This window comes from Leuresthes tenuis, unplaced genomic scaffold (assembly GCF_036924035.1).
Source record: "Leuresthes tenuis unplaced genomic scaffold, fLeuTen1.0.hap1 SCAF_14, whole genome shotgun sequence".
In the NCBI taxonomy this organism is placed as follows: domain Eukaryota; kingdom Metazoa; phylum Chordata; class Actinopteri; order Atheriniformes; family Atherinopsidae; genus Leuresthes; species Leuresthes tenuis.
In genome coordinates this window covers 28,319,794-28,380,741 of record NW_027325368.1, presented here as the reverse complement: position 1 = coordinate 28,380,741, position 60,948 = coordinate 28,319,794, and the positions used below count along the sequence as shown (strand labels likewise).

The following is a 60,948-nucleotide window of genomic DNA, read 5'->3' as shown; positions in this document are numbered from 1 at the left end:
CTATGATGCCATTAACAACCCCCACAGGATCTCCACAGAAGTCAACTAGCAACCCAGAGGCGCAAGTTTTCTGGATGAAGCTGACAACACCGGACTCTTTCCTTCGTCATGAATGGGAAGCATGGAGATCACTGGTAATGAATCACTATGACATGGCTGAAGAGTCAACACTCCCACTCCACTGCACCATGTTTTATGATAAAGACCAAGTTCACGAAGACTATGAGAAAAGCTGGGATGAAAACATTAACAACAGAGCACTGATTGTCCAGTACGAAGACATCATAGTAGGACCTCAAGGAGCAGCTGCAGCCGTGAAATTTGCAGGAGAAAATGTCAGGGACTGGTTTCAAGTCCCCAACTCCACGCCTCACGTCACTCTGTTGATTGCCGACAAATATGAATCACATGACTTGGGCCCCATGGTTCGAGCTGCAAGACAGATCAAAGATTGGATTCCCACAGACTGCAACCAGATTAGTGTCTCCGCAGATGGACTGTTTTTCAAAATCGCTTTCACACATGCAGATGAGGTAATAGCTGAAAGGGTTAAGGTATCCAGAGAAAGAGTTGGGCTTATGGTAACAACTGAAGAACACTTGACATTATTAGAACAAGTCCCATCCCAAGTATGGTCCCAACACAAGACAGATGTAGGGATAGTGAAATCGGCCGAACCACAACGATTCCATTTGAAACCGGGCATCAGATTGCCGGATCAAAAGCAATATCCCCTCAGACAGGAAGCCATAGACGGTATAAATCCCATCATAACAGGATTAGTGGAGGCAGGGGTCCTCATAAAAACAAACAGTGCATGCAACACCCCCATTTTTCCCATAAAGAAACCAAATGGTGATGAGTACAGACTAGTGCATGACTTAAGGCTAATCAATGCCATTGTCGCAGAAGAAGTGCCCATCGTGCCTGATCCACACACTTTGTTGTCCAACATACCACCAGGCACAAAATGGTTTACGGTGATAGATCTGTGCTCTGCATTCTTCAGTGTACCAGTGCATCCAGATTCCCAACACTTGTTTGCATTCACATTCAAGGGTCAACAATACACATACACTTGCTTGCCACAAGGATTTGTACACTCTCCCTCCATCTTCAATCGCGTTCTGGCACATGATCTCAGTCACTTGGACATACAGTCCACTACCTTGATGTATGTGGATAATATTTTGATCTGCTCTGACTCAAAAGAACAGTGCAAGAAAGATTCCATCGCTGTATTGACAGCTCTGGCAGAAGGAGGACACAAAGTGAGTAAGAAAAAGCTGCAGTTCTGCCAAACAACGTTAGAGTACTTGGGCAGACAGCTAAGTGGGGACAAAAGACAAATTGCACCGTCCCAGCTTGAAGCCATCAGTAAAACGCCTAAACCTCAAACTGTTGGTCACATGTTGTCTTTTCTTGGTATGGCAGGCTACAGCAGGCCCTGGATTTGTGATTACTTTGATCCGTGTAGCAGGACAAGGACAACAGTCATCCCAGCTGCAATGGACTGACGAGGCAGAAGCGGCTTTCCAACTGCTGAAAAATGACCTCCAGACTGCCCCGGCTCTAGCCAATCCAGACTATGGCAAACCATTCCATCTCTATGTGGCAGAAAAGCAAGGGTATGCATGCACAGTATTGATGCAAGAAACCCCAACAGGTAAACAACCAATTTCGTACTACAGCACAAAGTTAGATGGTGTGGAAGAAGGTCTGCCACCCTGTTTCCAGGGGCTAGCTGCAGCCGCTTTTGCATACAAAAAGGCCTCTGTGATCACTATGGGCCATCCAATATTCTTGTACACGTCACATCAACTGCATGCCATGCTCACAAGCCCACGCTTTGTGATAACCCAAGCACGACGAACAGGTTATGAGATCCTGCTTTCTGGACCTGACCTAACGGTGATGAGGTGCACTACCATAAACCCGGCCACGAGAATGGTATTGCCAATAGAAGGTGAGCCCCATGATTGTCTCAAGGAGACGGACACCTTCATGAAAGTCAGGGATGATTTGTTCAATCACCCTATTCCGTCCGACCTGACCTTGTTCGTTGATGGCTCATGTGTCAGGGGCGAGACAGGGAACAAGGCTGGGTATGGAATTGTCCAACTTAATCCTGATGGCTCCTTCACCAAACTACTATCAGTAAGTCTGGACCAGCCTTGTTCTGCCCAATTGGCTGAGATTAAAGCACTGACAGCAGCTTGTAGATTAGCAGCTAACAAAAGGGCAACAATCTACACAGTGGGTATGGCTATGGAGTGTGCCATATCAATGCCAGTATCTGGAAACAAAGAGGGTTTGTGCGTACTGATGGCACCCCTGTGGCACATGGACAAGCAGTGATCGAACTGATTCAGGCTATACAACTTCCAACATCGTTAGCCATAGTCAAATGTGCAGCGCATCAAAACAACACCTCACCTGTTGCGGTAGGCAACAATTTGGCAGACGAGGCAGCCAAAGAAGCGACGGGCCAAGCAGTGCAGGGACCAATTCTTTTTGAAGAAGATTGTGCACCCATAACAAGTCTAGCTTCGCTAATAGAAGCACAGAACAAGGTCTCGGACGCAGAAAAACGCCTGTGGGTTCAAAGGGGAGCTGTTCGAACATCACACCCCCATCTAGGGCTGTGGAGGGGTTTCCGCGGGCATTTTGTTTTGCCACTTTCTCTGTTGCCGATTGCTATTAAAAAGATGCATGAACCTGATCATTGTTCTAGGGCCCAAGTTATCAGAAAACTGCAAGCTGTGTGGTGGTCGCCATACATAACACCGATGGTTGATAGAGAACTCGCCATGTGTCCCCACTGTCCGAAGTACAATGTCCGCAAAATGTTCACCCAGCCTTTGGCTCACATTCCCATGCCAGATGGCCCTTTCCGACATCTGGTTATGGATTATGTGGACATGATTGACCGTGTACAAGGAAAAAGATACATGCTGGTTGTTGTTTGCAGGTTCAGCAGGTGGATTGAGGCCTGCCCCACCTCCAAGGCTGATCACAAGGCTGCAGCAAAATTTCTGTGTAGAGAGGTGTTTCCCAGGTTTGGCATGCCAGACACCATCTCATCTGATAATGGTCCACATTTTGTTTCACAGGTGATACAGGAAATGTTCAAAATCCTAGGTATCAAGCAGAAGTATGGATGTGTTTATCACCCACAGTCTCAGGGGTCTGTGGAGCGAGCCAATGGTGTCTTGAAAACCAAGATAGCTAAGATCATGGCTGATTGCAATGGCAAACTAACATGGGTAGATGCTCTACCCCTGGCATTGATGGCAATGCGCTCCCAAACTAATCCACTAACCCATCTAACTCCTCATGAGATGCTTACAGGGCATCCCATGCCTCTCCCACAAACTAGGGGACCACTGGAGGGGCCTGCTATGGCTCAGTTGGAACGTGAGTTGGGTGACTATTTACGTGCATTAACTCAAATCCACAGACTTGTGTTCCAACAGGTGAAAGAAGCCCACGGCAAAGACGAGACGCACATTCCCCTGGACGTTCGCGACGTCCAAATTGGTGACCTGGTGTTCATACGGGTGTTTAGGCGTCAGTGGAACGAACCGCGTAGGGAGGGACCCTTTAAGGTTGTGTTCACTACTCCCACTGCGTTGAAGGTTGAAGGTAAGCCCTTCTGGTTCCACAAGAACCACTGCACCCGCTATAGGCCACCAGACCCACCTGGACACTTTCCAGAACCGTCTGGGTCTGAGCATGCTGAAAGGGCAGCGCACAGCCTCCCTCAGGGCACCGGTTCCAGTCCAACACCGACATCCTCAAGTTCTAATTCACTGTCACCACATGGTCAGAGGAGGTCAGCCCGCTTGTCAGCCCGTCGGCACAGACTGCAATCCAGCGACTCGGAGCATTCACATGCTGCTGAGACGCCTGACAGGCCCAGTGACCCTCCTACTGACGCAGGTGTTCCTGCAAGTCAGGTGGTGCCTCAAGACGGCCCACCAGCACCTGAAGAACACCATTCGCAACACACACAGGGTTCTGATGGCGGTGTGGCACGTTCATCAGATAACCCTTCACATGCATGCCCATCACCGCTTTCGCCACAGGAGGAACTACCAGGCCCGTCTGACCCGTACACTTTCACATATCCGCCCACGCCGGGGCGGGACTGGTTTACCTCTGATTCTGACTAGCTGCATGTTGGTGTTAACCCTTTGTGGATTAACAACGGGGGAAATTATAGTGACCGCCACGGCTAATCCTCACACAGTCACCCCGCAACACACATTAGACACATGCGCTTTGGCAATGACCACATTAGCCACTAACAAAGGGATAATAGATAGTGGCAATGGGGAACTTAAAAATATAATGCATGTCAAAGCAGATATATATGATTATGTGCTAACAGAAGAAATAGGGACCGAGTCAATGGGTAAACATTGGCTGGGATATCCCCAAAACGCGGACTGCCGTGGGGAGGGGACGGTGACCATTCAGGTAAGATGCACCAGAACAATGTGTCAAAACGCACGAACAGGACAGAGCATGTCAGTAGAAGAAGCCAGAATTAACGTAAGATTAATGAATAAAAGACAAAAACGGGACTTGAACAAACTAAGAACAGCACATTGGGACACAAATTTGTTCCAACAATGGATACAGTATTCCATAAGCGACATGTTTGCAGCAAGAAAACAGGAAAAACGAGACTGCATTGCCTGCTATAATGCTAAAAAATTGCCACAAGTCCAGATATTACCAGGAAGTAAGATAGGGGATTGTCCAGACATTTCTAAATGTTTTCCCCACTGTACAATGCACATGGCAGGGGGACTGTCGGGGTGGAGTGCAAACAAGAAGGTCTGCCCCAAAAAGCTCACTTTTGATGATTATGACACACTAACAGTACTTCCCCCAGTGGTACGCAAGCCTGACGATCTTATCTTTCCTTTCTGCATAGCACGGGGAGACGAATTGGAGGAGGTTACGCAGAGAGCATCTGCAGTGATGACGGATGCGGAGGGATTGGTGAGATGCAGCAGATTAACATGGTACCCGAAACTAACCACAGGAAATGCCACAGGAACCATTAAAATATGTGAGACCAGTCCAAAAGCCCCGAATACAATGTAAACAAATAGTACCAAATGGGGGACATGTGATTTATGAACAAAATTCGTCCTATATAGCCCAGTACAGACTGTTGGATTTGGGAAAGGGAACAGAACCATTGGGAGATATCTTTTGGACTTGCGAGAGTAACGCCACTATGTTACCACACCTACCGGCCAACTGGACGGGCATATGTGCTCCAATAATGTTAACAGGACGTTTATCCTTAATTACACAAGAATCAAATGAAACTGAAATACACCTTAGGAGCAAACAAAGTGCTCCTGACTCCAACCCAGATAAGGAGTGGAATGTTTGGAAAGCATGGGATTGGAGAGCATCCAATGAAGTTTATATTACCTGGGATCAGATCCCCTTGGGTGTTCCGGATGATAACAATGCTATAGGAGAAGCCTGGATAGAGTCTGGGAGGGTATTAGGCTCAGTTCCATTTACAGGAACTATAGCAAACGCCCAATACATAGCTAGGAACAGTCGGTGGGTTAATCTCCTTTGGTTTAATCAGCAGAGATTTATGAATTTCACTGTCAAAGGGGTGGCACTAGTGCGGGAACAGTTACATGCAACATCATTAATGACCTTACAAAATAGATTTGTGATAGAAACACGGATGGCAGAGGATCAGGGAATTTGTGACATAATTGGGGAAGAATGCTGCACCTTGATCCCAATGCATACAAGCGCCAACGGTAGTTTGACGGGAGTTCTGAAAGAAATGAAGCGGCTGCGAGATGAACATGTAAAAAATTCCAATTGGAATACGCAAATTACAAGCTTTAGGGACTGGCTAAGTAAACTGGGATGGCTAAAATACCTAAAAATGGCTGGAATAGTGCTGGCTGGAATTGTGCTGGTGGTATTGCTGGTGATCTGCTGTGTCATACCTCTGCTCCGTTTCCTAATATCACGTCTTTTTACTAGCATAACTGGACAATTCCCAGTCATATTGATGCAAGATTCCCTAGACTTGGAAGAGCGCATAGGGCTGTATGAAATGTAGGAAAATAGGTAGGGAGGTAATGTTCGCTGCCTGCTCCCCACAAGGTACGTATTGTAAATACTCACTTACGCGTTGTAAATACTCACATGCGTATTGTAAATACTCACATACACGTTGTAAATACTCACGTTCATGTTCGAACTAACACGGACAGCAAATTTCTCATAGGCATGAGGTAATCAGATAAATCACTAAAATTACCATGTCTCCATCACACTGTTGGAAATGGCGGAGGCTTTCTTTACCCGCCCACATGTGGCCGTGGATGACTGGTTTGGTCACAGTTCTAGCAGAGGGGACTACACACACACACCCGTAGGAACACATCCACCCCTAGCTGCCAACCCATTTGTTCCAAATAGGCACCTTGGTGACTCCCAGCAGGACGAGAGACATTTCGACCCGCCGTCAGGGGGGCCTGAGTGGAGCCAGTCCCAGACACCACCAAGGGGGAATCCAGCGAGACCACCAGCAGATCCGCCCGAGATCCAGTGGCCAGCAACTTACCGCAGACCTCCATCCAACCCGCAAAGTCCAGACGACCCAGAGGATCGAGGACATCCTTCGGAGATCCACATCGGCCAACCCGCAGCTGCGATCCAACCGATGGCCAGACCTCTGTCTGTCAGACCGACCTATCTTCAAGTCGGCCCGGGTGACAGAGCTCATATCTCAACATTCCTGGCCCGGCCCTTCGACCAGTACATACAACTCAGTGATCTTAGGGGTGAGATTGGGACCATGACAAAGACAGTCTACTCTGCTCTGCGAGCTGGACTCACCCCTATGGCCCGCAAACAGATCCAGAAAGTCAGAAGCTCTGCTCATAGAGGCAAGTACAAGCAGAACCTGACTCGGGCAAGAGCAGAGCAAGAGCGACTGACTCAGCAATTAGTCCTTGCTCAACAGACAGCCAACTCTCTGCAGAGACAGGTGGATCGGACACAGGCTGACTATGATCGGGCTCAGCAAACGCTAACACAACTGCGACAAGCCGACACCTCACTTCTCACCTTTTGTCAAAACAGACTGCGGCAACAAATCACTGCAGTCCGTGGCATGGAAGCCATACTGAGAAGGGGGGTGGGGGAACCCACTGCACAGCAGGAAGGACCTGCTGGAGGATTAAGACAATAGAATGGGACTAGCTGAAGCGGGAAAGTATAACATAGTGCGATGAATTAACAGGATTAAAATTATTAATGCAAAGGTAGTAAGTACGGATAAATAATTAGTGCTTGTTTATGGATGATATGGATGATGTTTAAATTAGTAACCTTGCTATAGGAGCATGGTTCCATGATGTACTCCCGAGTGCATAAGCACCGTGAGTAAGTATATTGCTGCATAGCATTCTGTTGTGTTGCTATATAGCAAAATACATGTTGAAGTGGCGAGGGTATGGACTCTCTGTTGTAAGCTTAGCCTGTGTCATCGGCACAGGCCTGATGTGTGACTTTAAATTGGTACAATTTAAGCATTGTCCTAGTGGCAATGAGTTTAGAGAAAACAATAATCAAAAATCCTTCTATAAAAAAAGGTTTCAGAGGAATAACCCTCATATGTGTGCCAAGGGTTCGCCCTTAGAACAAACCAACGGTAACTAGCTGCATGAGCAGAAATGGACATGGTTTGGTGTGTGCTGTTAAAAATTATTATTTCACAGAAGTATATTAACCTTGCATGTTCACGTGTGATTGTTATGGTACGATTAGTTTAGTGTTGACATGTAGTACTGCTGCCTTTGCCACCTGGCTAGGGTTTTACCTCCTACAACCTACCTGTGGGGGGATGTTTCCCTGGCCATGTCTGCAAGGGTCAGCTAGGAGCCCGTCAGGGACGATCACGAGAGCCATCTGGATGGGCCAGTCCCAGGATGGATTTTAAGGTGAAGCCGTACAGCTGTCTTTACTGCTGATACTTCATCTTCTTGTGATCCTCACTGTGGGATGCATTTATGCTGACTACTTACTAGTGGTGTGGTGTTTTTACCTCTATAATCAGTGTGCTGTATTAATCTGTGTGTGCACGATATCTACTGTAATGTGGTTTTCTTTGATGGGTGATCCTTATCAGGACCACAGGGGGGAAATGTGGTGTAAGTTCACCTCACCGGGCCCTTAAAGTAATAGAATATGAAGAAAATGCTTACGCAAATTAAAGCTGGAAAAAACAGATAATGAGGCCATGGAAAGTACCAAAGTTTAGCTCTGTGTAATGTCGAGTCAGGCATTAACGTCATGGAAAGTACCAAAGGTTCACACTGTGTAGTGTCGAATCAGGCATTAATGCCATGAAAGGTACCAAGGTATGGCCACGTCAAGCAGTAATAAAATGTATATGTTATCAAGATAGTAAACAGGAGATATGGATGTAGAGGGGAGGTCAGGAGTAGTGGGAAGGACTATTACATGAATAAAGGTTTTAAAAAGACAGGACAAAGGGCTCTGCCACAGGTAAACTAAGTAATTAAGACATAACGGTGGAAGATTAGGGAAAACACGCCATACGAAAGGAGGGGCCCGGGGAGGAGCATCCGCATGCCCAACTTGTATAAAAGAGGGGAACCTTCAGAAGAGATTTCAGACTTAGCCTGGGCTACTTCTCATGTATGGTTGAATTGTAACTCTGCAATAAACCATCATTGGACCGCGAACCAGCTGAATCTGTCTCATCTTTGATACTTCGTGACTTCTCATCTTTAACTACTGAGTATAGCATAATAGGTAAATTGAACTCCACAAAAGTCACAACAAAAACTGGGGCCCTCTGTCAAAAACCACGTCAAAAGGAATCCCATGAAGGCGAAAGACATGGTTGAGGAGCAGCTGGGCTGTCTCTTTAGCTGACGGGAGCTTAGGCAAAGACACAAAGTGGGCCATCTTAGAGAAGCAGTCCACAATGGTAAGAATAGCCGTCTTCTCATCTGATGGTGGCAGGCCTGTCACAAAGTCCACTGAAATGTGGGATCAGGGACTATGTGGCACCGGGAGAGGCTGCAGGAAGCCGGATGGGGCTTGGCATGATGATTTGTTCTAGTTGCAGGTCTGGCAGGCTCTGACATACTCCCGGATGACCTCCACGGGCCACCAGAAACGTTGTAAAAGGACATCCCGGGTTCTCTGGGTCCCAGGAAGGTGGGCCCACTGGAGTACATCCGACCTCAGAGATGTATCTGCAGAATAGGACCATCGGAAGGAAGTCTTGGAGGATGTCAGGGCTGTGAGAGGGGCAGCGATGGAGCTATAGCTGCAGATGAAGCGCCTGTAAAAATTTCAGGGACTGGCCAATACCTAACTGTGTCCACCTTGGCAGGATCCATCTCCAGGTGACCCTGGGTCACAATGTAACCAAGGAATGACACAGACTGTGAGTGAAACTCACACTTTTCAGCCTTCACGAAAAGAGAGCAGGTGTTGGACGACCGTCTGGACATGGTGGATATGCTCCTTGTGGGACATGGAAAAAATGAGGATGTCGTCTAAATAGACAAAAACATACTTGTACGTCCTGCTGGGTCCATGTAAATGGACTTCAGTGTCTTGCCCAAGGACGCTTCGACATGTAGCCGGGGAAGCCAGAGTTGAACCACCGACCTTCCGATTGGTGGGCGACTGCTCTTCCTCCTGAGCTACAGCCACGCCTTCATGTCCAGGTTGAATTACCAGGAGGCAGATGAAGCAGGGAATCAGGGACAGGCAAGGTCGGTACCGGGAAGACAGGCAGGAGAATGCTGGAAAGACTTGCATGGCAAAGAACAATCTGGCAAAGGAGTGACTATGGAGCTGGTGACTATATGCTGGGCTGATTGCATGTGATGAGAGGCAGCTGTGAGCTATTCCACAGTTTCAACGTTACCTTGCCTCATTGTCTCATAACTAAACATTTCATTCCAGTGTCAGAGTAAAAGAGCAACACCTCATCCAGCAGCTGACCAGTGTTATTGCTGACCTGGAGGACAAACATTTCCACATGGACTGTCTTGGATACACTGGACTATACATTTAAAAGGTATTTTCAGTTTTCAACAAAGACTTTACATGATGTTATAACAAAGGTGGATGGATGCAATATGACAATGTACTGAACTCTGTGAAGTAGATGATTTTAAAGAGAGCAGTTATAGTAACTTTGCTTTCTTGTATTACAGATTTCCTTAATACAGTGCAAAATGGAAACAAATGACATTTTGAAACTTGTGATCATTCTTGATGATGTCAATGCTGAGAGGCTTATTTTGCCTTCTCATTCTGAGAGCATAAATGCCCTCATATATAAGCGGAAAAACAAGCTGAACTTGACCTATGACTTGCACCTTCAGTTTCAAGACCCAGAATTTGACATTTAGTTAACATAGAGGACCTGCCACCCAAGGCAACCGTTAAGGCGGCCGAATTAGTAAATTCAGATTTGAGTTCGACCAGTACAGATGACACAGTGTTACTCTCTGATAAAACAGACTCACCGGAGCGTCTTTGTCGGTGGCCAGATGTTTTCACTGTTCCACCATTCTCCTATCAGGTGGAATATACTTTAAGTGAGGGCAATTCTGCACATGCAAGGTAGGCCAGAGATCAAAACCACAATATATTGGATGCTATGGCTGATGAAATATACAAAATGAAAGCATATCCCAGCAGCAAACTGACTGGCAAAGCTGCAGAGGCACTTGTGTGCATACACCCACGCCTCAAAGAAAGTGGTTCAAAATCAGGTTATGATGCATTTTAAAATGGGCATTTTTTAAAAGTACAGAACTAAATTGAGCGGGGCAGCCACAAAAGATGTTGCTGTGAACTCAGGGAAGTGCAGCAGGACCAATCCAGAAGCTGCATTATGTAGGGCCAACATCAAGAGACCCAAAAGAGGGGACGTCCTTTCTTCCGAATTACCCTCAATGAACGAATTTAAGTTCACCTCATCAGAGTTGGTCAGCAACCAAAACCAACTCGACCCTTGGACAATTTTATCATCATTTGCGGTGAATTCCTACACACCACCCCGTTCGTCTTCTGAGCCACCAAAAGCCACCAGAAGCCCCTCTGGTGCAGGAAAGTGACTGGTCCAGGCCATTTTAATTAAAGTCCCCGTTGGATCCGCTGGCTTTACCTGTGGTTTGGAGCTGACCTAACCGTAAGATCTGCCCTGTTCTTACATTTGGGACAGTATGCGGTGGGTGTTGAGAGAATTCACTGTTAAAATGATAAATCAACCCAAGCTGTTAGCCTCAACTTCAGATAGTAACAAACCTAAACTATTTGAATGATTCTGGTATCCATCCATCCCCTCCCCTTAGTTATTTTCAATTCACTAAGTGTTTCTTATATAATCATCCATATTCAAAGCATTTATCCTGTTGTCTTAAGGTTCATGTCTTTGGTCATTCCATTTTAATAAATGGTTCATGTATATACATATATAAAATCAACTTTGTGTCTTTGTGTATGTGTTTGTTAGAAGCCCTTTGAGTGGTCAGTTAGACTAGAAAAGCGCTATACAAGTACAAATCCATTTACCATTTACGTACATGTCAGTCCAACAAAACGAGAATTCACGAGTAGCGACTGTATGAGACTGGAATTTATTTGTTATTAATTAATAATTGATTATTAATTTAACATACGATAATTGTAAGATTCTGTCTTTTTCCTTCGATTGAAGGTGGTGCCCTAAAACGAGGTTAAATAAGGCTCATTCAGATAGTGAGAACTTTCGGATAAATCCTTATATCTTATCACATCACGCTACGTGTGTCCGCTATATATATATATTTGATGCTTCGTGTGCCAGCTAGATATATTTTTGGCTACATAGTCCTTGAATTAATAGAAGAAGTCACTGGCTCCTTAGACAAAAAGAAATCTGCAGTTGGTGTATTTGTTGATCTCAAAAAAGCATTTGACACAATAAAGCATGAAATATTAATTAATAAATGGGAGCGCTATGGTATCAGGAAAGTAGTCCTGCATTGGATGAAAAGCTATCTAAGCAACAGGCAACAATTTGTGTAAATGGGTGACTGTCAGTCAGTGGGAACCCAGGCGGGCTTGGGTCTGTCTTTGCCTTCGCCAGTGGGAGCCCGGGCGGGTTCACCGCTACTGTCATCTTTTGAGTTTTGTTTTTTTTGTTACGTTTTCAGGTTCTTGGTTAATTTCTATCATGTTTTTTCCCCTGTCACGTTAAGTTTCACGCTTTTTGTTCTTGCCTCTTTGTTTTTGGAATAAACCTTGTTATTTTTGAAGTCTGCATCTGGGTCCTCCCTTCTCGCACCACGAAACCTGACACATAGATGATGTGTCGGTGGAGAGAGTTAATTAAATCAAATTTCTGGGAGTGATTATGGACCATAAGATTTGCTGGAAACCGCATATTAAATACATTCAATCTAAAATATCCAGAAGTATTGCTGTTCTCAGCTAAGCTAAACATTTTCTAAATTATGCTGCACTTCATATTCTATATTGCTCACTTATCTTGCCTTACTTGAGTTACCATGTGGAAGTATGGGGCAACACCTACAAAACCTTGCTGCGGCTGTTATGCACATTACAAAAAAGAGCCATCAGAATGGAGTTGGAGTGGGGTGCGGTGCTGGCATGGGTTTCTGGGTCTTCTGTATTGGTGCTGGTGACTTGGCGCGGGTGTCTTTCGCCCCTCTCGGTAGTTGCTGGGATGGCTTTGCTCCTTGGCTGTGGTCGGCTGGTCCCTAGAGTCAGCTGGGTGGGTGCCCCAAGCCCGCTCTGGGGGTGGGTGTGCCTGGGCTTTCCAGGCGAGGGACTCGGATGCCTGTGTTGGTGTGCTGTCTGCACTTCGCTCCTGGGCTGGTTCGTGGGGGTCTCAGGGACTTTGTCCTCCTCCTGGCACTGTGGGGTGCAGGGTTGGGATTGGTGAGGGGGCCTGGCAGAGGGACTGTGGGGTCAGGTTGTGGCACAGATGATTTGGGGTTTGGGGAGTGTGATGGCAAATTTTATGTCTCAGGACTGACAGACTCTCCAATCCACATTAACCATTTGTATCACCCAGACACGCTAATTGTTTTAAATCATTTACTTCTTAATTAACACTCAGACAAGATAATTGTTTTAACCTCCTGTTTCTTAATCATCAAGACTGCATCCTGCCCCCCTCTGGAGATGTGGTTACACACCTAAAGAACAAAGCCCCCCATCTCAGGTATAAATGCTCTGTGTTCCTTTTGTCTGTATCTTTTTCATACCATTGCCACTGAATGGTGTGGACTGATCTTTTTCCTTGCAACGAAGAATAAAAACTTAGCCGGCCGGCAGAAAAAGTAAATTTCTCTATTTCATTGCTCATCAGAGGTATTAGGAAGGAAGCGATTGAAAACTTCCATAACAGGAGGGTCTCTGTACTCTGAGTGCTGATGTACAAGGGTGTGAATGTGTATTTAGGTATGATTGTCTCACAAGGGCCTGCTGTGGGGATGTTGTTATATAAGTTTGAATACAGTTTGGTATGTGTGTATGTATGTATGTGTGTATATACATGTATGCATATATAAGTGTATGTGTATATATGTATTTATTTATTATTTTTATTTTTTGTGAATTTTGGATAAAAACATAGAAATCAAACAGGAAGGTTATTATAAGGCCAATTAGAGGGAGAAACAATTTCACGTCTACATCCAGAAGGCTCACAGGACGAGCCTGGACTGAGTGGATCTTCATCTTTTTTAAGCAGTAGAGAGATTCTGGCTTGATTAAAAAGCTGGTGGGAGGAAGCTAGGGTTGGTTACCAAACTTTGGTTCTTTTAAGGCACCAACCGAAATGCTTCGGTAGTATCGAGTATCAAAACATGCCTCGTCTTTCGGTGCTAGGTTTCGGTACCCAGAGATAAATCACGTGATCAAGAACTGATAATGCTACCCTCGATTGGCTGTATTAACGTTGCACTTTGCCGCATGCAGAAAAATGTGCTTACGCCCACAGACATGGTTCACGTGTATCTGCATTGGGAACTGTAGTTGTGTGCGTGTCGTCGAACTGGTTAAACGATGCCATCGAGGTCAAAAGCGTGCCTCCATTTCACCAAGATTGATGCCAATAGTGCACGATGCAACATGTGCCAAAAAGTAATCGCTGCTAAGGCCAGCAATACGACTAATTTAATGAATTATTTGACCTGCACAAAATCAACTTAAGAGCAGAAAATTGCTGCCTGTGTCAGCCTGTGGACGCCACAGAGCCGAGCGGCATAATTCAAACTCTCCACCACTGGACTTGGCTTCATCTAAGAGCACAGAGGACGGGGCAGTGTGTAGCATTTTAACAGGTAAATTAACGTTCAGCGAAATCCGGCAGTAATCTCAATGTTACTGCAACTTAATACTGCAGAAAGCAGACATGTTGATTTTTCTTAAGAAAAACTGATAAGTGAAAAGTATCGTCAGTATGTAGGATAGTATGAGACACCAACCTGTCACTTCTTTTCAAGTGTTTTGCACTGGAAATTATTTGTAAATTTTTTTTCTGTAAGAAAACTGCTTGGATTGGAAAAATACTGAGCTGACAAATAAAAGAGAAGATTTGTACTGTTATGTGTAATGTAATTTCCTTTTTGTTAGAATTGATATTATAAAATTGGTATCGAAAAAAGTATCACTCAGGAACCAGTATTGAAATGAAGGTATTGGTACCAGTATCGAAAATTTTTTGATTGATACCCATTCCCAGAGGAGACCTGCTCTTAGGAATTCATTAAATACTTCAAGTGATAAAGGAGAGATAAGTTCTGTAAATGCTTTGTAAAATGTTTTGTAAAAAAAATGTGCCCATCTGGCCCGGGGCTTTTGAGCTCTGCATGTTACGTATAGCTTGTCGTATTTCTTCCAGGGTTATAGTTTCCTCAAGATGCTCGTTATCTTCTGGAGTTATAGAAGGTATATCCAATTTATCGAGAAAACCATCAATTAATATGTGGTCACCGACTGACTCTGTGGAATATAATTTGGAAAAAAAACTGTTTAAATTCGTCATTAATTTCTTGTTTATTTGACATTAAACTTGCCGGGTATTATACAATATCTTTCCCATATACACTGGCTATTTTGTTCTCAAAGTTAATCAGTAATCACTGGCAACCACTAATGGAAAACTATTTTGGCTCATTAAGAAATAAGATATTTGGTCCAGTTACAAAACAGAAATTTGTCTTTAAAACAGATTGGATTTTTATTTATTTGAACAAGATGGGTATACTGAACTTTTTTTGCTTTGCAGGATGAGTTGGAGGCAACCCAGGGAGAAGCAGTGGCTCTGGTGGCTCTGGTCAGCGATCAGGAGGGATCAGCTGGAATTCCTTTGGAAACACATCACGTGTCAGTCGTCCTCAAGGGTCAGCTCGTAAGGTCTCACAGAGTCTGATGCACTTGTGATTTTGTTTGGACTTAGTGCTAAGGGTAGCGGAACTACTGAGTGGGGGAGCGGACCTTTTTTTTGTTTTATTGAACAATTGAACATAAACATTACAAAAAAAAAGATAAAGACCATTTCACATTAGGGACATTTTTTTAACAGATGATAGGAGTTAAACAGTATGAGAAATAGGTAATATACAAGATAAATAAATTTTAAAAATCTACATTAAATATACATGAATAGAAGAAAGAAAGAGAAACATAACAATAATATACAATATTGTATACATACAACAAAATGAATAATGTAAAAATAAATCATTAAACAAAATACAAGAATAAGATCAGGGGTTTATAGCAAATTGAAATCTGATATAGTTGTGATCAGTTTGGTTGCAGGGGCTGTATTAATTTTTTTAAGAGAGTTATAAAACAAAGAAAAGCTTATTTTTTAAATGCTTTATCAGACGGAAGAGATTTTGTAAAGCGACATTTATGAATGTAAAATTTGGCAAACAGTATAAGATTATTTATCAGATATTCAGTGTTTTTATTTTTTATAGAGATACCGTATTTGATCTCTTTCCAAGAAAAATCATCTATTAGGAGAGGTTTGGTCTTTCCAAAAATGACCTACAATCTCACGTTCAAAAAACAAATGTTCTGTTGATTCCAATGATGTTTTACAAAAATAACATTTCTCCATTTCAAATTTAAATATTTCATTAATAAATTCTTATGAAGGATAAATTTTGTTTACAATTTTAAAGTTGATTTCTTTCAATTTAGGAGGAATTGAGGGAGAATTGTTTGCTGAAGTGTATTTTTAACAAATATGTTCTTTTAGATGAGAAAACCATGTTATTACACTTTTTATCTGTAAAGTTTAAGTTCTTATTAGGGTCTGGATAATGTAGAGGTAAGATTGCCACCTTCCATGTCGGTGACCTGGGTTCAAATCCCCTGCATGAAAGGTACTACCTCCAGTAGGGGTCTATAGGCCAGACCCCCTTACCCTATCTGTACCAGTGTAAGTGGCTTTGGGTAAAAGCGTCTGCCAAATACATTATTAATTATTGTTTTATGTAATTTAGGAGTTGGGGTCTGATCCAAGTTATTCCTAATTAAATTAATCATGGCAATTATCAACTACATTTCTGTACTCCCCAGGAGTACAAACTATATTATATTTATTAATAAATTCCCCAAACTTCAAAAGTTGTCCTTTATCATTTATCAAATGCGCAACGGACCAGATTTGATTTCCTTCCATCTTCTCATGAATATTGATTTTCTTCTCCTTAGAGTCACCCTGTTGTTCCACAGCGGGACATTATGTGGACTAGACTAAAGTTAAGTTTGGAAATCATTTTCCAGTAGAACAGAACCTGTTGATGGAAGGCAGAAAGTTTCACTGGTAACTTAGAAACCTCAAAGTCACATTTCAAAAGGAAATGAATCCCACCTAATTTCTGAAAGATAAATTTAGGTAGAGAAAACCACATATCTTCTCGACATCTTAAAAAGGATTGAAGCCATCTTAGTTTTAGTACAACACTCATAGTTTCAAAATCAATCGCTTTTATTCCTCCCTCCCCACAGTTTTTTATTAAATCTACTTTTCTAATATAATGATACTTATTTTTCCAAATGAAATTGAAGATGAGGGTGTTTATGTCTTTTATGTTTTTGGTGGAAAGGGGTAAAGAGCAAGAGGGATATATTAATCTAGAGATTGTCACAGTTCACGTTTTGATTACTGTTATGTTCAGGTTCTGTCACGTTTTATGTTTGATCTTCATGTTTTTAGGTTGTTGGTTATGTTTTTGTCATGTTTCTCCCCTGCCATCAGCTTCACTCACGTCTCCTGTGTTCATTGTCCTCAGCTGCACTCACTCACTAATCGCCCTCCTCAGTATTTAGTCTCCCAGTTGGTTCATGTTCATTGCAGAATCCTCACCAACCCTTCATGCCACAGCCACTGCCCCTGCCACAGCCCCTGCCCCTGCCCCTGCCCCTGCCACAGCCACAGCCACAGCCACAGCCACAGCCACTGCCACTGAAAGCTAAGGCTGGTTTCCTGCCTCACGCTCTCTGTCACAGGATTTATTCATAGTCTTGTTTTTCATAGTTGGACGCATTTTTGATGATCCAGCTTTGCCGCGCCCTTAGTTCGTGCTCCTTTTTGCCTTGTGGAATAAACCTTTTTGAATTTAAAGAACTGCATCTGGGTCCTACCTTCACCACTGTTCCTGACAAAGATAAATTCAGTTTTTGTCAATAATGATCTTCCAAATAACATTAAGTCTCTTTGCAGCCAATTATTTAGATTTTTATTTATTTTATTTTTTTTGGATTTTTCAATTGGTTCTGGGATGTTCTTACAATTACTAGATTTAGACTCGTTGGAGATCCATACACCGAAGTAACGAACCTCCCTTTTTGCTGAGATATCATACAGCATATTTTCTAAACTGTCGTGAATACTTAAAAGTTCACATTTGTTAAGGTTAAGAATTAGACTTGAAGCCTGGGAGAATGATTTGATCACCTGAAGAGCAACAGGTATTTGATCCTTGTTTTTCTAAAAATAATGTTGTGTGTCATCCGCTAATTGACTAATAAGTTGGTTTTTTTGTTCCCCCCCCCCCATCTATAGCGATACCTTCAGTTTTAGACTCTTTTAACCTGACTGACAGTAACTCGGCAACCGTAAGAAGCAATAATGGAGATAAACTATAATCTTGTCTAATGCTTCTTCTTATATTAAATCTTCAGGAAATAAAAATATTTTAATGTCTCATAAATGAAAGGATGTTCAATGCTTTCTGAAAGTCAAGAAATAAAATATATGCCTCATCTTCCACCAAATCACTCTATATTCTATGATCTATAAGATCTAAAACCAATCTGATATTATTATGAATGAACCAGGAATCAGGAATCCTGACTAGGAGTTGCTCATGATTTTTGAAAGACCTGTTTTTAACCTAGGTGCCATGGTAAGGAGTTTATAGTCTGTATTTAAACGAGTAATAGGCCTTGAATTATTCAATATTTTTTATCTTTTTCTGGTTTAGGAATTAGTTTTATTAAACCTTGTTTCATTGTTGTCATCAACTCCTTTTTGTTAACACTTTCTACAATTGCATCAAATAACAAACCTTTTATTTCTTCTCAGAAATGATTGTAAAAGTTAGCAGTTATTCCATCTGGACCAGGCGAACGATCAGGTGCCTTTGTTTTAATAACCTGATCTAATTCTGCTCATTTTAAACTTTCTTCACATATTTTTGAAGTGAATATCAATTTTAGGAATCTTGTCTCTATCATTTTAAAAAAGAGTTTGAGTGCTGCTCACTATAAGAAGAAGAAGAAATGTTACCATAGAAGTTAAAGACTTCTCTAGATATTGTTTTTTGGTTTGTACATTCCTCCCCTACATTAATTAATAAAGAAGATATTACATTTTTCTCTTGTCTTCTTTTTTCAAGCCTAATAAAGAAAGATGAATTTTTTTTCCCCTTCTTCTGTCCATTTTGCCCATGATCTGACGAATGCCCTGTGAGCCTTATTAATATAAAACTGGTCTAATTGATTCTTTGTATTTGAAATTTCTATTTTGTCTTCTTCAGATCAATCTACATTATAATAATTGAGCAAAGTTTAAACCAACTTGTTTTCCTTCTCCCTTTTTTCGAATTGTTGTCTTTTACTAAAAGCAATAGAGAATTTCCTTACTGAAAATTTAAAGAATTCCCATTTTTGTGTTTGGGATATGTTGGTATTATTAATATCTAAGATTAATTCTTTAATCTTACAGCAATATTCGTATTTTTTTAAGAGGGATGAATTAAATTTCCACTAGTCATTTCTTCTCCTTGAAAGAGTTTGGTTAGAAAGGGACAAACTTATTACACAATGGTCAGTGAGGAGATAACTGAAATATTAGTAGAGACATGGAGCTGCATAACAGAAGCAGCAACTAACCTGTAATCAATTCTTGATTTACTGTTTCCATTAGGTTTTAACCAGGTAAACTGTCTTGTGTTAGGGTTACTGAGTCTCCACACATCCAACAGGCCATTCTCATTCATAAAATCATTAATGATAGAGTTTGGATGACACTGTGAATATTTTGAGGGCCATCTATCTAACCATTCATCTGTTACCATATGAAAATCTCCTCCAACTACTACAAGATCAGTAAGATAGGACATTTTCAGGTCTTCTATGATATTTGTAATTTTGTTAAACAAAGTTCTATTTCTAGATTCGTTATTGTATCCAGGGGACAGGGACGTCTGGGTTTCTCTGTTAAAGCTGCTGCCCCCACGACCCGACCCCCGGAGAAGCGGTAGATGATGGATGGATGGGTTATTGTATCCGTAAATGTTGATCAAAATAAAAGTGACCTTTTCTATTTTCAAGACACAAGGAATCCAGAGACCCTCAGTATCCGTCCTTTCTGAAATAATTTTACCAGAAAATGTATTAAAACAAATTGCAACTCCTGCAGAACGATTGGAACCATGACTGAAAATAATCTTGTCTCCCCATTGCTGGGACCAAAATTTAATGTCAGATTCATCAGAATGAGTCTCTTGAAAAAGGAAAATGTTAGAACCTTAGACTTTCTCTTGAATAAGTCTTTTAAACCCCTTGCATTAAATGAAGAACACATAAAAGAAATAAAAAAAATAATAATTGAAAAGACTTTTAAGGAGGTAGAAGTAATGGTTGTGAACATCCCATTTTAGAACGATCTCTCCACATAAACTTAAAATGCTTCAAATACTCAACCAGCACCTTTTGGATTCTCTTCAATGCGCTTGCCATTTATGTAACCAAATGGACCTCTGAGAGTGCGTCTACTTTTCTTTTTCACTTTCATTTTTTAACATCCAGCTAATTATGAGATATTAGTTCATATGAGATAAGGAACATAGTAAAACTGATCTGACAGAACAAAGACAGAACAATGTGATCATTTCACCCTGTTTGTTACAGAAATCAAAGTAATTATGCAAAAATGTCAAGAAATATTATTCAAGAAAACCCCTGAATCAGGTTCATATGCACAGGGGGCTGTTAATGTAATCTCACAGCAGCTGTATATCTGCATCTGCACCGGGAAAAAATAACTCAATAAGCTGGCTTTTGTTGCTCCTCATACTTTGTTACTCTGCTGCTAAAAGATTTATCTACCTTCAGTTGACCAGTGTAAAGAACATTTCAGGAACCTTGTTACTGATCCTTATAACTGACTCAACATTTAATTAGCTATATTCAATGTGATCTTCATTGCAATTTATTATTAATCAAGGTGATCACAAACAGCCAACGACAAACAGCTCAGTTTTCAGGACTGCAGACTGTACAGAAAATGTAAAAACCTCCAAACAACATGCAAAGGAATAACCTAAGGTCAAAATAAAGTTTTCTAACAGTGCAACATGTTCCTCAAGCAACAAAACTTATGCAGCAGCTGAACACCGACTTACCCACAAAGTGATCAGAAGTGTCAAGAGACAGATGTTTCGCTTTGATAAGATGATTCAATTAAAGTCAGCATTTAATAAACTTTTCCACAGCTGGAAAATGATCACCATCACCTGCATGAATCAGCAGTTTAGTCAGAGAGGCACCATGTACGTTCCCATGAGAACAGGGTGCACCCAAGTGATTTGGCAACTAAAGACTTAGAAAAACTTATCTGGAGATAATGGTAGGTCACTCTTTCAGCAGGGTCAGGGTCTCAGCTGTCACCCTACGAATATTTGAGTCCATCTTTCATTCTGAGATCTCATTCATTTCCAGTTGAACATTTACATTAGCTGTGTGTAACAGATAGTTAGAAGTACAAGTCACATCCTGCATTTTCTCTTATTGGCGAGCTGTTAGCTCAAATGTGGAATAAATTTTCTCAGCAGCAAAAGACTGCAGCGCGCACACTGAAATGTAGTCCAGAGTTATCTCTCCACAAAGCCTTTTAGGGGTGCAATGCAATGGTCCAACCAGGAACTGTAGAAAATAAGCCAATTTTCTGATGAATTACTCTGAAGTGGTGCCAGTGTGAAGTATTTTACAAGTAATGCTGCCCTGTACAAACATGTTTAGTGTGATAAGTCAAAGGTGGAAGTGGATAACATTAGACTCTGCTCTTCAAAGCTTCAATAAGCCAGTTCACACATATTCCTGATCAAATAATGCAACATTCCAAAATATTGGACCTGAATCCGACTCATTAATCATTATTCTGCATCTAATGATTAATTAGATGTTAAGTAGATATTTAACATTTTGTGGCTAATTTAGACCTTTTCCCCCTTTTAGTTAAATGATAGAGAGTTTCTCTTTTTAATGTCACCTTTACTGCAGCTGCATGAGACACCTGAGCTACGTATATATGTCTGGTTTTCACTGTCTGCAGACTGCTGATTCTACAGAGTGGCATGTGTTGCCTGTTGTCATTGTCCTCACCCGAGATTTTTTCTGCCAAATTTATTTATTTTTCTTCTTTTATCCGTAGCTATTCCTGACTAGAACCGAATGTGTGCCGGTATTCTGTTTAAGATAAACACATAGTTGTCTTTGATAATCCAAGGAGAGAGATGAGGTTAAAGAATCTGACCAGCGCCTTCAGATTAAGTTGATTTAAGAACTACAAATCACTAGCATATAAGGTCAGGAAGATTTTCATGTTCAACATCTTTTACAAATCAAGCTTAAGAATAATGTCAGCAGTGGTCTTAAGGTTAAATTCAGGTAAAATCTAAGAGCAGAAAGGAGTTTGGTGGGCAGTTGTGTACAGTTTATAAGGTCTTTATGCAGAACAAAAGCATGGAGCTTTAATTTCAGTTTAATCAAATCTTTGGTGGAGCATAAACGATCAGAAAACAGCACAAAACGGGGCTGAGGCAGTAACCAAGATGCCATAAACAATTTGGGAGAGACTTTGATCATCTTTATTATATTTAATCCTGAGTCCTCAGGAGAGCAGTACGTTTGCTTTGCATGCTCACCTGTTCGTTCCACATTGTCTACTCATACAATCGAACAATTGTTCATGTTTGAATCTTACCACAAAGTCACTTCAGTTGAGGTTATTGTGTTTTGATTTCAAATGAAGGATGGATTGAGCAGAGTCTGAAGTCTTTAAGGCTGAATAAACTTCTTTAGGAAACCCAAAGGTAAGTCAAAGGTCACCTGTCAAACTACTTTGATCGAAGGGTGTCCATTTTATCTCTTATAGCATAAGGCAAATATCCTCACAGAAGCTGACATATGATGTAACAGTATCTGTGCACTCATCTAAGCTGTTGGTGCACTCCAGACATGTCTGCAGGGTCTCTACCATCCCATTTGTCCATTGCTTAGATGAGGTTTGGAAGCTGCGCTGCTGCAGACCAACAAGCACCTTAGCTTGCTTCCCTCTCCTTCAGCATCTAACTTTTAGTGTTGAGACAAGAGTACCTTTGATAGGTATGTTCAAAATAGTGGCAGATGAGGTAACAAGAGTCGGAAATAAGTCTTATGGGGTTGTACACTTAACATTCATTAGCTCATCCCTACCTAAGAGCTCCCAAGAGTGTGGCAACGCACAATCTACGATCAAACCAAACCAAAACAAAGTGCACCAAATTACCGAGGCCGCCATCAGAGGGGCCCATCTTTCAGAAAAACCTGAGCTTAGATTTAGATAATTTTAGGAACTGGTGAAGACCAGAAGATTATCTTTAATGTCCCCATATGAAAAACTAGGGTTAGATTTGATTGGAATTTTGATTGTATTACAATGAATTGGATTCTAATTGGCTTGTTGGATTGTATGACATTTGTTATGTGGCTCTGTATAAATAAAATTGAATTGAAAAACATTAGAACTGAAAGAGAGTGAGTTGATGAGGACTGTCACTTTTTGAACTTATTTCAATTTCAAAGTATTGTTTTACCATAGAAAAAAAGCAGTGAGATGCTGTTCACACATGCACACTGTGTTCTCACAGAAACGCAAGGGCCCATCTCAAGCTCACAGGACGCAGGACACTGAAAAAACTACATGGTGGTAATCAGTAAGTTTATTTACAGCATCTCAAGAAGGAGGACGCTCAGTAAAGACCGTTTTTGTATCTCGATATCAAAACCACATGTTCACATATCAGTGGCGGAAAGCTACATACACATTGTTTTGTTCTGGAATTTTCTGGAGATATCACCAAGGCGATGTTGTCTGGAGTGAATACTGCAGATAGTTGTACTTTTATGTGCTGCAGCTCATGTGTGAAAATGGTTCAGACTTTTGTTCTCTTTGCAAAGTCTGATGATATGTGCTCAGCAGATAATGACTCCAAACCATCTACGAAGTGAGAAGGAATACTGTCCCAGTAAGGACTGAACTGAACAGTGCCTCAACCTCATCAGATTTCATGGTCAGATTTTATATTTGTTCTTGCTTGTTTGTGTGAGGCAACAAGCATGATATTCTCTTTTTCTGTCCAGCTGCATCAAACTCTTCTACTGTCAGTGTGTGGGTGAAGACAGGTGGTCTCCCTGTCGGCCTCTTGGCTCCACAGGAGCCAGAACAAGTGAAGAAGACAACACTTCAAAAGCACTGATCTGTCTTGCTTTTTAATGGAGATTTCTTCGTACAGATGGTGTTGGCAAGCATCAGTGGTGTAGTGCAGTATATACAGAGGTAAAGACTTTTTTTTTTACCCACTTCTAAATTTCCTGCATTGTTCATCACATCAGCTACAGAGAAGTTGCAGATTTTAGAGTCATTACTGCCCCACAGACTACAGAGTGAGATGACTTACATATGCATTTTAAGATTTAAGTCAGCTATCAGGAGCATCTACGTCTCGTCCCCTCAGTGTGTAGCACACCGTCTGCTCTGTCACACCCTGTCAGCATTTTTTCAGCTGAGTCAGCATGTTGGAACAGCATCGGGTCTGTCGGTGAGACAGATCATTCTGACAGGAAAAGCCATGATTTTTATAAACACATCCTCTGACCGAATACAAACTTCTGAGGTGAGTGAACAGCAGCTGTGTGATAATTGGCACATGTTGCTTTGCTTTTCACAATGAATTGGGCTTTATCCCTGCTGACACCACAGACTGCAGCCCCCTCCATGCTGAACAGTTCTGTCCTGGAGGTGGATAGGATCTTTGTGCTGCGAGGGGACTTTTCATCACTGCTGGGTCTTGTTAGTTTGTTGTGACGGAGCCCTTAGTCCACTAAGGCCAGCTGGAGCCAGTTGCCTTATTTCAGACTGTCATGAGACTACTCTGTGGACAGAATTGAATATAAAACCTTCAAAACTGATGTGACGTTCATAATCTTAACATCAGTTTAATGTTAAGAAAGCAGAAAACGATTTTCTGCCATGTTCAGGTGCACTAAATATGGCAGAAAAACGAGTATTCTTACATGTAACTGATTATCGGAAAGGGCAACACACCACTTGAAAAAATAATTCACCTCTCAGATACCACAACACCACTGGTCAGCATGCCATGTAGGACGATAACATGTTAATAATCATCCCACTCAGATCACTTTGATTGATCAATCTTGTCCTACAGGGAAACAACTGTGAAACCAGATCAGTTTGTAGGGCTGAACATATAACATATGATAATCAGAGGGCTGACACCAGGCAACACTTGATAGAAACGGCAGTTAAAACTACATTTCATAAGCCAAGATGCTGTCCATTCACCCTCATAGTGGAGCGATCACTTTATGGGGTCACGGATGATCGCAGTGTATGTTGCTCTTCTTCCTTTAGCAGACTGACAGAGCTTATCAGTGTCAGTGTCCACAGAGAAACAAGTAATCACTGTGTCTTTCTGGCCAGACTGAAAATTGTATTTACATCTGTCTCATCTTTCTGCATTTCAAATCTTAGTGTTTACCTCATTCTAAACCTTGAGGGATTAGAGTAATTTTCTCCTTCTCTTCATGTTGTTCCAAACAAGTTTTCCTTGTTTTCGAACCTTGGTTGGGTTGCACCTCTTAGACTTTCTGCTTGCTTATTAAATGATCAAGACATTTTGAAAAAGTTTCAGTTCTGGGGTCAAAGTCTGTAAAGCTATGAAAAACGATGTTCCCCGTTATTGGGATGACTGTCAGTCCACAGTAGAGCTTATCCTAAACATGTGAGACTTTTTGTGTCTCCCTGGCCTGTTTGATGCTGTACAGCCATTTAATGACCCTTGCATTACGCTCCACAGCCGAGATGCCATAAGGCACACGCTCCCCAGCCTCCTCCTCTTCATCGTCACCTTCATCCCCCTCTGATATTCCTTCATTGGAAGATCGCCGTGAATGGTCACAATCGGAAGAGATCATTGACGCTGATCGAAAGTTGAGGCTGATGATGTCTGAGTTGGCCCGTGCAAAGTTCTCTGGACCGACCGCCTCCAGCTCCTCTGGGTCGAGGCCACAGTAGTTAAAGAAACGTTCCACATCAGCTCCTGCCCGGGCATACCGGTCTGACAGGTCAGATTTAGATCGATGTAGTGAAGAGCGGCGAGCCGCAGACGAACCATGCTCAAGCTCCATGTTGGAATCAGCTGGTAAATTAGGAGGGTCTCCAAAATCACACGGTAATGATTGGGGGGGGTTGTTGTCACATGTCGAAGGGGACAAAGTTGGACGAGGGGGTGGCAGTGACAAGGAAAGAGCAGGAGGAGGGAGGGAGGCAGGATTTGGTTTGGGAGGGAGTGGTGGTGCTGAGGAGCTACTGGATCGAGCCGTGCGAAACGGTTTACCATTGCACAGTCTCAGAAGGTCGGAAGACGAGTGGGAGGTGAGCAGTGGGGGATGAGATTCATCAACAACTCCTCGTCTGCGTCCCCTCTCATCCTGGACTCGTCTACTAAGGTTTAGATTTCCTCCCTGTTGCTGACTGCGGCGCCCCCCACTGTTGATTGCAGGGACCTTCAGAGAATTGGAGAAGGATCTGAGAGAGTGGGAGGTGCTGGGAGTGGGAGCTGAGTCTGGTGGCTGCTCATTGAGTGTCATTGTAGATCGGTAGGTTAATGGCATCCTAGGAGGAGAAACAACAAGATGTCTTTATGGCATTTAAGCGAGAGGAGTGAGACAAAGATGCTGTTCTACTTCTACTTCTCTGTACAACAGTGTACTACTATGTCCTATACTGTACTGAACTACACTGTACATATCTGTACTATGCTGTCATAGTCTGGACTAGACACACCTCAGTACTATATTCTACTACACTGTACTAACATCAATTGCTCTATAAGACACTGTAGTGCTATAATGTTCTGTACTACGCTGTAGTACACTGTATTCAATAATGTACTATTGTACCACTCTCTACGTCTCTGTGCTACACTGAACTACTCCGTACTACACTGAACTACTCCGTACTATGCTGTACTACTCTGTACTACACTGAACTACTCCGTACTATGCTGTACTACTCTGTACTACGCTGAACTACTCCGTACTATGCTGTACTACTCTGTACTATGCTGTACTACACTGAACTACACTGTATTATGCTGTACTCCTCTGTACTGGGCGGCTGTAGCTCAGGAGGAAGAGCAGTCGCACACCAATCGGAAGGTCGGTGGTTCGACTCTGGCTTCCCCAGGATACATGTCGAAGCGTCCTTGGGCAAGACACTGAACCCCACGTTGCTCCCCCAGTGTATCATTGGGGGTATGAATGTGTGTGAATGCTTAGAAAGCACGTAGTTATCCCCTAAGACGTGCTGTATGAATGTGTGTGAGTGGGGTGAATGCGGCATGTAGTGAAGCGCTTTGAGTGGTCAGCTAGACTAGAAAAGCGCTATACAAGTACAAGTCCAAGTCCATTTTACTATGCTGCACTTCTCTGTACTACTACACTGAACTACACTGTATTATGCTGTACTATACTGTACTACTCTGTACTACTCTGTACTATGCTGTACTACTCTGTACTATGCTGTACTACTCTGTACTACACTGAACTACACTGTATTATGCTGTACTCCTCTGTACTATGCTGCACTTCTCTGTACTACACTGAACTACACTGTATTATGCTGTACTATACTGTACTACTCTGTACTATACTGTACTACTCTGTACTACACTGAACTACTCCGTACTATGCTGTACTACTCTGTACTATGCTGTACTACTCTGTACCACACTGAACTACACTGTATTATGCTGTACTCCTCTGTACTATGCTGCACTTCTCTGTACTACACTGAACTACACTGTATTATGCTGTACTATACTGTACTACTCTGTACTACACTGAACTACACTGTATTATGCTGTACTATACTGTACTACACTTAACTACACTGTATTATGCTGTACTATATTGTACTACTCTGTACTACACTGAACTACACTGTATTATGCTGTACTATACTGTACTACTCCGTACTACACTGAACTACACTGTATTATGCTGTACTATACTGTACTACGCTGAACTACACTGTATTATGCTGTACTATACTGTACTACGCTGAACTACACTGTATTATGCTGTACTATACTGTACTACTCTGTACTACACTTAACTACTCATCTAGTTTTCCACCTGACTGTTCACACAAACAGTTCTCAGTTACATTCATGTCTTCATAAGATCTGAGATTAAATCCATTTAAGAATCACTTAAAACAAGCCAAGTCAGTGTCCACCTTCACCAATGGTCAAAAGTGTTCTCATCTCAGTGAGGCGTCAGTGGATTCAGCAGAGCCAGTGGAGGCTGACAAGAACAAATGATGTGAACAAGTGGTGGTGGGGGTCACTTTACAAGGCCAAAACAATGTCTGATAGCTTTTTGTCTGACATTATGGTGACAACAGGGTGAACAACTTTAAACCAGAGCAACATTTAGAGAACATCCGTTGAGGGCCATTTGTAATGGATGTGTTCAACTTGGAAAAAAAAACTCAATCCTTCATCAAATATACAAGACGTAAGCTTTGCATATGAGTTACCCTGTGGGTGTCCAGCTCCTGGCCATCCCCCCTGATGACCTCATCAGTACAGCACTCTTGGCTCCACTTGGTAGTCCTTCAGATCCTGCCCCAGAGGACGAAGATGAGTTTAGCAGATTTTTTAAGATCTCCAGGTTTAAATTCTCCCGTTTGCTGCTGCCACTGTTTGTTGGACATATGTCTGACTTGGCATTATTATTGGATGCTTTGAAAGGTATCCCACCCCCATTTCCTCCTCCACCAGTCCCAGAGCTTCTCTTAGACAAAAGGGCATGGCCAACAGAAGGCTTGGCCAGGACAGGTGGTTTGATTGGCTCTTGCTTGGCGTTGATTACTTCCTGGCTCTTGACATACTTCGCTTTATCAGCTTCAAGTCTCTCAACAGCACTGAGGCGTTTGGGGTTAGGGTCCACCTGAGGTACAGATCAGAAATTAATTATTTTTCATGTACCTTTATTCTGTTCAAACATCACAACATTTGTGGGGTTAGAGAGGCATTTCAAGTGGGGATTTTCATTTCAGATGTGTTGTGTACAGCTGCTAGCAGTCAAGCTTGTATGTATCTGAACACAAACCAATTAGCATAATATTTGGGACTGTTTTGATTTGAAACAAGATGACACTGGGTTGAAAGACAAATAAAACAATGTCTCTTAGGTACACATGTATACTATATAGTGCCAGCAAGAATTAATTTGCATTACATCAAGAATTCTTCCGTTTTGCCTCCATGAATAAACCAGCTGCCATTTTTTACATGATTCACACTTTTCTTTCACAACAAAAAAAAAACTATTTTCTTATGTAATTAAGAGCAAATTCATACCCGATGAGTTAATATCTAATGACAAGAAGGTAAGATAGATAATGAAGGAATATATTCCACTCACCACACACTTGTAAATGGGCTTTATAGATAAAATTGACTGAGTTCCATTTACAGCTGTCATCTATTGGCTGAGAAAGTTATAGAAAATAAATTACAAAAAACCCCCAGAAAATATGAGTGCCAAGCTTCGCCGCCGCAGAGCAGCTTTTAACGCAGTCAAGGCGAAGCTCAGACAGGCGGCCATCAATAATGGCATGTTCCACTGGCCGACCTGCGTCTCATGTGTGACGGCGTCTCACACTCCTTCAGGGAACCTGCAGATGTGGAAGATTTTCTTGCCAAACAGAGCCATCCCTCCTTGGAGATGGAGGAAAACTTTGCCGGTGTCTCGAGCTCTATGCGGATCTCTCTCACTTATATTTTTGCTGTACTGAGCTGATTAAAGTTTTTTTGCTTCCCATCCAAATATCATCATTATCATTAACCTTTTTTTGACTTGAGTTAAAGTCCCTCATTTGTTTTCTATAGACCTGTTAATAATAAAGAAGGAAGAAAGACACTTATTTCTTATTTTCTGGTATGGGACGTATTTGGATGAACAATTACGCACATCAAGAGTTGGACTGCATATATTTTTCATGAGTCTTTTTGATCCTAGGCTCAGCTGAGGCGCAGTACCGGTATGTCCATATGTTCATTTGTTTACATTTTGATATGCAGTTCATAAGCTCATAATATCCCTCGTTTCTAGGACACCACAATATTTTATTTATGGCTATATTTAGTTTCCTTTATTTTCACGAGTGGTTGTCCATGGTTCTATCTGGATATTGAGGGCAGGGATTTTAGTTTTTCTGTTTAGTTTTTTTTGTTGTTTTTTTCTCTGCATATGAAAGTGCAGTGGAAGAGTATCAGGTGTGTATGGGGCTTCTTACCTCTCATTTGGGGAGAGGTAATTTGGGGAAGGGGGCATAATGTTTTTTTGTCTGTATGTATAACTTATTATTTTGTATTAACAGATGTGTGGCAGTGTCAGCGATATCCTGTGGGTGCTTTAACAGCACTCTACCTCTGATTATGGTTAATCCAGTGCTGACCAGGAGTAATGATGATATTACTGTGAACTGTATTAGTTGGAACACCAAGGGATTTAATCACATTGTCAAACGTAATGAGAAGTCTTGATGTTAATATCGCTTTCCTTCAGGAAACCCATCTCACGTCCTCTGACCAGAACAGATTATTTAAAGGGCAGGTGGGGCAATTATACCACTCTAATCATCAAAGCAAGTCTAGGAGAGCAATTGTTGTTAATAAGAATACTCCTTTTGTTATCCAGACACTGCAGACCACAGAGGGAGATATGTTGTGGTCACAGGTACCCTGTATAATATACCTATAATTTTGGCTAATGTATATTCACCAAACGGAGATGATGCACAACTTTTTTATTCTCTTTACCCAACTTAAACACACACAGGCTTATTCTAGGGGGTGACTTTAATTGCATATTACATCCAGTATTAGACCACTCCTCTTGCACGCCCTACAATATAAGAAAACCAGCAAAGATTCCTTCCTTCCTTCAAGTATATAATATGACTGATCAGTGGCATTTCCTGTACCCCGATTTAAGACATAAATTTTTCTCCCCTGTGCATCATTACTACTCACGCATTGATTATTTTTTCATTGATAGCCAGTTGCTGACCTCAGTCAGAGATTGCAGGTATGAAAGTATTGTCATTTCTGATCATGGGCCAGTAGTTTTGCAAATATATATGTATAAATATGACCCTAAGAAAGTCACTCAGTGCCCGTGGCTCTTTGGCAATGCTTCACTCACTGATGAAGGGTTTGTTAACCATACAAACACTCAAATAAATTTTTTCTTGTCCGTGAATGATGCATCAGATGTTAGCAAATCCATTCTTTGGGAATCGCTTAAGGCTTTTCTAAGAGGAGAGATTATTTCATACACCACCAGGGAGGACAGGAATAGAAAACAGCACCTTAAAGATCTTACAGACCAAATTCATCAGCTGGACTGTAAATATTCAACTGCTCCCACTACTGAACTTTTTAAGGAGAGGTCAGTTCTGCAGACAAATCGACTTGATGTCCACCCATTACACAGAGAAGCTACTGCTTCAGTCTCGCTCTAATCTGTATGAACACTCAGACAAGGCAGGAAAGACTCTTTGCTCAACAGATTAGGCAGTTCACAGCCTCTACCCTGATCACAAATATCCGTAATCATGACAGACAGATCTCTAATGACGAGCAGGAGATAAATAATTACTTTAAAGTATTTTATTCCTCCCATCTGAGGTGATCCACACCCCTTCTAGACTAGAGTCGTTTTTCCAGAGCATGGATTTGCATCATATAAGTGAATCATTTATGGAGAAATTGGAAGAAACTCTTTCTTTGGAGAAAATGAGATCAGCTCTTTACAGTATGCAGAATGCTAAAGCTCCAGGGCCTGATGGTTTCACGGTCAAATTTTTTAAGAGATTTGGAGATAAGTTGCTGCCAATTTTGCTCACTTTTTTTAAGGAATCCTTTGTCAAGGGCCAACTTCCACCCACACTCTCTCAGGCTTCTGTCACAGTTATATTAAAAAAGGGGAAGGATCCCCTTAGTTGTGGGTATTACCGCCCGATATCACTCCTGAATGTGGATTGCAAATTTTTCGCCAAGCTCTCCGCCCAGAAGTTATCCCACCTTCAATTATCTCTCCAGATCAAACTGGTTTTATATAAAATAAAAAAAACCTCTCTTTTTTAAATATTCATCAGCTTTTTAATATCATGCAGAACGTGGATCCCAATCAAAAAATTAGCTGATGTAATTATCTCTCTGGATGCTGAAAAAGCCTTCAGTAGGGTCGAGTGGGGATACCTTTTTCAGTGTCTAGAGAGATTTAAATCTGGTCCAAAATTCATATCATGGTTAAAATTGTTATATAAATACCAAATGTTGTCAGTACACACTAATAATATGGACTCACAATATTTCCTGTTGCAACATGGCCCGTGAAAAGGATGCCCAATGTCACCCATTTTATTCGCGATAGCTATCGAACCTCTTGCAGCATCACTGTGCTCCTAACCTGAGATTCGCAGCATACTAAGGAATGGAAAAGAACATAAGTTATCATTATGGCTTTCTGAGTATAAGATTAATGTTTCAAAAAGTAAGCTTTTTCCTGTTAACTCCGCTGCACTATCACTCTCTTTTAATTCCTATCCTTTTAATGTGACTACTGATAAATTTACATACTTGGGTATAGTTGTAACTTGTAAAATCTAAGACCTCTTTAAACTTAATTTTATTACTCTTTTAGAGCGCACCAAGTTGGCCTTCAACAAATGGATTTCTCTTCCCATCTCATCAGCTGGCAGAATTAACCTAATAAAAATGAACATATTAGCCAAATTCTTATACCCCATTCAAACTATACCAATTTTTATCATTCAATAAGATCATGTCTGACTTCATTTAGCATAAGAAACCACCTTGTATCCGTAAGGAATTTTTACAAAAAAGTTTGTTCTTATATTTCTGTATGTATGATGTTTAATTTTCAATTGTGAAAACCAATAAATAAAGTGGGGGACAAAAAAACAGAAAATAAAAAACACAAAGAAAGCTGAGCGTACACTACATCCAGGAAAGAAGAGCTATTCTGGGATGAAATTAAAATGTACTGTTCTGGAGAATCTACTGCAGCTTGGGTGTAATATTCTAAGATACTATTAAGATACCACTGTAAATAAATACCTTCAACAGTCAAAGTATTCTACCTCATATACATTTATATATCTACACACACACACACACACACACACACATATATATATACATATACAATCTTCAGTTCAGTACACATTTTATACACTGTATACACTCAGAGTACCTGTCTCCTGAAGTAGTCAGGACCCTTGTTGAGGATACGGAGGGGTACAGTTGAACTGAAGGGTGTTGCAGAGCCAGTGGCCTTGCTATCTGGTAGGGTTGGAGTTAATGTCTCCGTTGGCATGGCAACGAGACGACTGGGGTGGCCGGCCGTGGTGGCAACGGATGTAGGGGGGGCAACAGAGGGCGGGGACACAGGAGGACCCCCAAAGCATGAAGATACAAGGTAAAGACGAAACAGTCTAAAAATAGATGAAGCCCCGGGGCCTTCTCATCGTCAGAGAAACAAGGATTCTGAGGAGGGGTTGGGGTGGATTTTAGGACTAATTTAGTTACACATACTTTTGCATTGTCTGAGTGGGATCACCTGTATCTATTAACACATCTGGAGCTTCAACTGCTGTCTTAAAGGTCTGTACTGAGAGGGCTATACTGGTTTGAGGTGCTTAGATTCTACTGACCTATTCCCATACAAAACTTTGGGAAGATAGTGAATAGATGTGTAGAAAGGGAAAGGAAAAAAATTATGTAGTGATGGAAGAAGTGTGAAAAATGGGTTACAGGGCAGTGGTGTGAATGAGTGCACAGCACCAAAGGCAAGGAGAGGACGTAAGGAAAAGAAAGCCCTGCTGCCTCTCCACACTAAATCCAGCTTCCCCTTCAGCTCGCCACCCAATCTAAAAAAGAGAGAGAAAGAAACAACCAATAGGTTTGAGTTATGCAGTGACATCATGCACCTGGCAACAAAAGGAATAGGATTATTTCATATAACTTTAGGTTATGTTTTGTTTAAGCATTTGGCAGACACTTTTATCCAAAGTGACTTACACTCATATCCCAGGTAGGCAGGTAGTGTAAGGGGTTCTTGCTTAAGGACCCCTACTGGAGGTAGTACTTTTCATACAGGGGGTTAGGATTCAAACTCCAGTCACCCACATGAAAGGCAGCAATCAGACCACTACACTATCCAGTCACATAACTTCAGCAGTAAACATGAAATTTACTATAAATATTTCCTGATGCGGGAAGAGTTCCAGAAACATTCCCACTAGGAACTGGACACCCTATCACTCTGGTTAATTGTTATTAAGTAGCGATATCAGAATAGTAGAGGCAACAGTGATTTGCTCATAGGCAGAGCTTTAACCAAATCTATCACTCCAAGAAAAAATTATTTCCCTTTTGTTCATGAGTGTTCTTTATTTGGAATGTTTCTGGTTTAATCTGCAACTTCCCTGGTCTACATGTCCAAGTATCCTTGGGCAAAATACTGAACCTCACACATCCCCTTCATGCATTTCTTTCTTGTTAGTTGCTGTGGATGAAAATGTCTGATAAATTATTGTAATGATCAGAAAATATAGTTTAATCTTCAACCTCTTCAACACATATAAAGTATGACTGAACTAATAACATATAAACACAGAATAATCATTCAAGGCCGTTGCTGAAATAAAGAGACCAGGGCCAAGCCTTGAAGCCAGCTCTGGGAGAGAGGCTAGAAAACAAGTGCCTGATGGTCGAACCTTAGCACTTGGCATCTGGCCAGGCACAGTCTGAGCAAGTTACAATGGACCATAGTTCTGGTGACCCACCACCTCTAGGTGGTGTCATTAATTGGGTGGTGGTCTAAGTAACAGGCCTGGGTGGTTGAATTTTGGGCTTCTAAGACTGGTTATAGAAAAATGTAAACATTGTCAGAGTGGAGGCCTGTCTCACATCTTCTGGGAGACTGTTCCAGATTTTAGGAGCATAAAACTGAAACGCAGCTTCACTTTGTTTAGTCCTGACTCTGGGCACAAACAGGAGACCCCTCCCTGAGGTTCTCAGAGTCCCAGTTGGTTCATATGGCTCTAACATGTCAGAGATGTACTTTGGTCCTAGACAGAGATGTTTTAAAGTCTATTCTCTGGGTGACAGGAAGCCAGTGCAGAGACCTGAGCATTGGACTATTATGGTCGTATTTCCTGGTTCTAGTCAGGACTCGAGCAGTTCATTCATTTTGTTAACAATAACTATGACATGTGTCAGCACAACTGCCATTTCTCAATATGTGTCTGTTCTTCTGTTCTTGTGACATCAGTGGTGGCCCAAGTACTGTTCCCGTAAAATCAATATTAATTGTAATGTATCCAAAATGAAAACATCCAGACAGAGCATTGCCGACCATTTTATTTACAGTATCAATGTAGAAATAAAAGTAAAGTAACATGATAGCCGAGCTTAGCTTTTACATCATCAAGTACAGTGCTGTCCCAAATATAGAATATCAGTAGTGCGTCCTCAAGAGCATTCAAATGAATGGCTCCTTATCAGGCCACTGCAGAGCTTGATGACGAGCTGATCATTTAAATCAGGTGTGGTGAAGGAGGGAAACATCGAAAACATGCAGGGCGGTGGGTCCCGAGGACCAGGGTTGAAGAACACTGCTCTAGAGTACCCAAACTTGCCAAGTACATACTATCAAGTACATCAAGTCCAGACAGAGAAATAGCCAATATTTTTAAAGAACAAAAGATGACTACATTTGTTTTTTTGTATGTGTCCTTCCCTCAAGTTTTTTTCTACTTGATGACCTCACCTCTGTTTATTATAGCCATGTAGAATGTAGCCCATTGTGCCACCTGTTGACGACACGACACAAAATAGCTTTTTCTTTCCAAAGCAAACAAGACTGATTCTTATTTTTTATGAAGAGAAATTTCTAAAGTGTGCTTTAAATTTACTTGCCTCTAGATGGGAACACAGCAAAAACAGTTACTGTACAAACTGAGTCCTTGGGCGGAATTACGGGGTTTTTTTTTTTGATAGTTTATGTTCACACAAGCACATCCCAGTTGGATACTCTCTGCTGAAGATGGACTCTGACAGCTAGAAATGTGAGGGAGCAGGTGAAAGGGAATGGGTGTGTAGAGTGCGCAGGTGGCAGCATATAATGCAGAATGACTGTAGAAATCTGTGTTTTCTTTACAGTAAGTTAAGAACAGCAGAAGAGTTTATGAGTACTGTAGGTATCTGTATGGATCCACAACAGCAGGGAGAGAAAAGAAAGCAATGTTCAGGTAAGCCAAAGGGACAAACTCCCTCCCACACACATTTTCAAAGCGGTAGCAAATGTTTCAGAATATTTGCTGATAAGCTCATATATTATCTTACTCGCTGATATTCTGGACATTTTACAAGGAGGCTGAGAGCAACTATGGTCTAAAAAGAATTTCAAGGGAAAATTTTCAGATCCAAAAACAGACCTGGCAGGGTGGCAGTACTTTTGAGACTAGACTGATCAAATATTCCCAGCATTTTTTCTGTCCTCTCAACCCCCAGCTGGTGGAGGCAGATGGCCACCCTTCCTGGTTCTGGTTCTGCCAGAGGTTTCTTTCTGTTAATAGGGAGTAATTTCTCTCCACAGTCGCTTCATGCATGCTCAGGATGGGAGATTGGACTGAAGTTTTCTGTGCAATCTGTTGGTTTCCTTAGCTGGGAAATTGTTTTAGAATTGGCTCTATATGAATTAATTGGAATATTTTGAAATTAATCAATTGGATCTCATGGGATTATGATAACAATGAATTGAACTCAACTTGGCTTGAATTGGACTGTATTATTGAAGTTTGTTGTAATTTGGTGCTATATAACTAAAACTGAACTGAATTGAAGACACTTCTAAAGCTGCGGTACTTGATGATACATCATTAATTATTCCAAGTTTATTATCCACAACAGCTCATAAAACGGTTAACTTTAAATTGTACCACAGGAACAGTTATCACGGTCTGTGAACACAATATTCAAACTCTGACATTTATTTTAGCAGCTCCAAAATGAATGAAGACACAGAGTCCAAATTGTGACAAAAAAAACAAGTCAAGCTTAAGGCACAAATGAGAACATAAAACCTGGTGGAAATGTGAAAGATGTGCAGATTTTAAGGGAATTGATGACTTCCTCATATTTCTAATGCTGAATGAGCTGAGAAGGCAATGTACCAACTATAGATGTCACAATATCAAATATTTAGTAGTCAATACCAGTGAAATGACACGATTCTCGATACCCAATTTGATACCACGGTAAAAAACAGGTGATCTGTGCATGTCTTTTGAACACAACTTTATTCGAAGCTATGTAAGCAGATACAATCTATTTCAAAACGGATAACTCGCATTGTCACAAAGAAACAAGGAATACTTTTGGTAAGGGAATGTTCTGCTGTTTATTTTGATATACGGAGCATAGTGTAGTGACGGGGACTCTGCAACTTATTCAGCCGTACTTTGCAAAGACTTAGCTTTGTTCTGTTTGTTTGTTGTCTTCATAATGCGATTATTTCGGTATGTACAGATACTCTTTGCAAAGCTCTGTTTCCGCTGTTTCTTGTGATATGCGTTTCATATCTATGCGATGGGGAGTTTGTTCAACAGAGAACACTGGGTGTGAATTTGCCCTACAAGTGAACTTTAACATGACTTGAAAGTCACTCATCTTAAATTCAGTGAATAAATCTGGATGTCTGTCTTTGACGTGCTATGCTAAATTGGAAGTGTTTCCACCTTTCGTCTGAAAATCATAGTTTGCATATAGGCTTTTGCGAATCTATTATCAATCCCTGATCATCGGCCTCAAACACGAAGTACTTCTAGACACGACTCTTACTATTTTTCTTTTCGACGAGTCCAGGCAGAGCTGTCGCTGCAGCTGCCATCTTCCGTCTTCCTTTGGCATTTAACGGCACACTAAAACACTTGTGGTTGTATATGGTACCCACGTTACCGCCGGAGGAATTCCTGGTACCAATGGTACCTACGGTACTGTAGAAAAACGAGTACCGTCACGTTTTTAGAATTGTGGCATCGAATTAGTACTGAAGTATCAGTTCTCGTGACATCCCTCGTACCAACCATGAACTGCTGGCAGCACCAGCATTGTGTGGATGCTCTGAATGCGAAAAGACGGCAGTCAAATCACTAGGGCTGTAAATTCCTAGTCGACTGGTCGACTTGTTGTTGTTCTGGGTCAACCAAAATTCTGATTGGTCGATTTTTTTTTTGCAGTGTTAATTTCATACAGTCCATGGTTAATTTCATCAGGAGGAAAGTACCAAGTGCTACTGGGGGTGTGTTCAGAGCAACCCTGTTTCACAGGTAACAGCTCGTCTACAGAGAACACGCCTCTTGTTTTCACTGTTTTGGATTAGCCCAACCCACTAGAGACAGGTAGATTGAAGAACGGCCACGTTATTCAATGTGCAGTGGTTTGCTGAATACTTATTTTTATTTTGAACATTTCATTTAGAGTGAGTCCTCTTCCATCCATGTCAAAGACATCAGCAGTGTGGCAGAATTTTACCAAAATAGATGGCGGGAAAAAAGTTGAATGCAAAATTTGCTAATAACAGTTTGCATATCACAGCTCGACTAAAACATGGCGTATCATCTAGAAACAGTAATATTTCAATATTATAGGCTATTAATATCATATTTCAATATTCTAGTCTAATAATCGTTTATTCGTTGCACCTGCCCGCAACAACGGCAGCATCCCATTATTTTTGAGTAATGCAGCTTTATTGACCAAGAATTTCTTTGGTTTATTACAGCCCTACAAATCACAGCATTAAACTGTTAATCTCCAATCTTTTTTCAGCAGTTATGCACCGTGACACAAATAAAAACACCCAAACTTTCACAGAAATATCTAAAACGTACGAATTTTGAGTAAATAATAATAATAATTTAAATTATCAGCTCATCATCAAGCTCTGCAGTGGCCTGATAAGGAGCCATTCATTTGAATCAGGTGTGGTGGAGGAGGGAAACATTGAAAACATGCAGGGCAGTGGGTCATGAGGACCGGGATTGAGAAACACTGCACTAGATGGTATTTCCTTGACTTCAAGTACTACAGTGAGGAACCTTGGAGCTATTTCTGACCAGGATCTGTTCTATGACGCACATATAAAACTTTTCTAGGTTTCTAGGACTACCTTCTTTCACCTTCGTAATATTGTTAAAATCAGGAACATCCTGTCTCAGGGTGATGCAGAAAAACTGGACTGTCCCACAAATTATCTGAAAAGCCTCCAGCTGATCCAAAATGCTGCAGCCAGAATTCTGATGAGATCTAACAGCAGAAACCCCATTTCTCCAGTTTTAGCTTCTCTTCATTGGCTCCTTGTTAAATTCAGAATAGCATCATTCATCAGGCTAAGTATGTTTGTTGCCAGCTAGACCCCTACCCTCCTCACCACGAATATAGTACTTTGTGGATGCAAAACATTCAGATGCACCAAATAATTAAAGGGTGAATTGTAATTGAATTGGAAACCAGCAAAGGCAAATACCTCAAACAGTGATCCTCTCCTGGAGAATATTTTTAAAACATAAAAGCACTCACACACACAACATGACATTAATACCAACCATGCAGCTACTAGAGGAGAGAAGACAGAAGGCATCTTCCACAAGCATATTAAAAGAAACATACACAATGGTTTTCCATCTTGTTTACTCTGCTTGCATGTGCTATTTAGAAAGATTTTCCTTTTCCCCTCCAAAAAAAACAAAACAGCCTGCATTTGTGTTTCGTTGTGGAGCTGAGGTTCTATCAATACAAAAAAGAAGACATGTAACCTCACCAGTTTGTTTCGTTGTGGAGCTGAGGTTCTATCAATACAAAAAAGAAGACATGTAACCTCACCAGTTTGTAGCAAGTGATCTGCCCAAACAGTGAATAACTTCAAAATAATGTCATAAACAGTTTTAGATATACGCATGCACATGGAGCTTTTCTTTGCACATGCCTTAATGAGCACTCAAAATTAAATGATCATATTCTAAATGACTACACATTTCTAAATCTGTTTTCCTTGTCTTCTTTTAGATCATCTAATGACCAAACTCAAACTAATTTATCTGTAAGAAAACCTTTTAGATATTATTCCTGGTCTTTCTTGAATCATGAAAGTCATTCATGCAGAACAGTTAACTACATACACCACTACAACTATAAACAATTGCATGATCAAATGAAGGTGAAATTATGCTAATATACAAGGACAGGGCAACGATGCATGAGTTACTCCTGATCTCTGAAATGGCTAAACATAGCACTCACTTAAAACAAGAAACCTGCACAATTAAATCTGAAGAACACGGACTCTACGAAGTTTAAATTCATGAACTTACCACAGGACCAGTTCCTGAAATTCCATACATTTATCAAGCATTTGACAACTGAGCGAATTACAAAGCATACAATCATAGTACACGTTGTTGCCCACGGCAACAGTATTACTTGCTTGAAATCGCTATAAGCTAATGTGTAACCGAAATTTTGCACCTGTCGTGCTTCAGAGATAAACTTCAGGCTATACTAAAAGATTATTTGATAGCAATCCAAAAATGTGTCAATTAAACTTTCAGAGAAACCACAGAAGGAAAGAAGCAGCATTGAAGATGCCCTGCTTAAGATGAAACAAATAAGCTGTTGTCTTCCCAAGCTAATGAGTTTACCAGAGTCTCAGATCACATCGTACACAGACTTATCCTACTACCTTAATCACCATACTGGTCAAGACCAGCTTTTCCCTTCACCAGTGCACCATAAAGAGCTCAAGTCAAATGAAACTGCAGTACAGCAATAAATTAGCTCTGTAGATATATTTAAAGCCATTTTCACTGCTCATATTTATTGTCAGTTAGGGATAAGTTTCTGATCTGATGTAGGCACTGTCTTCTGTTTTGAATCGGAGAAGAACTAAAGCTGATAGCTCTAGAAAAAAGAATCAGGAAGAGAGAAAACAAAAAGCCACATGGTATTTAGGCCTGTGGTGCACTGCAAGGCTTTGTGATGCTGGCTGAATGCCAGAAGAAGCAGTGCCAAGATCAGCTCAGAGACAAATCCCCATATCAGAAGCCAAATGGAAAACAAGAAGAGACAATACAGTCTTAATATTGTTTCAAAGGTTTTAAAAACTCTAATTACTTCTTACATTTGCTAAAGAGTTGGATACATTGTAAAAGTTAATGGACTGGTTTCTTAAAATGGGGCTCAGTTATGGAACAAATTAAAATAACTTTAATTTCTGTTAAATGGTAAAAGGTGCCATTTAACAGAAATATATATAAGGTACTTATATATTACTATGCAAGCAGTCCCACAGAGCCAGCATTTGTTGTCACTTTGCTCGGTTTCTTTATGCTGCTGGCCCAACAGATGCTGCAAAGCAGATTGTACTCTTCCCACACAGACTTGTAAAAGATATTAAACACCTTGGTGCAGACATTGAAGGACATATGCTTCTGCCTCTTCTTTTAGACAGTGTCAGTGTTGCTTTCTCAGATCAGTCTGTTGTCTAAGTGAACAACCAGTTATTTGTAGTCCCACACCACCTCACCCTGTTCTCCAAAGGATAAAATAGTATTGGCTTATTCCTGATACTTCTAAAATCCACAATCACCTACTTTGTTTTGCTTACATTCAAGATGAAGTGATTGTTCTTATACCATGCCACAAAGTGTTGACCAGTTCCCTATACCCAGCCTCTCGTCAATCACTGATGCACCCAACAACTGCAGAGTTATCAGAGTATTTCTGGAAATGGCAGGACTCTGAGTTGTACTGAAAGTCTGAGGTGTACAGAGTGAAGAGAAACAGTGAGAGTACAGTCCCCTGTGGTGCTGACCACCTTGTAAGACAACCATTTACAGCAATTCAACAGTAACACTTAAACAGTTAAAGCATACTTAAATTGGGTTGGAAAGACAACGGTGTCCAAATAATTTCGAAGAATTTTATTTGGTCTGTGAAGATAGTTGAACAACATACAAGAAAGCTAGAACTGCTTATTATTCATTATTGATAGAAGAGAATAATCCCAGGTTTCTTTTCAGCATTGTAGCCAGGCTGACAAAGAGTCCAAGCTCGGTCACCAACCACTGGCCCACGGACCGGTGTTCTGGATTAAAATCAAGGCAGAATATCCCGACATCGCCTCAAAGGCACTGAAAATCCTGCTTTCCTTTCCCACATCCTATCTTTGTGAAGCGGGATTTCCTGCGGTTACAGCGACCAAAACAAAGCTACGGAGTAGATTGGACATCAGGAAAACACTTTGGGTGTCATTGTCTCCAATTATGCCTAGTTGGGACCGGCTTGTTTCAGAGAAACAAGCTCAGGGCTCCCACTAATTCAATGTAATGGTGAGTTTAATTTTTATGCAGTTTATATTTGTTTTTATGCCAGTCGTATCATTTCATTTCATCGTATTTACCGCCCACAGTTTAAAGGCCGGTCCGTGAAAATATCGTCTGACATGTAAACGGTCCATGGCGCAAAAAAGGTTGGGGACCGCTGTTCTAAACCATCAACTCGTATTTTAGACCCAATCCCAACCAGACTGTTCAAGGAGGTTTTCCCCTTAATTAACGCTTCCATATTGGATTTGATCAATCTGTCTTTGTTGACAGGATATGTACCTCAGACTTTTAAGGTTGCTGTAATTAAACCTTTACTTAAAAAACCTACTCTTGATTCAGAAGTGTTGGCTAATTATCGACCTATATCCAATCTCCATTTTTTGTCTAAAGTTCTTGAAAAAATAGTTGCAGCTCAACTTTGTGATCATTTACATAGAAATAATTTGTTTGAAGAGTTTCAGTCAGGATTCATAGCACAGAAACAGCACTGGTGAAAGTTACCAATGATCTCCTCTTAGCCTCTGATAGCGGACTTGTTTCTGTGCTTGTCCTGTTGGATCTCAGTGCTGCATTTGATACGATCGATCACAGCATTCTGTTACAGAGACTTGAACATGTTATTGGGATTAAAGGAACTGCATTAGGCTGGTTTAAGTCAGAGACAGAGAAGCTGCAAGTCCAGTTCTCTTTCATAATATTTCGCTCGATGTCTCACTATGGGATGCACGCCTCGCTGCAGACCTCAGAAGCATTAATCTCATTAAACCAACCCTGATCGGCTGGTGAAACATGTCCGTCCGCCTCAGGTAGTACCACCTACCTTAAATATCTCATGCGGATGACACCATGTTATTCAAACACCTCTTCTCACTCGGAGCATATCTCGCGTCCTGGGCTAGTTAGCTGATCTGTCCACAGACAGATCTTATTTAGCTTCTGTCGCCGGGCGCTAACTAGCCTTGGATGTTTTTTCTGCTTTGTCGGTCACACCAGATCAAATTGTGTGCTTTCCTCGCCCTCCACAGCTTGTTTGGCACTGTCCTTGACGCCTCACCATGGCTGTTCGAGTACCGAGTGTTAGCACACCAGCTAATTTCTCGACCTTTCACAGCACACCAGCCAACTGCCTCGACTCCCTGCCTGCACACCAGCTCACGGGACATGGAGACAAAAACCCCTCACACCAGAGGGCACGGAGACTCCGGGGCCCATCCCTCTTGCTGTGGGACAGCGAAGCCTTGACTCTCGATCCACATATTGCGTGAATAACATGTTGTTGAGGTCAGAATGAACCCTGTCTAGATAATGACGAGGATGCAGTAGCATCCTCAGAAGGCAGGCGCCAAATAGAGATTGGGTTTGGGCCACGTACACACTGAATGAATGTAGAAAGGTATAAAGGGTTGTCATGAAACTGAGGTCATTGGGAATTTCCGTATATGCTGAAATGTACATGTCTCTGTGACGGTCTGTTCAATAAATGCCCCATAAGAGGCTGACCACGACATGCGCAGCGAAAAACCTTCCCGCAGGCTGCTTCCCAGGCTTCGCTGGTTAAAATGCCAAAACAGTGGAAACCCCAGCTCGCCCCGGCCCCCCTGCCCAGTCGGGCCGGCTGGCCCAAAAAAAATCCTCGGCCCCGGTTGCAGCTCCTCGAGCACAGCCCACGCAGGCTGTCTACAACCAGGCCAGGAAAAAGAAGAGAGCGGCCTGACCCCGTACGCCAGCTCCACCTGTTTGGCTTTTGAGCGTGCATTAAGGGGCCCACCACGCCCCCATTTCCCAGTTGCCATGGACCATGCCAGAGGCAAGCCAGGAGAGACGGACATTTGACGGCGGGGTTCAGCATTTGTCCCTCTCTCATGTCCACAATCACATGTTTCCATAGAGAAAATATAATGTGTCCCGCTGCCGCATCCAGGCCGGGTGCCGAGGGCGCAGCTATTAAAAAAATAAAGCCAAAAATGTCAAAATAAATAGCGCTGTGGCTATTTTTGGTGGATCAGGTCACTGTTCCACCAAGGGAGGACACCACTGCACCGCGGCTGGCACCTCTCATGGTGAAGAGACTGCAGTATGTGTCCACTTTCTCCCCCAGATGGGAGAGATGGACCGCGCTCGCAGCCTCACCCTGGATGTAAGGATGATTTTGAGGGGATACAGACTGCAGTTTGCAGCTGTTCCCCCGCGATTCGCCATTATAATACACTTCCAGGCTCAGGGAGAGTCAGCTCGTGTTTTGCAGGAGGAAATTCTCTCACTGTTAAACAAAGAAGCAATCTGTGTCGTATCTCCCACACAGTAAAAACCGTTTTACTCCAGGTATTTTCTGGTCCCCAAACGGGGGTGGGGGGTGGCGGAGCGGTATTCGCCCTATCCTAGATCTGTGTGTTCAGGATGCCGACACACGCATCCCTGCTGCGCCTTGTGCGACAGAATGATTGGTTCACTTCTGTCGATCATAAAGACGCATATTTCCACATCCCGATTTATGCTCCCCATAGAAAGTATCTAAGATTTGCTTTCCAGGAAATCTGTTACCAGTACAGCGTGCTCCCTTTCGGTCTAAGTTAAATCCGACGCTGTTTGTGCGGTGCACGGAGGCGGCAATAGCCCCGCTGAGACGGCAGGGCATCCGCCTGGCCACATATCTGGACGATTGGCTGCTGTTGGCACAATATATGTATTTTCATACGACACCTACTCAACCTGGGTTTCGTGATAAACGCAGAAAAGGGCACGATGTCCCTGGCACAGGGCATAATCTTTCTGTGATTATCCCTGGACTCGGTGACTTTCTCAGCGCACCTTTCGGCGCAGCGGGTGAAAGTTTTCAGGGCATGTCTCGCTCTTTTTCATCCAGGCAAATTTATTCAATTTAGATTGTGTCTTTGGTTACTAGGGCTGATTCTCGTAGTCCATCTCGGTCACCTCCACATGAGGGAATTCCAGCTTTGGGTGGCCTCATGCGGGCTGAATCACACCGGGATTTGCCAGGGCGCTGCGTCACTGGCGAGTCCTGTCCTTTCTGACCCACGGGGTGCCCATGGGTACCGTCCTGTCCAGGAAGGTGGTCACTACGAACGCCAGCCTGACAGGTTGGAGCGGAATTTACGAGGACCGATCTGTGAGGGGCGGCTGGAGTGTGGAACTCTTGTGGTTACATGAATTTTCTGGAACTTTTAGCTGTTTCTCTCTCCCTGAAACATTTCATTAATTCTCTCATGGGTCATCATGTCGTGGTGAGGACGGACAATATGATGACGATGGCGTACAACAGCCGTCAGGGGGGATTACGCTCCCGTCAGTTGCACATGCTGGCACGCAAACTGATCCTGTGGAGCTGCGGTCGTCTTCTCTCCCTGAGAGCGACGCACGTCCTGGGAGCAATGAACACGGGCGCAGACCTGTTGTCCAGGGGCGCGCCAGTATACGGGAAGTGGACTCTGCATCCGGAGATTGTGGAACAGATATTGGCTCGTTTCGGTCGGGCCACGGTGGATCTGTTTGCATTGAGAAACGCACAGTGCACGCTGTTTTACTCTCTGCGCAGTATGGACGCTCCCCTCGGACGCACTAGCGCACGCCTTACCACGCGAGCATCTGTACGCTTTCCCTCTACTGGCCTTGATACCAAACAACAAGCCAGCACCCGCTGGTTTGCCGTTTTATAAAGGGAACGCGCAGGCTTCTTCCCGTGTCCAGACCACTGGTACCACCATGGGATCTGGCTGGGCGAACACCCCCATTTCTATGGTTTTTAAGTTTTAATGTAAACAGCTAGCTCATAGTGGAACTAATGAAATAAAGCCAATAGGTTTTGGCCACACACCATCTTTATCAGGGCCTAACAAAGAAATTAATGTATAAAAGCAGTACATATCACAGCTAATGTTGCTACTTGTAGCTATTATTAGCAAGAGGCTGATGAACACACTAATTCACATTAGGCTATTGCTATCTGTTTCATTGCATGCATAATACTCAGAGACACTGACATGACGGCATAGTGCATACCTTTATCTTTAGTCCTTTTCTCTTCTTCTTATTTCCTTCTTTTCCTGAACTGGGCACCTGACAGCTTTTTTGACCTTTTATTTTCCATTCTTCATTGAGAACGCACTTGACTTGAGAATCAACTCTGTGGCAGAAAAGCCTCTGACGTAATCCACGTCTGTCTTCTGCTTCTGCATGATGCGCTGTACAGCCTTATAAAAATATCTTTTTACACCACTCTGGTTTTAGCTAGCTATATATTGTTGGAAAAGAAACACCGTCTGGGTTTTTGCCCTATTACGTTTATATTGTTTATGTTTATGCATTTAGCAGAACGCTTTTATCCAAAGCGACTTACAAGTGGGCAGATAGGGTCAGGGGGTCTTGCCTAAGGACCCCTACTGGGGGTAGTACCTTTCGTGCAGGGGATATGAACCCAGGTCTCCAACACGGAAGGTGGAAATCATACCACTACACTATCCTATTAGCGAAAGAAATATGACCTTACTAATATAGCGTCACTCCTCTTCAGAACAACACAACAGAGGGATCTCAGCGCTGTATCAAAGTGTGCTTACACACAAGCCAGCACAGCAAAATCAGCTGAGTGATGACAGCATCGTTGGTTAGAGTGTTGTGTTTCGTGATGTCAGCGCTTCCTTACGCACATAGCCCATCTCATCTCTGTAACTATAGTACCTCCTTTGTCACCTCAGACGTGCATCGTAGCGGATCAGTCTCAATCCCACATGTCATCTCTATACACACACAACACTCATACTGTGTATCACAAAGCTGCTTTAGTTCAAGCTTGAAAGACATATATGAAAAGGCTTAATACAGGATAAAATTTCTTCACAGAATGTGGTCTCAGGTCAGAGATGGGGACTCGAGTCGCATGGGCTTCGACTTTGCAGATAGCCGTACCTCTGACTACAGCATTAATAAAGAAAAATTTAAAATCACATCACATCGAGTATCACATTTCAACAACCATTCAAGAAAAAAAAAACAGCCAAGAAACAAAAAATTCATCATTCATGGCCCACTGCAAATATTCATGACCTACCAATGACCCTATAGACACTTATAAATGCACTTGCTGAAAAGCAATTTTAAATTAAGTCTTAACTATTATTAAGTTTAAATCTACTTGTTCTTCTCATTCCTAATGTAACTCTGAGCTTATTTTGTAGCAGACAAGTTGTCACTGCTGGTTGATCACTTTGTGGCATGGTGGGGGAGTAATCACCTCATCCTGAAGACAAACAAAACAAAAGAGATGATTGTGGATTTTAGGGTGACCAGGAATAAGCCAAACGCTGTCTCCTTCTTAGGAGAAGAGGTGGAGGTGGTGAAAGAATACACCTGGTAGATTACCAGGACAGCAGACTAGACTGGAAATGCAGCATTAAGGTTGTCAACAAGAAGGGACAGAAAAGCTGGTGCCTATTAAAGAAGCTAAGCTAAGATCCAATATCTGCACCAAGATGTTTCATATCTCCTTCAAGTCTGTTGGAGAGAGTACAATCTGCTTTGCAGACTCAAAGAAACCGAAAAAAACGGATAAAGAAGGCTACCTCTGTGCTGGGGACTGCTCTGGAGCTGATCGTAAAAAGACGAATACTGCACAAGTTGGTCAATAAATAGAACACTGACCATGCTTGACATAGCTCATACATACACTATATTGCAAAAAGTATTCACTCACCCACCCAAATAATTCAATTCAGGTTTCCAGTCACTTCCATGGCCACAGGTGTATAAATTCTACAAACATCTGTGAAAGAATGGGTCGCTCTCAGGAGCTCAGTAAATTCCACCGTGTTAGGATGCCACCTGTGCAACTAGTCCAGTCGTGAAATTTTGTTGCTGCTAAATATCCCACAGTCAGCTATCAATGGTATTATAACAAAGTGGAAGCGATTGGGAACGACAGCAACTCAGCCACGAAGTGGTCGACCACGTAAAATGACAGAACGGGGTCAGCAGGGTCAGCGGATGCTGAGGCGCTTAGTGCGCAGAGGTCGCCAACTTTCTGCTGAGTCAGTCGCTACAGACCTCCAAACTTCATGTGGCCTTCAGATTAGCTTAACAGTGTGTAGAGAGCTTCATGGAATGGGTTTCCATGGTAACTGCATCCAAGCCATACATCACCAAGTGCAATGTAAAGCGTCGGATGCAGCAGTGTAAAGCACGCTGCCACTGGACTCTAGAGCAGTGGAGACGCGTTCTCTGGAGTGCTGAATCACGCTTCTCCATCTGGCAATCTGATGGAGAAGTCTGGGTTTGGCGGTTGCCAGGGGAACGGTACTTGTCTGACTGCATTGAGCAGTGTAAAGTTTGGTGGATTATGGTGTGGGGTTGTTTTTCAGGAGTTGGGCTTGGCCCCAGATGGACTCACTTTGGATGAGTGAGTGAATACTTTTAGCAATATAGTGTATATAGATATATATAAATATATGTATGTTTCAAGTAATACTGCTGGCAACAAGAAATGGAGTAGTTTAAAGTCTAACAAGAAATAGAGTAGTTAGCTCAGTAAACTGTCTCGAAAGCATGTTCCCATAAAGGCAGGTATTACAGAACTCTTTTTGTCCATCTGAGGCAGTGAAATCCTGCAGAGAATACCTAATGCAAGAATCCCAGCCCCAAGCAAATGCTGATGCTCCCCCAAACAGCCAGCATGATTGTGTGCACAGTGGCAATTCGCTCAAGTGTCCACTTTCACCAGAAAAAACACACAAATGCAACAGCCTCCTTTCTTACAAACAACATGATGCCAGCAAGCACGAGTAAAAAAATTGGATATAAGAGTTGACAAGTCAGAGCTTTGTTGGCAACTCTACGGTCATAAACATTTCTGTCACTGCACATCTCAGGTTGTACACAGAGTTAGGAGAGACTGTTGAAAAAGAACTGTATGTGTTATACTTGCCTACCACGACAGATTCGTGACCAGGTGGCACATGTGAACGGTGTAGGATTCTCACTGCCCACTTCAGACTCTCCTGCTGACCACAGAGGTGATGTCAGAGCTTTGAGACTAAAACACATGACAAAACCAAGAGATGGGACCCCTTTAAGATTAAGTACCTAATCTGTCTTTTTACTTGTTCTTCTTACATTTGTTTATTTTTACTTTTTCTTTTAGTAAATATTAGATTTTTAATTAATACTAACATTTAATAGAACTTTCCTTTGGAATGAATAAGTATTGAAATCAATCCACATTTCTTGCATCTCTGAATTAATTTAAATAAATAATCAATAAATATAAGCAGTCAGATCAGTCTGAAATTCTTTATTTAGTAATTTTAAAAAAAAATCTGAAACTATTGTTAATCCTTTACCAGTGAGCGGGCGAGCCACCTCAGTACTGTACACAGTGTCTATTACAGACGCCTCTGATGTCTACACATCACAGAAACAACTAGCTGTAGTCACCCAATCCTTTACTTGGACAGTAATTTGCAGGTAGAGCGGTTTCTTTTGGAAAGAGTTTGCTCATACTGTGGCTCCAAGCACTCCAACAGTTAGTGAAACCAGAGGTTCTCTACAACTAAATAGGTCTGTAAATCTCATCTGAGAAGGCTGCTGCAGATGTGGAGATTCTTCTCACTCTGGGAGTTGGATCCAAAAGTGGACAGCGTCTCGTTGACTGACTATTCAGGCTGGCTGGCTCACTTAAAATTGGAAAAGGGTGAAAAGTCACTTACATTACCACAATAATCCATTTTAGGAAGCAGATTTCACACACCACGTGCACCTAATCTACCTCATGTTCTCTGATAAATGTATGAAATCCAAAGTATGTTCAAAAGTCAACTTTTAAATCCCTTGTTGCTAAGCTCTGTCTTCCTGTTACGTCACCCAAACATCCCAGTAAGGATAGATCATTATTGGAGCTTTTGTTTCTTCTTCACAGCTGCTGTTTTATCCTTCTGCTTCTTCCTCTTTGGTGTTTCAAGGCAGTTTAACATAACATTTACAACTTTATTCCTCTGCTGAAGCTGGAAAATCATATTGATAGACAAATATTTTGTGTAGACTTCAAATTCCCATTTATGTGACGTCTTTCTGTCAATGCATCGACATGCACCCCCACACCTCCAATTAAAAGCTTTGTCTATTTGAAACTGACCAAAGACCAATGTTTGAGGATTTTAGTTTTAAACGTAAGGTTTTATCATTTCAGATTTCAGATTTATTGGGAGTTTACCAACAAATTAGGTCAATTGTCCTGTAAAATATTAAGTTTTTGATAAGTCAGAATTATGATTTTAGTTAACTACACATAACATTTTTATTTGACATAGAGCTGTATTGGGTTAATTTGTCATATTTGATGTCAGATGGAAAATAATATCAAAACTAAAATTAATCTTATGTAGATTCTTATCTCATTTAGGAGTAAAAAGAAATGTTTAAGACTGACTGAAATAATATTTTAATTCATACAGAGATATATGCTGATTTTGGGAAAAAATACATATTTGTATCCTTCATTTTTTGACATAACACCCAACTTAGTCTGGAGATGAGAGGAAAAGCTCTACAGGAATAATGAACTCATGGATGCAGCTCCATACAAAAACATTATGAAAGGACATATTATGCCACTGCATGTACAACCAAAGGTAAGATAAATACACGATCCAATTAATGAAAATCTCAGAAGAAAAAAATCCATTTTTTCATCCATTTTCTATATATACGCTTAATCCAACTCAGGGTCGCAGGGGGCTGGAACCTATCCCAGCAGTCATTGGGCGAGAGGCGGGGCCACACAGACACAAACAACCACACTCACCCCTCAGGTCAGTTTACAGTCAGCCATTAACCTGACATGTACAGTATGTTTTTGGAAGGTGGGAGGAAGCTGGAGTACCCAGAGAGAACCCAGCACACACAGGGAGAACATCGAAAAAGTCCACACAAAAGGAACCAGGACCCAGGAACCAGGACCCAGGAACCAGGACCTGTCTTGCTGTGAGGACACGGTGCTAACCACCACACCACCGTGCTGCTCCTGCAATATGTACGAACAACAGGCTGGAAAAGTAAGTGGTACTACAGAGAAACACCTTGAAGAGCAAGTTGCTGCCAGTTAGGTCAGGTGGCAACACACTGGCAACCCTTCGTGCTTCCTACATAGTTTTTCCCTGAGCTTTGTCTGGAGCTCATCGTCTCTCTTATGTTAAATAAATGACATATCATGTGATGACTTTGTTTCCCGCGTTGCATTGAAAACCTTGTAAATCCTGTGTGGAAGGGCCAGAGCTGCACATGAAGAAGCAGCAGGACTCTGCAGGAGCATCCTCACACCGTTCACCTCTGAAACTAAAAGGCTCCAGCGTCCAGCTGGTGAGCGCAGACTCGACATGTGTCAGGAGCTAAACAGAAGCAGCTGACAAGCACAACACTGACTAGAGTGCGTGCGCGTGCGCGGTGGTGCATTGCAATGCCAAACCCCCACCACACAGCAGCACAGCACGGAATGTCTGGAAGCTAGCTCTGTGCCGCCACCCAAAGCCCCGGCAGCTCCTCAGCCCCTCCACCCAGTCCCAACCATCAGCCCCGGCCTCAGCCACTGCTGCCGCCCCTGCGGCCCCAAGCACGATGACAGAATGCTGAACAATAGACTGAGTTTCGACAGGAGTAGACCGACTGAAGGGGGGAAAAGGGTCCTGGGTATCATAAAGTGTGTCAGTAATGTTTCAGCTATAACAGCTATGTCACACAGCCAGGTTAGTCTCACAACTAAGTTAGTTATCCGTCCTACCTGGACGTCCAGCTTCACAAAATAAAGGACGCTGCAGGATTTCTCTCCGTTAGATCGGTGCGTTTATTCGGCCTGACAGCATCTCGTCTCCCGTCAGCAGCTCTGCCAAGTCGCTGCCACTTCCGCTCAGTCTTTTCACAATAATCTTCCAATTCGGCTTGCAGCCTATTTTCCCCTTAAATGCACGGGCGTGCATGTAAAGGCAGCACCGAGACACCAAGGAGACATAAAGTGATTCCAACACTTTCTTCGGTTCAAATACACTGTGCAAGTTTATAAGAAATGACGTTTTCATTAAATGTGTGTTTTAATATAAAACAGCATATAAAATACTTTAGACTACAGTTAATACAAATGGAAAGAAATGTGATATGTATCACTTTTTAAAATATAAAAACAGTGATATATATCACTGTTTTTATATGTCAGTATGATCCTGCCCCTACTTTTAGTTGAAAGCAAACAATTTCCGGCTCGTATTTGGAATCTGGTGAGCTTGGCTCTGCAATGAGGCAGAGGAAGGCAGCCGAACAGGAGAGCAGCCTTTGAATCAATGCCTCTTTAATTTTACGGAATAACTGTAACACTTCACATTCTCATACCTGGACGTTCTCTCTAGCTGCCTCTGCTATATTACCGTTGCTCTTTATGCTGTGATTAAATGCATGTTCATATAATTGGGTGTTCAACTCTTCTCCCCTGTGATGATGAATGGACCGCTCCATTCATTAAAGGGCCAGTGTGTTAAATTCTGTTTTATGTTTGGCTGCCTATGGATGATCTAGTTTGATTCGTGACAGAGGGTTCTGGTGAGGTTATTTATGTTTGGATTAGATTAAATGCACTATACTTGTATACATTCTGCTCAATGTGTTAATCACAATGATCTGAGCATTCTTCTTTTTACAATTAGCTCCAGAGCAGTCCCCAGCCCTGGCTCTGATGTTGCTGCCCCAACGGATGTACTCTCCACAGCAGACTTGTAGAAGATATACAACATCTTTATGCATATACTGAAGGACCTTCCATCTTTAAGAAGAACTGCCCCTTCTTGTAGACAGCCTCAGTATTGCATTCTCAGTTGTCAGTAAAGTACCAGGTATCTGTAATTCTCCACTACCTCCACCTCTTCTCCTCGGATGTAAATAGTGTTATTCAAGATGAGGTTAGGGTTATTGTTCTCACACCATACCTGAAAGGAGTATAATTAAGTACAGTAGGTCTGTGTACTCAGCCTCTTGTCTATCACTGACACAGCAGGTCTAGTACATGGAGTGGAATTCCAGATGCATAGAGCTGCAGATTTGACAAGGATAACTGAAAAGGTAAAAGGCAAGGTAAAACACTTCTCCTGATTCCTCAAAAATGCTTTCTTGGTTCCAAAAAGAGTCTGATAAAAACTGATAAAGATAACAGAGTCTGGTGTAAAGGTGTTGATTGAGTAATAGCAAATCAAATGCCATTAAACACAAGTGAGATTTCAGATCTGACCAGCTACTGGCCTCAGTATGTACTGCTCCTCTGTAGTACTCTTTGTTTTGCATCAATGATGTTTTAGCTGCTTTAGTTTATGATTGCATGATGCTATTATCTTACTATCACACTTACTATCTATCTATTATCCTTTATGATAGATCAAGATACTTCATCCTCATGTGCCTGAGGGCACTGTGGAAAGGAACGACTCCCTTTTAACAGGAAGAAACCTCTGGCAGAGGCAGAACCAGAACCAGGAAGGGTGCCCCCCCCCCTCGACCAGCTGGGGTTTGAGAAGACAGAAAAGAGGGAAAAGAGGGGGGAAAAACACCATAATGCCATTCAAAGGATACCTGTTGGAACAGGGAAACACAAGTTAATAACCACAATAATGTCACATGTACATATAATCATTTGAGAAAATAAACAGGGGGAAAAAGAGAGCAAAGTGAGGAAAGGTGTGACAGATGAGGTCCCCCAGCAGTCTAAGCCTGTAGCAGCTTAACTATGGGATGTTTCAGGGTCACCTGAGCCACCCCTAACTATAAGCTTTATCAAAAAGGAACGTTTTAAGCCGAATCTTAAAAGTGGAAAGGGTGTCTGCTTCCCGGACATTTACTGGCAGCTTATTCCACAAGAGAGGGGCCTGATAACTGAAGGCTCTGCCTCCCATTCTACTTTTAGAAACTCTGGGAACAACAAGTAAACCTGCAGTTTGGGAGCGAAGTGCTCTGTTAGGAAAATATCTTACAATGAGATCTTTAAGATATGATGGAGCTCGGTCATTAAGAGCTTTATATGTGAGGAGAAGAATCTTAAATTCTATTCTAAATTTAACAGGGAGCCAATGAAGAGAAGCTAAAACTGGAGAAACATGATCTCTCCTGTTAGTTCTCATCAGAACTCTGGCTGCAGCATCTTGGATCAGCTGGAGGCTTTTCAGAGAATATGTGGGACAGCCCAATAATAAGGAATTACAGTAGTCCAATCTTGAAGTAACAAATGCATGAACTAGTTTCTCTGCATCACCCTGAGACAGGAACATCCTGTCTAGCTATATTACAAAGGTGAAAGAAGGCAGAAACCAGTTTTATATGTGCGTCAAATGATCAATTCTGGTCAAAAATAACTCCAAGGTTCCTCACTGTAGAACTATAAGCCAAGGAAATACCATCTAGAGGAACTATATAACTAGACAATTTCTCCCTTATTGCCCTCTTGTGTCAGATAGCCTCAATTTATGAGTAATTTGTTAAACAAGCATGACACTCCTTGTCATTTTTATTTCTATTTGCATGGACTAATGGTTCCTCGGCTCACTTACTTTTGAAGCTACATAGGGCAAATACACATGGCCCACAGTTAGTCTAACCAGGGGCATATAAACGTGAGATTATATCCCACCGAACACACAGTTGAACAGATCTGCAGTCTACACACAGTTAGTATGGCTTATCAGAGCATACACACTTGAGATTGTACATGAGCAGCTGGTATGACTGAACAGAGCATGAATACACCTGTCTCCACACATGTACTAACTATAGTTAGTATGGCTGAACAGGGGCATACACATAGCTATCTCTCTTCTTTTTTCACTACAGTTAACGCCTTTGGTCCTTCATTGATGAGGACCACCAATAAATATTCATAGCCCCTGAGACCATATGCAACAGTGGTAATAGCCGTCAATAGTCCCTTCAGGGCAACTCATAGACAAACCAAAATGGCCTACATTGTGTGGGAAAACCCCTGAGTGATCCTCTCCCTCAATTTGACAGCAGAAACAACATGATCATGACAAAGAAGTTCATATACCAGGTCCTTGGCAGTTCAAATGCCTATGACATTCTCATAGAGAAAGCTGGTTTAATTGGAAGGTAAGAGTCTCACCAAGTGACTGATTAGTATGTTGAAGCACGGTAACTAAGTGAAGCTAAATACTGAATTACATGGTAGAAATTACATTAACTTGCATGCATTAGAATATATAATCACCTTCAAAATATATAATTAATGTGAATACCATCATTAGTAAATACCTGGAATACCATTATTCAAACCATTAATTGAAATACTGTTGTGTTCGACTGTGCGCAGATCCCTCTCCTCTTTGGGGAACAGGGGTGGCTGGTAGCCCAGTTAGGACTCAAAAGGTGATAACTTTGTGGCAGAGCGTGTTAGGGGCATACTCTGGAGGAGAGTGGTTGTGCAGTGTATTCCAGGCTGACAAGTGAATTTGGCGGTATGGGTTCAGTTGATTATGGTGGAACGGGCTGGAGTGGGGACAAAGCGGTGGTCGGGAGGGCCCGTGCCTGGGTCTGGGTCCAAAACTAGCCCCTGACATATGTGATTGTCGACCTGCCAGGACAAGCTCCCCACCAGGCAGGCTGAGGGGAGAATCTGGGAAGGCTTCGTGGATTCCTCTTCTGGGGCGAACTGTCGGGATAGGGCATCTGGCTTAACGTTGCGGATACCTGGGATAAGAAATGGTAAAGTTAGAGCTTGGTGGGAGTTTAGCCTTTTGGCACTTTGGAGGTACAAGAGGTTCTTGTGGTCAGCTGTTTAGCACCTTCTAACCAGTGCCTCCACTCTTCTAGCTAATTTAATGGCGAGGAGCTCTCTATTACCCACATCATAATTCTGCTCCGCGGCAGATAGTCGTTGGGAGAAAAAGGCACATGGGTGCCGCTTCACCTCAGGGGTCGGATCTATTGGGACAGAACTGCACCCACACCCGAATCGGAAGCATACACCTTCCGGATGAATTGTTGGTCAGGGTTGGGCTGAGTAAGTATGGGAGCTGAGGTAAATCTGTCCTTGAGCCGCTGGAAAGCCAGGTCTGCTTCAGGAGTCCAGAAAAAAGTAAAATGTTTATGGAGCAGTCATATGGACAATGAGGAGGTAAGGACAGAGCCCTTTCTTTACTAAAAACCTTGCCAAGGTCCTAGGAGACAATTTCACCCAATTTCATCATCCAAAATGTGGAATTTTAATATGAATTCGGCCACCAACTGGCTGACTTGTTTGAGGTTTAAGAGCCTCTTGTCACATCTGTTAGTTTTGTTATCTTTTTAGTTCTTGGTTTAGTCATTAGTTTTTCCATCTTTTCCTTTTGGTTTCCCTTGCCCTGCCAGGAAGTTCATCCACGTCACCTGTGTTTTGTCGGACACTGTAGTTTTCTCTGGACCCCTGCCAAATCTGACCACTGATGACATGTTTAGCCGTATGTCCTCATTCAATCGCTGGTTGTCTAGATGGTGTCCAGCAAACAACGTGGGCTACATAGATAATTGGCAATCTTTCTGGAGAAAACCTGGTCTGATGAGGAGAGACGACATCCATCCCACTTTGGAAGGAGCGGCTCTCATTTCTAGAAATATGGACGAATTTATTAGTCATCCAAAAACATGACAACCCAGGGTTGAGACCAGGATGCAGAGATGTAGTCTTACACACTTCTCTGCGGCTTCCCACCTGATGCTGCCCCCCCCCCCCCCTCAATCAAAAAACACAAAAGGAGCAAATCCTCTTGTGCAAAACAAATTTAAAACAAAAACTTTAACTGAACAAAACATCAAACTATTAAATGTGGTTTGCTGATTATTAGATCTCTCCTTTGGAAGTCTCTGTTAGTGAATGATTTGATCTGTGATCATCATATTGATATATTTTGTCTTACAGAAACCTGGCTGCAGCAGGAGGATCATGTTAGCATTAATGAATCAACTCCCTCTGACTATTTAAATGTTCACGTTCCTCGAACCACAGGTAGAGGAGGAGGAGAGGCAGCTATCTTCACATCAGGGTTACTAATCAGTCCTAGACCCAAGATTAGTTTTAGATCCACCCAAAGTGGAAATCACAAAAACCTCGTGTTTGTTGTTGTGTATCGTCCACCTGGCCCTTATTCTGAGTTTCTGTCTGAATTTTCAGAGTTTTTATCCCAGTTAGTGCTGAGTACAGATAAAGTCATTGTAGTGGGTGACTTTAATATTCATGTAGATGTTGAAAATGACAGCCTAAATATTAACTTTAATTCTATATTAGACTCTATTGGATTTTCTCAAAGTGTTCACAGACCTACTCACTGCCTTAATCATACCCTTGACCTTGTGCTGACTTATGGCATTGAGAGTGAACAGTTAACAGTGTTCCCTCATAACCCTGTCTTGTCTGACCATCTTTTAATAACTTTTGAATTTACATTACTTGACTATACGGCTTCTGAGAAGAATTTTACATATAGAAGGTGTCTATCAGAGAATGCTGTAACCAGATTTAAAGAGTTGATTTCATCATCCTTTTCTTCACTGCCATGTGCTGATATGACAGAGGACGGCTACCTAAATTTTACTCCAGTAGAACTTGACTCTCTTGTTGACAGCACTATAGTTTCAATGCGCACAACACTGGACAATGTTGCCCCTCTGAAAAGGAAGGTAATCAGTCAGAAGAGGTTGGCTCCTTGGTATAATTCACAGCTGCTTTAAAGCAGACTGCAAGAAAACTGGAGAGACAGTGGCGTTCCTCTAATTTAGAAGAGTCTCAATTAGTCTGGAAAGATAGTTTAATAACGTATAAGAAAGCCCTTCGTAAAGCTAGAACTGCTTATTATTCATCTTATCTTTAGAACCTGATTTGTATTTAGACAGCTTCTGCCCAGTTGATCTTTCTGAGCTACCAACAGCAATAGTCTCTTCTAAACCATCAACTTGTATTTTAGACCCAATCCCAACCAGACTGTTCAAGGAGGTTTTCCCCTTAATCAATACTTCCATATTGGATATGATCAATCAGTCTTTGTTGACAGGATATGTACCTCTGACTTTTAAGGTTGCTATAATTAAACCTTTACTTAAAAAATCTACTATAAATATAAGATGAAAGAGCCTGAAAGGCAATGATAATTCCCAAGAGTGTCCATTGAAGCACACTATTTCATAACAAACAAAAGTTAACACAATACACTTAAAAGTCCTATAAAAATATTCTAAGTATTATGTCAGACTATAATGTAGATAACACACCTAATGAAATTTCAACTTCTGCAACTTCTTCTTCCCAACTTTCGTTGTTGTAGAGTAGTTAGCGGTAACCTTCACGTAGCAGTGACACCGCTGTGACGGAGAAGATTGCAACAACTGGCGCATCGACTCGCCCCACTATATATGGCCGGCACAACACTGTGACGTCATTTGTAAGCTTTACCTTGTTAGTGAATGAGAATTTCAAAGCAAAAGATCTGGGACCCATGATGAAAACAGCTTAAGGTGTAAAGTGGGAAGAAACAGAGAATCTGTTAATCTTCCAACCACAAGATGCAACAATGATCAAAATCTTGTGCAGCACACCAAGCAGTGGCAACACCACAGGCAGTGATGGGATTGGCAAATCAAACTGTTCAAGCAGCAAAGCAAACAGAAGCAAAAACTGGTAAAAGTGATTTGTTGGAGGAAATTATATCTCACATCCCAAACCAGGTGTGGTCTAAAAATGATGCTGATGTTGTTTTGGTAAAATCTGCTAATCCAATGAAAGTGGAGTTGAGACCCAATGTAAAACCTCCTAATCGTTTTCAATATCCATTCAAACTGGAAGCAGAGGAGGCTGTGGGTGATACATATGAGGGCTTTGTAAGGGCTTTATAAGAAAAGAGTGTTGATTGAGATGGATAGCGTGTGTAATACTTCAAAAGACTAAGATTGCCACCTTTCATGTCAGTGACCTGTAGGTGACCCTGGTTCAAATCCCCTGCATGAAAGGTACTATCTCCAGTAGGGGTCCTTAGGCCCCCTTACACTACCTGTAAGTTGCTTTGGATAAAAGTGTCTACCAAATGCATAAACAACAACAATATTTCCATTTACTTTTTACATTGATTGATTTGTGTTCTACATTTTTCAGCTTTCCTCTGGCAGAAGAATCTCACTATTTGTTTGCATTCACATACAGAGGTAAGAAGTACATTTAAACAAGATTTCCCCAAGATTTTAAGCATAGTCGTCATGTGTTTAACCAAGTCCTTGGACAAGACCTAGAGGGCCTCGCACTGAATAGTACACTGTTACGCTATGTGGACGATCTTTTACTGTGCTCACCAAGCCTGGAGGATTGCCATCGGGATTCCATTAAGATCCTCCAGAGGCTGGCACAAGGAGGATACAAAGTTCCATCCATCCATCCATTATCTGCAGCTTTTCCAGGGGTCGGGTCGTGGGGCAGCAGCTTGAGCAGAGAAACCCAGATGTCCCTCTTCCTGGTCACTTCCTCCAGCTCTTCCGGGGGGACCCCAAGGTGTTCCCAGGCCAGCCGAGAGACATAGTCTCTCCAACGTGTCCTGGGTCTTCCCCGGGGTCTCCTCCCAGTGGGACGTGCCTGGAACACCTCACCAGGGAGGCGTCCAGGGGGCATCCTTACCAGATGTCCGAGCCACCTCATCTGACTCCTCTCAATGCGGAGGAGCAGCGGTTCTACTCTGAGCCCCTCCCGGATGACCGAGCTTCTCACCCTTTCTCTAAGGGAGAGCCCAGACACCCTGCAGAGGAAACCCATTTTGGCCGCTTGTTTTCGCAATCTCGTTCTTTCTGTCACTACCCATAACTTGTGACCATAGGTGAGGGAAGGAAGGTAGATTGACCGGTAAATCGAGAGCTTCGTCTTTTGGCTCAGCTTTACAACAACGGGTCAGTGCAGAGCCCGCAACACTGCGGACGCCGCAGCGATCCGCCTGTAAATCTCCTGTTCCATTCATCCCTGTTCCCTCACTCGTGAACAAGACCCAGGGATACTTGAACTTCTCCACTTGAGGAAGGATCTCATTCCAAACCCGGAGAGGGCATTCCATCCTTTTCCGGTTGAAGACCATGGTCTCAGATTTAGAGGTATCCTAGCCGCTTAACACTCAGCTATGAACCACTTCAGTAAGAGCTGAAGGTCATGGCCCAACGACGCTAACAGAACCACATCATCCACAAAAAGCAGAGACCCGATTCTGAGGTCGCCAAATCAGACCCTCTCAACGCCCTGGCTGCAATTAGAAATTCTGTTCATAATTTTTATGGACAGAATCGGTGACAAAGGGCAGCCCTGACAGAGTCCAACCCTCACAGGAAACTTGTCAGACTTACTGCCGGCAATGCGGACCAAACTCTGACACTGGTCATACAGACACCAAACAGCCCCCAATCAAGGGGTCCAACACTACGTACATCTGGAGCACCCCCGATAGGACTCCCTGAGGGACACGCCTTCTCTA

General features: G+C 42.1%; 1 protein-coding gene and 1 pseudogene across 2 annotated transcripts; one reads left to right on the top strand and one right to left on the bottom strand.

Moving 5' to 3' along the window:
• Nucleotides 1-24,116: 24,116 nt before the first annotated feature.
• fam110b (family with sequence similarity 110 member B) lies at nucleotides 24,117-52,305 on the bottom strand. Of its 2 annotated transcripts, XM_072363880.1 has the most exons (4): nucleotides 52,215-52,305; nucleotides 33,238-33,913; nucleotides 28,487-28,899; nucleotides 24,117-26,557 (listed from the first exon to the last, which is right to left on the bottom strand). In XM_072363880.1, the coding sequence occupies exons 2-4, from the start codon at nucleotides 33,358-33,360 to the stop codon at nucleotides 25,657-25,659; spliced, it is 1,437 nt and encodes a 478-aa protein (XP_072219981.1). In that variant the 5' UTR covers nucleotides 33,361-33,913; nucleotides 52,215-52,305; the 3' UTR covers nucleotides 24,117-25,656. The 2 variants fall into 2 exon arrangements, with proteins under 2 accessions (XP_072219981.1, XP_072219982.1); XM_072363881.1 differs by lacking the exon at nucleotides 52,215-52,305 and having other exon boundaries at nucleotides 33,238-37,043.
• Nucleotides 43,940-53,200, top strand: LOC140268240 (uncharacterized; annotated as a pseudogene).
• Nucleotides 53,201-60,948: the final 7,748 nt, after the last annotated feature.

Excerpts from the sequence above, each read along its gene's own strand:
- fam110b (XM_072363880.1), bottom strand. The coding sequence starts at position 33,360 with ATGCCAACGGAGACATTAACTCCAACCCTACCAGATAGCAAGGCCACT. Across the intron at positions 28,900-33,237 it reads CTGACTACTTCAGGAGACAG|GTGGACCCTAACCCCAAACG; the intron begins GTACTCTGAGTG and ends TCTGTACCTCAG. Across the intron at positions 26,558-28,486 it reads AGGAGCTGGACACCCACAGG|GATGCCATTAACCTACCGAT; the intron begins GTAACTCATATG and ends TTCTCCTCCTAG.